General features: G+C 45.4%; 1 protein-coding gene across 3 annotated transcripts; it reads right to left on the minus strand.

Moving 5' to 3' along the window:
- Positions 1–14,967: 14,967 nt before the first annotated feature.
- LOC142302009 (asialoglycoprotein receptor 2-like) lies at positions 14,968–46,707 on the minus strand. 3 transcript variants are annotated; one of them, XM_075343083.1, is made up of 7 exons: positions 46,510–46,707; positions 28,992–29,099; positions 23,451–23,513; positions 21,806–21,853; positions 19,812–19,957; positions 16,257–16,369; positions 14,968–15,326 (listed from the first exon to the last, which is right to left on the minus strand). In XM_075343083.1, the coding sequence occupies exons 2-7, from the start codon at positions 29,092–29,094 to the stop codon at positions 15,191–15,193; spliced, it is 609 nt and encodes a 202-aa protein (XP_075199198.1). In that variant the 5' UTR covers positions 29,095–29,099; positions 46,510–46,707; the 3' UTR covers positions 14,968–15,190. The 3 variants fall into 3 exon arrangements, with proteins under 3 accessions (XP_075199198.1, XP_075199197.1, XP_075199196.1); XM_075343082.1 differs by lacking the exon at positions 46,510–46,707 and adding an exon at positions 35,797–35,841; XM_075343081.1 differs by lacking the exon at positions 46,510–46,707 and adding an exon at positions 35,772–35,834.
- Between the last annotated feature and the right edge of the window lie 25,382 nt (positions 46,708–72,089).

Genomic DNA, 72,089 nt, shown 5'->3' on the forward strand with positions numbered 1-72,089 from the left:
GCTACTTCCAATAGGTGGCGCTGTGCTAGAGTTTGTCTCCTTTACTGGAGAGACAATTTGAATATTTCCCAGAGGGGCATTGCAGCTATAAGTCCCCTTACCTGGCAGCCAGACTGGCTTGCAAAGTCTCCTTAAGGAGAATAGTGTTCCCCCCGTGGTCCCCACATAGCTTTCTCATGAGCCAGATCAGACACCCCCATACTTTGCACTGACGAGGGGCAAGCACCCCGAAACACCGTGTCTGCAAATTGGGATTCTGATCTGGCTTATATATCCTGAGTCATATTGCAAAGGATTGTCAAAAATCCACTTGTGACTTTTAGGATCGCTACTTCCAATAGGTGGCGCTGTGCTAGAGTTTGTCTCCTTTACTGGAGAGACAATTTGAATATTTCCCAGAGGGGCATTGCAGCTATAAGTCCCCTTACCTGGCAGCCAGACTGGCTTGCAAAGTCTCCTTAAGGAGAATAGTGTTCCCCCGTGGTCCACACATAGCTTTCTCATGAGCCAAATCAGACACCCCCATACTTTGCACTGACGAGGGGCAAGCACCCCGAAACACCGTGTCTGCAAATTGGGATTCTGATCTGGCTTATATATCCTGAGTCATATTGCAAAGGATTGTCAAAAATCCACTTGTGACTTTTAGGATCGCTACTTCCAATAGGTGGCGCTGTGCTAGAGTTTGTCTCCTTTACTGGAGAGACAATTTGAATATTTCCCAGAGGGGCATTGCAGCTATAAGTCCCCTTACCTGGCAGCCAGACTGGCTTTCAAAGTCTCCTTAAGGAGAATAGTGTTCCCCCGTGGTCCCCACATAGCTTTCTCATGAGCCAGATCAGACACCCCCATACTTTGCACTGACGAGGGGCAAGCACCCCGAAACACCGTGTCTGCAAATTGGGATTCTGATCTGGCTTATATATCCTGAGTCATATTGCAAAGGATTGTCGAAAATCCACTTGTGACTTTTAGGATCGCTACTTCCAATAGGTGGCGCTGTGCTAGAGTTTGTCTCCTTTACTGGAGAGACAATTTGAATATTTCCCAGAGGGGCATTGCAGCTATAAGTCCCCTTACCTGGCAGCCAGACTGGCTTGCAAAGTCTCCTTAAGGAGAATAGTGTTCCCCCGTGGTCCCCACATAGCTTTCTCATGAGCCAGATCAGACACCCCCATACTTTGCACTGACGAGGGGCAAGCACCCCGAAACACCGTGTCTGCAAATTGGGATTCTGATCTGGCTTATATATCCTGAGTCATATTGCAAAGGATTGTCGAAAATCCACTTGTGACTTTTAGGATCACTACTTCCAATAGGTGGCGCTGTGCTAGAGTTTGTCTCCTTTACTGGAGAGACAATTTGAATATTTCCCAGAGGGGCATTGCAGCTATAAGTCCCCTTACCTGGCAGCCAGACTGGCTTGCAAAGTCTCCTTAAGGAGAATAGTGTTCCCCCGTGGTCCACACATAGCTTTCTCATGAGCCAGATCAGACACCCCCATACTTTGCACTGACGAGGGGCAAGCACCCCGAAACACCGTGTCTGCAAATTGGGATTCTGATCTGGCTTATATATCCTGAGTCATATTGCAAAGGATTGTCGAAAATCCACTTGTGACTTTTAGGATCGCTACTTCCAATAGGTGGCGCTGTGCTAGAGTTTGTCTCCTTTACTGGAGAGACAATTTGAATATTTCCCAGAGGGGCATTGCAGCTATAAGTCCCCTTACCTGGCAGCCAGACTGGCTTGCAAAGTCTCCTTAAGGAGAATAGTGTTCCCCCGTGGTCCCCACATAGCTTTCTCATGAGCCAGATCAGACACCCCCATACTTTGCACTGACGAGGGGCAAGCACCCTGAAACACCGTGTCTGCAAATTGGGATTCTGATCTGGCTTATATATCCTGAGTCATATTGCAAAGGATTGTCGAAAATCCACTTGTGACTTTTAGGATCGCTACTTCCAATAGGTGGCGCTGTGCTAGAGTTTGTCTCCTTTACTGGAGAGACAATTTGAATATTTCCCAGAGGGGCATTGCAGCTATAAGTCTCCTTACCTGGCAGCCAGACTGGCTTGCAAAGTCTCCTTAAGGAGAATAGTGTTCCCCCGTGTTCCACACATAGCTTTCTCATGAGCCAGATCAGACACCCCCATACTTTGCACTGACGAGGGGCAAGCACCCCGAAACACCGTGTCTGCAAATTGGGATTCTGATCTGGCTTATATATCCTGAGTCATATTGCAAAGGATTGTCGAAAATCCACTTGTGACTTTTAGGATCGCTACTTCCAATAGGTGGCGCTGTGCTAGAGTTTGTCTCCTTTACTGGAGAGACAATTTGAATATTTCCCAGAGGGGCATTGCAGCTATAAGTCCCCTTACCTGGCAGCCAGACTGGCTTGCAAAGTCTCCTTAAGGAGAATAGTGTTCCCCCGTGGTCCCCACATAGCTTTCTCATGAGCCAGATCAGACACCCCCATACTTTGCACTGACGAGGGGCAAGCACCCCGAAACACCGTGTCTGCAAATTGGGATTCTGATCTGGCTTATATATCCTGAGTCATATTGCAAAGGATTGTCGAAAATCCACTTGTGACTTTTAGGATCGCTACTTCCAATAGGTGGCGCTGTGCTAGAGTTTGTCTCCTTTACTGGAGAGACAATTTGAATATTTCCCAGAGGGGCATTGCAGCTATAAGTCCCCTTACCTGGCAGCCAGACTGGCTTGCAAAGTCTCCTTAAGGAGAATAGTGTTCCCCCGTGGTCCCCACATAGCTTTCTCATGAGCCAGATCAGACACCCCCATACTTTGCACTGACGAGGGGCAAGCACCCCGAAACACCGTGTCTGCAAATTGGGATTCTGATCTGGCTTATATATCCTGAGTCATATTGCAAAGGATTGTCGAAAATCCACTTGTGACTTTTAGGATCGCTACTTCCAATAGGTGGCGCTGTGCTAGAGTTTGTCTCCTTTACTGGAGAGACAATTTGAATATTTCCCAGAGGGGCATTGCAGCTATAAGTCCCCTTACCTGGCAGCCAGACTGGCTTGCAAAGTCTCCTTAAGGAGAATAGTGTTCCCCCGTGGTCCCCACATAGCTTTCTCATGAGCCAGATCAGACACCCCCATACTTTGCACTGACGAGGGGCAAGCACCCCGAAACACCGTGTCTGCAAATTGGGATTCTGATCTGGCTTATATATCCTGAGTCATATTGCAAAGGATTGTCGAAAATCCACTTGTGACTTTTAGGATCGCTACTTCCAATAGGTGGCGCTGTGCTAGAGTTTGTCTCCTTTACTGGAGAGACAATTTGAATATTTCCCAGAGGGGCATTGCAGCTATAAGTCCCCTTACCTGGCAGCCAGACTGGCTTGCAAAGTCTCCTTAAGGAGAATAGTGTTCCCCCGTGGTCCCCACATAGCTTTCTCATGAGCCAGATCAGACACCCCCATACTTTGCACTGATGAGGGGCAAGCACCCCGAAACACCGTGTCTGCAAATTGGGATTCTGATCTGGCTTATATATCCTGAGTCATATTGCAAAGGATTGTCGAAAATCCACTTGTGACTTTTAGGATCGCTACTTCCAATAGGTGGCGCTGTGCTAGAGTTTGTCTCCTTTACTGGAGAGACAATTTGAATATTTCCCAGAGGGGCATTGCAGCTATAAGTCCCCTTACCTGGCAGCCAGACTGGCTTGCAAAGTCTCCTTAAGGAGAATAGTGTTCCCCCGTGGTCCCCACATAGCTTTCTCATGAGCCAGATCAGACACCCCCATACTTTGCACTGACGAGGGGCAAGCACCCCGAAACACCGTGTCTGCAAATTGGGATTCTGATCTGGCTTATATATCCTGAGTCATATTGCAAAGGATTGTCGAAAATCCACTTGTGACTTTTAGGATCGCTACTTCCAATAGGTGGCGCTGTGCTAGAGTTTGTCTCCTTTACTGGAGAGACAATTTGAATATTTCCCAGAGGGGCATTGCAGCTATAAGTCCCCTTACCTGGCAGCCAGACTGGCTTGCAAAGTCTCCTTAAGGAGAATAGTGTTCCCCCGTGGTCCCCACATAGCTTTCTCATGAGCCAGATCAGACACCCCCATACTTTGCACTGACGAGGGGCAAGCACCCCGAAACACCGTGTCTGCAAATTGGGATTCTGATCTGGCTTATATATCCTGAGTCATATTGCAAAGGATTGTCGAAAATCCACTTGTGACTTTTAGGATCGCTACTTCCAATAGGTGGCGCTGTGCTAGAGTTTGTCTCCTTTACTGGAGAGACAATTTGAATATTTCCCAGAGGGGCATTGCAGCTATAAGTCCCCTTACCTGGCAGCCAGACTGGCTTGCAAAGTCTCCTTAAGGAGAATAGTGTTCCCCCGTGGTCCCCACATAGCTTTCTCATGAGCCAGATCAGACACCCCCATACTTTGCACTGACGAGGGGCAAGCACCCCGAAACACCGTGTCTGCAAATTGGGATTCTGATCTGGCTTATATATCCTGAGTCATATTGCAAAGGATTGTCGAAAATCCACTTGTGACTTTTAGGATCGCTACTTCCAATAGGTGGCGCTGTGCTAGAGTTTGTATCCTTTACTGGAGAGACAATTTGAATATTTCCCAGAGGGGCATTGCAGCTATAAGTCCCCTTACCTGGCAGCCAGACTGGCTTGCAAAGTCTCCTTAAGGAGAATAGTGTTCCCCCGTGGTCCCCACATAGCTTTCTCATGAGCCAGATCAGACACCCCCATACTTTGCACTGACGAGGGGCAAGCACCCCGAAACACCGTGTCTGCAAATTGGGATTCTGATCTGGCTTATATATCCTGAGTCATATTGCAAAGGATTGTCGAAAATCCACTTGTGACTTTTAGGATCGCTACTTCCAATAGGTGGCGCTGTGCTAGAGTTTGTCTCCTTTACTGGAGAGACAATTTGAATATTTCCCAGAGGGGCATTGCAGCTATAAGTCCCCTTACCTGGCAGCCAGACTGGCTTGCAAAGTCTCCTTAAGGAGAATAGTGTTCCCCCGTGGTCCCCACATAGCTTTCTCATGAGCCAGATCAGACACCCCCATACTTTGCACTGACGAGGGGCAAGCACCCCGAAACACCGTGTCTGCAAATTGGGATTCTGATCTGGCTTATATATCCTGAGTCATATTGCAAAGGATTGTCGAAAATCCACTTGTGACTTTTAGGATCGCTACTTCCAATAGGTGGCGCTGTGCTAGAGTTTGTCTCCTTTACTGGAGAGACAATTTTAACTGTATCATTCACTTTTTGACTTTTCTCCATACAGTCAAGAAACAAATCCAGAGTGCCTCCAGACACAGCAAGATACCGAGATGTGCAATACACACACTGTCCACCAGAGGGTGACAAAGTGTCACGGAGTAATGAAGAAAAACAGAAAAACGTGCCTCACCGTGTCTTATTAAATGATGTACAGTGGAACCTTGGTGTACGGGAACAATCCGTTCTGGGAGTGTGCTTGTAAACCAAGTTACTCGTCCAGCAAAGCAAGATTTCCCATAGGAAATAATGCAAGCTCAGACAATTTGTTCCACAACTTGTTCAATGTCCCATCCTGGTCCCCTATTGTGCCATTCCATACACGTACAAACACACACATATTATGCTCACTTTACCTTCCGTTCCATCTCCGGCCTCCTGGTTCTTGTAGTTTGCCGGTACAGGATGTGTATCGGGTAACCATAGCGACCGATGCCCCGGAGATTCCGCTGTTAGAGGGCTGACGTCAAAGGCATGAGCTGCTTGCCTCTTGAGAAGCAGCTGACAGTGGAAGTTCCTCCATCGTCACAATGGTTACCCGATATGCATCCTGTACCGGCGAACTACAAGAACCATGAGGCCGGCCAGGGAACGGTAGGTGAGGTGAGCATAATATGTGTGTGTGCTTGTGTGTGCTTGTGTGTGGTTGTGCGTGTTTGTGCATGTTTGTGCGTATTTGTGTGGACTGCAAGAGCGGGTCAGAGCTCGGTGAAAGTACAGAACCGGAAGTGTGTGCGGTGAGTATTTGCTTGTACAGCAAAGCTTGCTCGTAAACCGAGTTACAAATTTACAGCAAGCTTTGCTCGTATAGTGAAATACTCGCACACCAAGTTACTCGTAGACCGAGGTTCCACTGTAGTCCGCTTATTTTTCTGGGTCTCCAGCCACAGCTTAGGCTCCAAAGCTTCTGAAGAAAAGGATAGAGTGGCGAGTCCCATAATAAAAATCTTCATCTTTATTTGGTTATTTTAAAACATCATGATGGTTGAATTATAGTCTCAACATGTTTCAGGGAAATGTGCCCTTAGTCACTGAGGTACAAAATCACTATAACCCAAGGTTTAAAAAAAGCACTAATTCAACAACCAATGATCATATACACATCTGATAGCAATTAATACACATATGAAGATCAATTACATAATCACAAGTCACTCCATGAGTTCCTATAAGGCTGCTTTCACACTACGTTTTTTTAACATGCGTCCTGAACATTTTTTTAACTCAAAAACGGATCCAGTACAAATGCGTTTTCATTTCAATGCATTTGCAATGGACTCGCGTCAACATGCGTTCACCTGCGTTTGCGTGCGTTATAGTGAGGATCCAGCGACTTGCAGTATTTTAACATTTTTCAAAAACGCTGTAGCGTTTTTGAGCTGCGTCCAAATACTGCAAATTGCTGGATCCTGACTATACTGCATGCAAACGCATGTGAACGCTGGCATGCTGATAGACAGGATCCTGCTTGCTCTACTGAGCATGCCCAGAAACCAGCCTCAGGTGATCAGTCCCTCTCTCTCCCTCCCTCTCTGTCTCTCTCCCCCTCCCTCTCTGTCTCTCTCCCCCTCCCTCTGTCCCCCTCCCTCTCTGTCTCTCTCCCCCTCCCTCTCTGTCTCTCTCCCCCTCCTTCTGTCCCCCTCCCTCTCTGTCTCTCTCCCGATCCCTCTCTGTCTCTCTCCCCCTCCCTCTCTGTCTCTCTCCCCCTCCCTCTCTCCCCCTCCCTCTCTGTCTCTCTCCCCCTCCCTCTCTGTCTCTCTCCCCCTCCCTCTCTGTCTCTCTCCCCCTCCTTCTGTCCCCCTCCCTCTCTGTCTCTCTCCCGATCCCTCTCTGTCTCTCTCCCCCTCCCTCTCTGTCTCTCTCCCCCTCCCTCTCTCCCCCTCCCTCTCTGTCTCTCTCCCCCTCCCTCTCTGTCTCTCTCCCCCTCCTTCTCTGTCTCTCTCCTCCTCACTCTCTGCCTCTCTCTCTCCCTCTCTCTCCTCTCTCCCCCGCCTGAGATCTGCGGACACTCGTAACCAAGATAAATATCGGGTAACCAAGCAAAGCGCTTCTCTTAGTTACCCGATGTTTATGTTGGTTACGTGTGCAGGGGGCAGGCAGCCCGGTTCCTAGCACCTGCGGATGCTCGTAACCAACGTAAATATCGGGTATCCAAGCAAGTTACCCGATGTTTACCTTGGTTATGAGCCTCCGCAGCAGTCAGATGCCGGCTCCCAGTCTATCACGTTCAGTTCCACTGACTCCCGATCACATGACTCCAATGCCCGCCCATAAACTTAAAGTGACAGGATCCTGCAAAATAACATGCGTTTTTTTGCTGTAAAAGCAGGATCCGCTTTTACAGCAAAAAAAGTTCATGACGTATGTTAAAAACGTAGTGTGAAAGCAGCCTAAACAAGTCAATACAAATATAATGTGTCATTCCTTTAATGCATTCCCTTAGGGTATTTTGTATCCAATTTTATAATCCAATATAGTTCTCTTAACAATAGTTTTTTCGTACATCTCCCCCTCTAATCTGAGTATCCATTTTCTCTATACTATAAAATATGAAATTATGCAGCTCATTATTATGCTTCTCCACAAAGTGTTTGCATACACCTGAATATCCAGAATTTTTATTATTGATATTAGTGATATGTTCCGCTATCCGTTTTTTTATTTTCCTTATTGTAGAACCTATATATGTAATTTCACATTTTATGCAGTATATACATTAAGCTACAAAGTTCGTATTGCAGTTAATAATTTTTTTTTATCCGTATTCATATCATTTTTTCACGTTTGTAACGTGTATTGGCATACTTTACATTTCGGACACGAGCATTTCCCTTACAACTTAGCCATGTCTTTTTGTTTTTTTTCTGGCACATATAATTTGGTGACAAAATCGCACCCCATGATTTTCCCCTTCTTGGAACACAAGTAAATCCATAACTAAGAATTTTATTCAAATGTTGGTCTTGATATAGAATTGGGATATATTTCTCCTGTGGTGCTGAAAACTACATTAGATTTACCCGATCTTATGTTATTGCTTGATTCCATATTCTTTTTTCCAATTTTCATGGTGTTTTTTTCAATTACTTTTTTTATGGCTCCATCAACCTGTCCTTTCTTGTATCCCCTTTCAAAAAGTCTTACAAAGTCTAACATATCCAAAATTATGGAAGAACATTTTGCTAGACACAACTCCAAGGTTTTCTTAAACATGATGTGTCGCGGGCGGGGAGGGGACGCTGCGCTTACCACGCTCGGGTCCGGCACTGCTGCTGCTTCGCTTGCTGCTTGGTGGCTCGAGCGGTGGGCTGGATCCGGGGACTCGAGCGGCGCTCCTCGCCCGTGAGTGAAAAGGGGAATGGTTTTGGGGATTTATTGTCCGTGACGCCACCCACGGTTGTGGTGGGGTTGTGACACCACCACTCCTCTGGACAGGGATCCCGGGAGCGATGACGGGGAGCAGCTAAGTTGTTGTTTTTCCCTCCGGTAGGGTGGTTTTTTTGTCCCGGGGCCCGGTGAGGGAGGAATGGCAGGTGAGCTGCAGGGTCGCGGGGGCAGCGCGGTGCCGCACGGCACGGTGGTACTCACTCAGCCAATGATGAATGCAAAGTCTCCGGTAAAACAAACGGCTGGATGGACGGGTCCCACAGACGGCTGCGGTGGTTCTTCTCCCGGTAGGTTGGCGGTGACTGCCTTTCCCTGCACCTGTGTTATGTTCTCGGTTCTGATGGCTTCCCACCGGTAACCCGCTCCCCTGCTTGGATGGATGCTGAGGGAGCCCCTTTTGCCCGCAGGCTCTGACCCTGGGAACTGTAGCCTTGGCGGTGACTGTATTTCCCTTCACGGTTTGAGCGGTTGCCTTCAATCGGGTCTTGACTACTGAGAAACCCCGGAGGTTCCCTTCGCTAACGGATTTGACTGGTTTTACGGCGACTCCAAGCCTGGTCGGGGTCCGTAGGCCTTGCCGAATGGTGCTGGCTTCTCTTCGCTCCCCAATCCGGTACCGGCGGGCCACCGCCCGTCCCCGGTCCTTACGGTTCACGTCAATCAGCCCCTCCTGCAGACGGTCACCACCGTCTGCCAACCTTGCTGTATGTGCCCGGGCCACGCACCCGGACACGGTCAGTCTGCTCCACTACCACTTTACTCTTCAACTCTCCAACTACTCTGCACTACTCTGCACTACTCTGCACTCCTCTGACCTCCTTTTCCCGCCTCCAGGACTGTGAACTGCTTGGTGGGTGGGACCAACCACCTGGCTCCACCCCCTGGTGTGGACATCAGCCCCTGGAGGGAGGCAACAAGGATTTTTGTCTGACTTTGATGTGCCTAGCCGGGGTGTGGGGTGTGTTGTTGCAGTACCTGTGACGTCCTGGCTTGTCCAGGGCGCCACAGATGTTTTTGATCTCTCTAATCCCGATCAGATTGAAGGTAGTGTGGGAGATGATAAATAATGGTTGTGGTACAATTGGCGGTGAACAGATCAAATACCATAAAAATTTGACCAAAGTTTGGTATAACAAAAAAAGTCTGGAGCAATATAAAAAAAACTGGGAATTATCCCAAGGGGATTTAGTGCAGATCTTCCCTGTTTGGGAGGCAAGAAAACCTGAGAGTTGGGTCTAGCAAAAGGTTCTTCCATAATTTTGTATGTTACTCGCACATGATCGGGAGCTACTCACTTCCATCAAGGAGGAGATAAAAAATAGAGAAATCAAATTAAAAAACTTTGATCAAACCTCTATAGTGGGTTCCTTTCAGATTAAACTAAAATAAATAGTTGATCAGTTTGAAAAGGAGATCATTAAGAGGAAAAAGAATAAACTCCTCAGAGACAAAAAAAATTTCAGACAGGGGAGGTGTACAAGTGGATTCATAGGGATAATAGTAGGTTTAAATCTAGGAACAAGACGCAGGAATCCACTGCCCCCAATACTGCTAGCAGGAATCAGGCCTCATCCAGTGAGGATTTTTTATCCTCGGATCCAAGCGATCCAGAAAGCGACCTAGGAGGGGCAGAAGGAGGAGGACCAAACCTCAGAAGTGGGGAGAGTAAGACAGGTTGGTCAGCCTACAAGCTTAGGTTATTGCTATGATTTTATCATCCTGTTGTACTTTGGGGACTAATCTATGGGTCTTTTTTCATAATATTTATTATATAAATCACTTTGCTGTTTCCCTGATGGGACTTACCGATAATCTGTCTCCTGGTATGGTGGCCAGCTTTTTTTGGAGTCCCGCGCATGCGCCGTACGCCGAAAACCTCCCTCTGTCTCTTTCTGACTTAATGCCTGCGTGCATGTGACTTCAGGGATGCTGGAGACATGCATTACGTGGTGGTTTGAATGTCAGCACTCTATCAAGCACATCTGTTGTGAATGTCGTCTGTGTGGGTCCTGTTTTGCAGCTCCCTCTGGTGGCCAGTAATGGTAGTGAAGCTGAGTCTGAGTCTGTGACTCAGACATGTGTCAGCGTTAATTGGGAATTAAGGAAGTCCTATTGCAGACAAGCCTGGTGTATATAGGAGAGCACTTTTTCCCTTGCTGGTGCCGGTGATAGTTGAATTTTCCTCATTCTCTGAACCTGGCTTGGAGTTCTGTCCTTCCCTGTTTTCCCGTGCAAGACTTCTGCAGATAAGTTTGCAAGCTTTTGCTTTGCTTCCTGATTTACACCTTAGGGTGTTTGTTTTTCTTTTCTTTTGTTTGGAATTTGTTTTCTTGCAGGTGAAGATTTGTTTTTCTAGTTTGGTGAGCATGGGGGTTCCCCTTTGCTAGTTCTTCTGCAAGAAAAGGGAGATTCTCCCTGTCAGACTTGATTATTTGCACTTTTGTATTTTTTTGTGTTCTTTTTGGTATTTTGTTTCCCCCATTATTTACAACAGTGCCTGATAAAGTGGGTGTGAGGTCCTTTGAACTCAAGGGCCATTTTTACTATCAGGAGATTGGTATTTTTCTGCAGGGTTTTTGTACTGACTGCAATCAGTTTCTTTTTCTTTCCTTTGTATCTAAGTTGTCGGGCCTCACCTTTGCTAAATCTATTTTTCCTATCTGTGTATTGTGTTTCCCTACATCACTATAATCTCTATGTGTTGGGGGCTGGCTATTCCTTTGGGGACTTCTCTGAGGCAAGGTAGATTTCCTCATTTCATTTTGTGCTAGTTTCTCCAGCTGTGTCGTGGCATCTAGGTGTTTAGTAACGCTCCATGGCTACTTCTAGTGTGGTCTGATAGTTAGGGGATTGCGGTCAGCTCAGGTTCCAACTACTCTTGTTTTTCTTGGTGTTTTTCTACCTATGGGATTTTTTGTAATCTTCCACGGTTACCGGATCATAACACACACCTGATGAGGTAATTTATTGGTTATTTAAACCTGCATTTTCTAGGTGTGCACATTCTACCCCTGACGAAGCTGCCCTGTGTGACAGTGATACGCGTGGGGATTTTGCTATCCCACCCTTGCCATGTTAAAATATGGATCTCCTTATCTGGTAAACCTAGCATTGGCTGGTATTAATTGGGCTTTTTGGTCTTCAGGGATTTCTCTTTATTATATAGGTTTGGGTATCTTTATGTTAATAAAAGACCACATTTTTGTATTTCCTCTAAAGGTGTATCCCTCATTTATACACACCACTTTCCCTCCTATTGGAAGTAGCAATCCTAAAAGTCAAAAGTGGCCTTTTAAACAAGCCTTTTCACATGACTTAGGATTTAAACCAGATCAGAACCCCAATTTGCAGACATGGTGTTTCAGGGTGATTGCCCCTCGTCAGTGCAAAGTATGGGAACTGATCTGCTTGTGAGAAGCTATAGTGGGGACCACGGGGAAGACTATTCTCCTTACGGAGACCTGACAAACCAGTCTGGTTGCCAGTGGTGAGGAGTCTTATAGGTGCAAAGCCCCTCTGGGAAACATTCAAATTGTCTTTCCAGGAAGGAGACAAACTCTAGTGCCACCTATTGGAAGTAACAGTCCTAAAAGTCAAAAGTGGCTTTTTAAACAAGCCTTTTCATTTGACATATGCTCATCAAGGCAAACATTATTGTTCCAAGGCCATTGTACAGATTAAGATATATTTTTTTATCTAAATTTTAATTTTTTATCCTGCTATTTTCAATAGGTTTTTTCTCTTATAACCAATTTCAGAAATTCAGTATCTCTGCAGTATATGCCGCTATATGATGTCCTTTCATATACAGTGGAACCTCGCTTAACGAGTAACCCAGTTAGCGAGTATTTCGCTTAACAAGCAAAGCTTGCTGTAAATTTGTAACTCTGTTTACGAGCAAGCTTTGCTGGACGAGCAAAATCCTCACCGCACACACTTCCGGTTCCGTACATCCACCGCGCTCTAACCCGCACTTGCAGTCCACACAAACACACATACAAACACGCACAAACAAACACGCATGCACACATATTATGCTCATCTTACCTTCCGATCCATCGCCGGCCTCATGGTTCTTGTAGTTTGCCGGTACAGGATGTGTATCGGGTAAGCATCGTGACGAGGGAGGAACTTGCTCTGGCAGCGGATGTTCCTCCCTCATCACGATGGTTACCCAATACACATCTTGTACTGGTGAACTGCAAGATCCATGAGGCCGGCGATGGAATGGAAGGTAAGGTGAGCATAATATGTCTGTATAATATAGAGATACCTATATGTAAAAAATTTGCGCTGAACCACAACAATACATTGAGGAATAATGTTTTATTTTGTTTTATTCTCCACTCACACCAAAAAAATATACATAGAACCTCTACTAAAACATCACATAACATAAAGGACAAATATACAAGTACTTGATTATAATTTAAAACAACTGAATATAAATCTCAAGAAAGGGTTTTATATGAATCTTTGAATAATAATTTGTGTTACTACACCACAGAGTCCTCAAATGTCACTTAGAGTCACGCACTTCACATAGTGAAGTAGTAGTTTGTAGTTGTAGTTGTAGTTGTTTGATCGCAAGTTTTTCCTTTTGTGTTAAATTATTGTATATACCATTTTTTGTAGGTTTTTTAATCTGTCTCATACCATTAACAACACATTTTTGAAAGGTAAGCAGCGAGTCTGAATATTCATTAAGTGGGTGAAAATTTGATTTACATTTGAGATCAGATTTCAAACCTCAGGACGCCGCCCCTGGGCGCCCGTGGTCCCGCGCATGCGCTGTGCTACTATAGCGGTGCCGTGCACTGCGTGCACGTGTGACCGCTGGTGACACTTTTGCGCGGGCACCGACTGCTCCGTCCGCTCCTCCCATCTATTTCCTGCTGCTGAGCAGGATGGGAAGGAGGTGACGTCTGGTCATCTGGCCAGCGAGCATTTGCGCAGAACACTGGAGGAATAGGCGAAAGTGCGGTCACGAGGTTATGGGCGGCACTTGCTGATGACACTCACAGCGCCGCCCATAACCCGTGCCCACGCAAAGCGTCACTAGCGGTCACACGTGCACACAGTGCACGGCACCGCTACAGTGGAACAGCGCATGCAAAAGCTATAGGAAGATGGGGTATATAGCAGGGTGCGTCTTATGGTCCGGTGCGTCTTATAGTCCGAAAAATACGGTATGTCCGTTAAAGGAATCCACACTGTCGCATGTACAATCATGAAATTTTACACAGACACCCTATTTGACTCAGAGAATGTCATAGACTATGTTTTGAGGAGGAATTTTAATCTCACGCTTTTGCCAACAAACCTTCCTCCATTAAAGTCAATGAAGCTGGGAGCCACAATGCAGCCAGAACTTCAGAAGAATGCTAGTGTGTCACAATGCACAGCCACACCCTTGAATGGAATGTTGGCATGTCACAATCCAGGGAAAGAGACAGACAGACAGACAAAGAGACACTCAGGGAAAGAGATAGACAGGGAAAGATACAAACAGACACAGACAGACAGACAGACAGAGACAGACAGACGGGGAAAGAAACAGACAGGGACAGATAGGGAAAGAGACAGACAGACAGGGAAAGGGACAGACAGAGAAAGAGACAGATAAACAGAGACAGACAGGGAAAGAGACAGACAGAGACAAACAGGGAAAGAGACAGACAGTGAGGGAAACAGACGGAGACTGGGAGAGAGACAGAGAGACAGTTACTATCCCGGGCAACGCCGGGTACTATAGCTAGTTGTATATAAAGTCCACATCAGTATCAATATCTCACGCATTCCCCTGATGAAGCTGTAACTTTTACATTGATATGCGTGGGGCAGGTTTACTCTTTGATCACCAAAGACCCTACAGGCTTTTCGGACCCATTTTTCTCCTTCCACAGCTCCCAATCACGGACTTCCTGTGTTCCAGCATATTGTTCATATATACCTTTTGCTTGATCCCCTTCTTCTGGTATTCAGTTTGGACCACATTCAGGTTGTATGCTTTTACGCATATGCGTTGTTATATATTACCTCTGGTCTGTCTCCCGGTTGTGGATTATATTGTATATAATGTTTCCCGCTTCTCCTGAACATGTTGCATTTGGTTTTAATCTTTGTGACATTGTGTGGTTTTAATATTGTTGTCTCATGTTCATGTGTTTTGATATATAAAATATTGTTAGGTGTGCATATAATTAGTGCAAAGCGTTTTTTTCTCTTGTACTCCGGATTAGTTACGAACATACGTAAAATATCAAAAGTCAATAAAAAGCAAAAGGGTTTTTTTAATGCACAAAAAAATAGCTGCTCTGTCATCAATTTCCCCGATCATTGAATTTTAACCCCATGTTTACAAGAATCTACAAAGATACGGTAGCTGTGTGGATGGAACCTGGATGAAAAAATACTTAATGATTTGAATCACATAACTTCTAGGTTTTAATGAGTGTAGATGTTTATAATGACCGTCCATGAGGACAGTGAGAGTTCAGAGTTTCTTCTCACAGATGGCATACTGATAGCGATCATGGCAGTCAAGGTCATTCCATTTCCCTTCCTTCCAAACTTGGCCACAATCTTCTTCACCTCCTCTATAACTATTGGGCTCGTTGGGCATCCAGTTCCTGCAGCAGAGAGGAGACAATAATGTAAGAGAAGTTAAGCCTGCTTTACACGGGACGACCGATTGTGCGATTTCACAATCGATCGTACCCGCCCCCGTCGTTTGTGCATCACGGGCAAAACGCTGCCCGTGTCGCACAAAGTCGTGAAACCCACGTCACACGTACTTACCTGCTGAGCGACCTCGCTGTGGGCGGCGAATGTCCACTTCCTGAATGGGGAGGGACATTCGGCGTCACAGCAACGTCACAGAGCGGCCGGCCAATAGAAGCGGAGGGGCGGAGATGAGCGGGATGTAAACATCCCACCCACCTCTTTCCTTCCGCATTGCTGGCGGGAGCCACGGGACGCAGGTAAGCTGTGTTCATCGTTCCCGTGGTGTTACACAAAGCGCTGTGTGCTGCCACGGGAACGATGAACAACCTGCTGCAGGAAAAATAAATGATATTATGAAACTGAGCGACAAGTACACCACTCACGATTTGTGAGCGATACTGCGTCGCTCAGAGGTTTCACACGAGACGACGTCGTGTACAATGCCGGATGTGCGTCACGAAAACCGTAACCTCGACGATGCATCGCACAATCCGTCATCTCGTGTAAAGCACCCTTAAGTCTTTGTGCAAACTGCGTCTGAGCCCTATCTTTGGTGGACAAACCAGAAATGGCTTATAGAAGATATTTTACACCTATCTATAGGACTTTATTTACCTACTCTAGGCCAAACCAGTGTCCATTTCCTTTTGACCTTAGTTTAACATGAATAGGAAGGTGTAGTACATTGTGCAGGTGCTTTGTGGTGCTTAACTATTAGTGACCTATGCCAACTAGATAGGAAACAGCCATAGTTGTTGGTGTAGATTACGGAGGTTAACCCTCCATGGATCATATATCCATATACCTATAGTTAATCTGTGGAATAGAATGCTTACTTATAGGATATTTTGTAGTCGCTTCCATCCACCCATGTCCAGTTTCCTTCTGCCTCGGCATCGGTTAGACCAATCCAATAAGTCCTCTGGTTTTTTTTTCCACTGATAAATTTCTGTGGGAGCAGGAAAGGAAAATAAAACTTAAAACTTTGTTCATAGACTTCCTAGGGAAGACTGAATTTATTCATGGACCAAATACAGTTTTGCAACGTCTGTATGGATCATATAGAAAGTTCAGGGATAGTACTATGTTCATCACGATCCATGTAAATCTTAGGTTGAGATCCAGATATTTTTATGGGCTACTCTTAAATTTGATAATGGCTTTGTGGTTCCTTTTGATAGCCCTCTTTCCATCTCCTATGTTATTATATAAATCATTATACCATGCAGTGCCTAATGGTCCTAAGTACCATAATAACATTGCCATTCAGTAGCCATAAATAACACTGACATATAGTTTCTATATAATAGAGCTATCCAATTTACCACCACTAAAATGGCCAAATATCCCAGTATACACCATAACAGAAGGCAAATTTGTGAAGCGAGTGGACAGGATCATGCTGGGGGCTCAGACCTGGCTACCATCAAGCCTACCTCTGAAATAAGGGACAGAGCAGGGTTTCTAGTCTGAGGGCCAGCCTAAGAGCATCTGTTCTGTGATTTCATACACCATGACAAGTGCAATCCAATCATACAACCTCGAAAAATGGATATATACACCATAATAAATGACAAATTTTTGGAGCGAGTGGGCCACAAAATAAAGGTCTAAATGGGTCTCAATTATGATATTGGGTTTTATTACTCAGAGAACCGCATGAGAAGGGAATCACCCAGAAGCAAAACAGACGGGTCCCACCATCAGTGATCCTCCCATATTATTTCCCTATTTAAAAATGTCTACTGATTAATAGAGAAAAGAATTTGCATTTGTTGTTTGAGCCCATGTGGGAATTATAATAATCTTTGTCAGCGGCTCAGGTTTCGGTTTGATAGAGGATGTGCTACCGAGAATAACAAAATTACACGCCATTGATATCTCTATGCTTGATATAGTGTCGTCCGATCCTCTTTATGGTCAGATACCTGCATTGTGGGCCTTTACATTAATCAAGAAAAGAAATAATAAGAGCAACAATAAGAATTTTTTATGATTCCACAAGTACCAAATTACAGAATCTGGAGCAAATTACATTCACATTCCAGTGATTGAATATAGGGAGTAAATTACCAATCGAACATAACCTCAAGAAAGCATGAGTGCCACCTAAGAGTTATGGCAGCATCGCATACTGAAATGTAAGGTTTACTTAGTAGTTGGTGAAAACACAAGCTCAATTTTCAGAAGATTCAGCCAGAGAAAGGACATTATGTGACAGAGGACAATGTCTGGTGTTTTGTAGTATTACGAAGGTGAGGTTAAAATGATTGTCCACTACTCAGACAACCACACTCTTTTGAACCTGGCCTATGGGGAAGAGGAGAGAAAGAAGAGCCAGTGAATGATACTCTGTATGACGGTTCAGAAAGGTACAAAGAAAACTCAGAGATTAGTATGCTTAAGGCCTCAAGAAATTAGCTCTCAACCAGGAGGAAGGAAGCTTTTTGGTACTTTCTAATGGTGATAACTACCCTTTAAGTCATTGTCCAAGCCATTAACACTATAAGTCCCAGGAATTTCGAGCTCCATAGGGTTTTAAAGGTAAAAATGTCAAATGACCCCTCTCTGGGACTTCTAGTGTTAATGAGCCATGTAACATGATTAATGGTCTACTTAGACTTGCTGACAGGTTAATGAGATCGATCAACTATGTAAAAGATCTGCACACATGTATTGGCTTGTGTGCACAGCAACAAAACGACCACTGATGCAACTGTTCTGTCCCCATATAGCATCATGTTTTGGGTGGTGAACTAATGATAAAGATGATTTTTATGCTAGCACAGGTACATGGGTTGAGAAATGTTAACAAGAGTTTGGTGATTATCGGCTCATCTATAAGGACCTTTAAGATGATTTTGGGTGAAACCAGACTCTCTCTAATGAGTAGACATCCTTCAGCAAATGGTTGTTTGATGGGTCTAGCCCTTCTGCTGGTATTCACAGGGTTTAACAGTGCCCATCAGCCCTAAGGACTAGAGATTAGCGAACCTGAGGTTTGGTTTTCAAACCGGACACCGACCTAAAAAATAGAGCTCAGGTTCGGAGTTCGGATGCGTTACATGTGAACTCCACTCACGCGAGCATCTATATGTGCTCAACCCTGTGTGATCCTCTTGCAGTGTTTGAACAGCTCACACTGGGAGTAACAACAATGTGATTAGATGTAGTGTGCAACAAAAAAAAATTGAAAAAGATCGCCCACCCTCCCTCGGAAGTGATCTGCATATGGATGGTTGTATGTGGGCGGAGACTCAAAATGCCAATCAGTAATTTTGAACCAGGCTCGGAGCAAATTCGAACAAGTCGAGGTTCGGTTTGATTGCTGCCCGCGAACCGAACTTCCAAAGCGTCACTCATTTCTACTAAGTACTAAAGAGTGAGGTTGAGTAAGTAGCAGAGGGTGGTCTACAATATCACCGCAGACAAATCTAGAAGACTTAGCAGAGAAAATTTGCTGTTAGATTTGAGCCATGATGGGATCATTTTGTATGGGCAGTTTCTGTAGAGAGTGGGAAGCAGTTTGTAAGCGGTTCATACTTGGGATAACAGAGACATAGGTGATTGGGGGACAGTATACAAGTCTAAAGTCTGCCATACACATTAGATGATATCTATGAGTTTGGGAGACAATCTAATGTCTATAGGGTCCCCGGGCAACTGATTGTTGGGAGAGTTATTGATCTGGCATGTCCGGTTTCGGACTGCCAATGGCTTTGCTCTCCCGAAGATGTCTTGCAGCTCTCTCTTAGAGAACAAAGGATCATTTGACCAAACAAGTGCTCTTCTGTAAAGGAGAGCTGGTCAAGGTGGCTTCCGGATGAATGAATTGCTGAACCATTGTGTGCTCGACAGCTATGTATTGTGTATGCATTGAGAGCTGCACATGTGTAAGCAAGATAGGGGTGGAGGTTGGAAATACGGAGACAACTGTATGCAACTTTAAGCTGCCCTTCAAAACTGTTGGTGGTGGGATACATTGACCACCAGCTGAGTTTGATCAACCTACTTTTCTTGTTCACAAGAATGTACCGACTGGCATTACCAGAAAACTAAAATGCCTATCACAGATATAATTTGGGTGACCCAGAGTTTTTTTTTTAAATCCTTGCGGATTTTTGGTAAATGATAACTAAAATGCAAGTCTGGGATTTTTTATAGTTAGAATCGTTTTTCAGTGTCATTTAGAATATTTAGTTAAATGTCTTTGGAAATAATTGTTTGATGGTTGGTTTTGGACATTTGTGATTTTTCTTCTGAGACAATCTCATAGTTCTGTGGATCTGATGGGATCCTGAAAGCCTCTTCCAAATAGTAATCACGCTCTACGGCACATGTTAAGATGTGTATATAAGAACCGTTAATCAGATATATAACATTCATCTCACCTGCTCATTTTCATTGTTGATTACAACTAAGTCAGCACTCTTGAGGACGCACATGGTCCGGGCTCTAAACCAGTTAGATTGACTGTTTGAAAAAAAGTAGCATTTGCCTTCAAATAGATTCCAACCAATCTCACAGGTGGTTTTCTCTGAAATAAATTAAGAAAATATGATATTGTAAAGGATTGTACAGGCTTAGTAAAAAATTGATGTTTCTTATCCAAAACAGCGCCTCATCAGTTAGTGGATTATATCTGGTCTTATACATCTCCACTCAAGTGAATAGGGCTGAGCTGCAATACCAGAGGCGGCCTTTCAAGAAAAGCAGCAATGTTTTTGGCAGAAAGTACCAACGTTTCCTATAAACTGTCCATATTTAAGACAACCTGGTACCATTACAATATTTTTGGTATTGGGTATGTCCTCAAAAGATACTGAAAATTTGTTTTTACGACAAGGTATATAATCTTTATATCTTTAAAAATTGATGGCTTATCCTTAGGATATAAGATATAAGATTGGTGGCTATCCCACTTTCAACATCTTTGTCCTTTGCCCATCAGTTTGAAGGGGCCATGATGATCCAGGAAGTGGTGCGACCTTGAATGGAGGGTATGCCAAAACTCGAATTTTCCATTGATCTACTTTTTGATGGGCTATCCTGATGATGGTTCTTCATTTTTCTACTGCTCCCACCAACCTATATCCACCTTAATGAATGTTCCTACATCCCGAATCTTTGAAAACCTGTGCTTTACGCAAATGTGTGCCGAGCTGTCCTACGAGTGTCTTTGGATCATGGTGACATCACACAACCTCTCTGCCTGCACTCACCAGACTTGAGTCTTTAATAAATATCTTTTACAGATTGTAAGAGATGTCGCTTACATCAGTCAGAAGTAGAGGGGTGGAGATGGTTAGTGGTGATACCAAGCGAGGTCTAAAGAAGTCCATCGGACCACTTGGCACAGAAGCGTATGCAGATTGAGACTTTTATAAAACTATTTTTTAAAGGTATACTATGCTACTCTGAGCATATAAAGAGGTTTTAGGGACGTCCATTACGATGCATATATAGTGGTAGCCACAATATATAAAACCATAGCCTGTTGACTGGTTCATTTTAGAGGGCTACCCAGCCTTTCAAGAAAAAAATCAAAGCGGTAGCAAATGTTATGAAAAAAAATACCATACTCTCCAATCTTCCCCTCCAGTCCAGTGCAGAAGGTTCAGTTGAGTCTTTAAATACAACCAGCTGACACAGGAGCACTGCAGTCAATCAGTGGCCTCAGCAGTCATATATCCTGCCCTAAAGGAATCATAGCTCCCAACACTAAACAGTTATGCCGGTTATACGCCATGTGCCAGCTGATTGTAAAAAGATAGGGGAAGCATCGAGGATTTAGATCAATGGGTGATGGGCTGGCACATAGGTATGGGGAGGCAGGTACTGGAGACAGACACTGAGTTAACGGGACAGGAGCTCAGGACCTGACAACTGGCTAGGTAGCAGATTGGAGACTTACTGACTGACTAACTAGTGGCATTGCACAGGCACCTCCCCTAATGGGAGGATGCCTTATATACACAGTGCCTCTCAGCCATAGGCTGAGAGGCATTTCCTGGAAGTAGCACGCCAGTCTTTTAAGAGGAGGGCCGGTGTGCGTGCGCACAACTTAGGTGCACTCCTGGGAAACCTGTGCGGCATGTACAGGGCCCAGGAGGGGAAGGAGGCAGCAGAGTACGTGAGAGGCTGCACGGCAGCAGGGGAGGATGCAACCCACCCTGGGCAGTGAGTAAGTCAGCGAGGGGAGAATTAGGGGTTTTTTTCATATTAGTTGTTGGGTTTTTTTCATAGGTCAGATAACATCTTAAAAAAGTAAAGCAAATCGACCATTGTTGTATCTGTTAATAACATTTTTGATGGTTATCAGGACTTTCTGTTCCGAGTATGTGACATACATTGATAAGATTCCCCTATATTTTCACTTTCTTACTTTTAGCTTCAAATTCTACAGTTTTCAGTTTTTCAACCAACGAATTAACTGCAAAAGAGAAAATAAAAAAGATCTTGTGGTTCAATAAAACAAAACATAGAAAAGAGAACCAGCATGATCTGAAAGTGGCATGCATCATATAAAAAGTGCAATTCCAACTGTACTATAATACAAAATGAGATTTTTAGCAAATAAATGATCAATTCTTTGAGATGGCAAATCTCGATAGATTTAAAGCAGAACCACATTACAGCACACATTCCTGTAACCTGTGTATAACCGCTTCCATGTCGCAAAAGGAGGCAGCTGCGGATAAATGGCAGCTCAGGTCCCAACGTGCGCAGAAGACACCACACACGCCGGGACTATATCAGAACTGACCTTCACAGTTACATTTATGTTTGTTTAGCTACGCTAATATGGTTTAAGTGTTACTTCTCACATAGTGAGATCACTAGCAAGATCGCTGCTGAGTCACACGTTTTATGACGTACCAGTGACCTCATCAGCGATCTCACTGTGTGTGACACTAAGCAGCGACCTGGCCCCTGCTGTGAAATTGCTGATCGTTACACACTGTTCTGGTTCATTTTTTGCTCGTTGGTCTCCCGTTGTGCAACACACATCAGCGTGTTTGACTTCGGCAGACCAACAAGCACCGACTCTCTGTAAGCAGCGTACGCTGGTAACCAGGGTAAATATCAGGTAACTAAGAAAAGCGCTTTGCTTGGTTAGGCTGCTTTCACACATCCGGTTTTTGCAATGCGGCTCAAAAACCTATGCAATGGATGCGGCAAAAAAAACGGATCCGTTGCATACGTTTTTCCATGCGACCCGTCCGTTTTTTGACGGATGCGGCTTGATACAGAGCATGCGCAGTTCAAAAAACCGCATCCGGCGGTTGGATGCATTTTTTGCCACAGGACCCCGCATCCGGCTTCCATAGGCTTGCATTGTAAATCGCGACGCATGGCGCCAGATCCAGCGCGATGCATTTTTTCGCCGCACAAAAAACGTGCCAGGGAACGTTCCATCCGACCGCCGCATGGGCTAAAAACTGGACGCAACGCAAGGCCATGTGGCACAATCCGGTGCTAATGCAAGTCTATGCGGAAAAAACGCAACCGGCGGCAAAAAAAAGGTTGCGTTTTTTCTGCAAAGCGCCGTATTGTGCCGCTCAGCAAAAACCGAATGTGTGAAAGCAGCCTTACCCGATATTTACCCTGGTTACCAGCATATGCTGCTTACAGGTTGCCAGCGCTGGCTCCCTGCACACGTAGCCAGGGTAAATATCGGGTAACTAAGCAAAGCGCTTTGCTTAGTAACCTGATGTGTACCCTAGCTACGTATACAGGGAGTCAGCGCGGGAAGCCTGTAAGCGGTGTACGCTGGTAACAAGAGTAAATATCGGGTAACCAAGCAAAGCGCTTTGCTTAATTACCTGATATTTACCCTGGTTAGCAAGCTCAGAATCGTTACACAAGTCGCTGGTGGCTGGTCGCTAGTGAGATCTGCCTGAATGACAGCTCACCAGCAACCATGTAGCGAAGCTCCAGCGATCCTGACCAGGTCGTATTGTGGTCGGAATTGCTGGTACGTCGTTTAGTGAGACGATACCCTAAGCCAAACGACAATGACGTCTTACCAGTGTTGTTGACGCTGACCATGTCGTCCCTGCTGGCCAGATCTTTCTGATCTGATTTGGTATCTAAGTAAAAAAGATGTAATCAATAAAATATAATGACCTTTTTGATTCCTGACAACTGGTCAGATAACTGTTTTAATGTTGTGACTTGTTTTTTTAAAAGTTGTCCTTTACTTGGCAGCTGTGCCCGTCACCATCTCTTATCGCATCATCACAAAAGAAGTATGGCTACAAAAATAGATACAGTATATCTACCAAGTTCAACCAGGGGGAAAGGAGAGGATTTATAAATGAAAAAAATCCTTCCTGACCTCAAGTGGTGACTAGTGACCACACTTGATAAACATGTTAAGGAGCAATCGACTCAGGGTTGGGAAGTTCGTTTCAAGAGAAGAGTTAAACAGCTGAAATCCGAATTTGGCAAATTTGCTCAAAAGGTTTCAGAGAGAATTGATAACATTTTTTAATACAAATCAAATATGAGTTATTGTTCTCTGACGTGGCTCCAGACCACAAAGCATAATGATTCTGGGGTTTAAAAAAAAAATACCTGGCGGCCATCCCTTGTCCTTTCTTGTCCGGCCACCCACACATCTAAGTCCCTCGTTGTCTGGTCTCCGGTCTTCAAAGTATTATTTAGTCCTCCAGTGCTCACTACTAGATTTGAGCGAGTGCCTAACTATTTGTACTCGCTATACTCCTATAGAGTACTGTCTAATACTCACGTGTTCATTCCGAATATAGTGTGCAATGCAAGTCAATGGGGAAAACCTTGCAAAGTAACGAGTAACCTGAATGCCGTATATTCGTGCGAGTAGAGAATAGTGCGGAATTCGGATTACTCGTTACATTACAAGTTTTTTCCATTAACTTGCATTGCGAACGCTATTCGGAATGAATACGCGAGTATTAGACAGTACTCATTATGAGTATAGCGAGTATAAATAGTTAGGTACTCACTCAACTCTACTCACTACACTACACCCCATGATGTCACCACGAGGATCTGAATTTCATTGTGAATGCGTAAGACTGGACTAGACGTAGGGAGCGAACTGCACAGGGGTCAGGTAGGGAACTGCACGGGGGGATAAGAATGATTTGCTGTGAGTATAATTTTTTTCTCCTTCCCAGCCCTAAACAAAGCTAGCAAAATGTAGTTTTTTCTGAATTTGGAACTATTCAAATCCCCCCAAAAATCTGGATTCTTGTGAAATTCAAAGTTAATTCAAATACTTTCAAATTAATTCACTCACCTATATTAATTATAATTATTATTAAAACACCTTGATTATTCATATCATACCTGGCCTTTTTAATCAGAACACGACTTCCATTCTTCAAATACTTTTCATGCCCGTTGTCCAACTTACAGTGTACAGTAATTTTAGGCTCATAAATCCATAATACACATTAAAATAAGTTACTTTGGAAAATATCTTATCAAAGAAGTCTGCTTTTTTCTCCTCTGACACTGATTGGCACTGATCATTCATTCTCAGCTCAAGAGTAAAATCTGAGAATCTGTATATAGACAGAACTTCACATTACTGAGATAGGAGATGACAATTGGTGCATTTAAAATTCAATGGAGGGAGGATGGGGAGGAGCTGGAGGCAGGCACAAACATAAAGGAGAATGGAGGAGGGATGAGTTGGAGGCAGACACAAACAGAGGAGAAAGGAAGAGTGAGGAGCTGGAGGCAGACACACATAGAGGGGAAGGAGGAGGGAGGAGCTGGAGGCAGACACAGGCAAGAGGGGAAGGAGGAGGGAGAAGCTGGAGGCAGACACAGGCATAGAGGGGAAGGAGGAGGGAGGAGCTGGAGGCAGACACAGACATAGAGGGGAAGGAGGAGGGAGGAGCTGGAGGCAGACACAGACATAGAGGGGAAGGAAGAGTGAGGAGCTGGAGGCAGACACAGGCATAGAGGGGAAGGAGGAGGGAGGAGCTGGAGGCAGACACAGACATAGAGGGGAAGGAGGAGGGAGGAGCTGGAGGCAGACACAGACATAGAGGGGAAGGAGGAGGGAGAAGCTGGAGGCAGACACAGACATAGAGGGGAAGGAGGAGGGAGGAGCTGGAGGCAGACACAGACATAGAGGGGAAGGAGGAGGGAGGAGCTGGAGGCAGACACAGACATAGAGGGGAAGGAAGAGTGAGGAGCTGGAGGCAGACACAGGCATAGAGGGGAAGGAGGAGGGAGGAGCTGGAGGCAGACACAGACATAGAGGGGAAGGAGGAGGGAGGAGCTGGAGGCAGACACAGACATAGAGGGGAAGGAGGAGGGAGAAGCTGGAGGCAGACACAGGCAAGAGGGGAAGGAGGAGGGAGGAGCTGGAGGCAGACACAGACATAGAGGGGAAGGAGGAGGGAGGAGCTGGAGGCAGACACAGACATAGAGGGGAAGGAAGAGTGAGGAGCTGGAGGCAGACACAGGCATAGAGGGGAAGGAGGAGGGAGGAGCTGGAGGCAGACACAGACATAGAGGGGAAGGAGGAGGGAGGAGCTGGAGGCAGACACAGACATAGAGGGGAAGGAGGAGGGAGAAGCTGGAGGCAGACACAGACATAGAGGGGAAGGAGGAGGGAGGAGCTGGAGGCAGACACAGACATAGAGGGGAAGGAGGAGGGAGGAGCTGGAGGCAGACACAGACATAGAGGGGAAGGAAGAGTGAGGAGCTGGAGGCAGACACAGGCATAGAGGGGAAGGAGGAGGGAGGAGCTGGAGGCAGACACAGACATAGAGGGGAAGGAGGAGGGAGGAGCTGGAGGCAGACACAGACATAGAGGGGAAGGAGGAGGGAGAAGCTGGAGGCAGACACAGGCAAGAGGGGAAGGAGGAGGGAGAAGCTGGAGGCAGACACAGGCATAGAGGGGAAGGAGGAGGGAGGAGCTGGAGGCAGACACAGACATAGAGGGGAAGGAGGAGGGAGGAGCTGGAGGCAGACACAGACATAGAGGGGAAGGAGGAGGGAGAAGCTGGAGGCAGACACAGACATAGAGGGGAAGGAGGAGGGAGGAGCTGGAGGCAGACACAGACATAGAGGGGAAGGAGGAGGGAGGAGCTGGAGGCAGACACAGACATAGAGGGGAAGGAAGAGTGAGGAGCTGGAGGCAGACACAGGCATAGAGGGGAAGGAGGAGGGAGGAGCTGGAGGCAGACACAGACATAGAGGGGAAGGAGGAGGGAGGAGCTGGAGGCAGACACAGACATAGAGGGGAAGGAGGAGGGAGAAGCTGGAGGCAGACACAGGCAAGAGGGGAAGGAGGAGGGAGAAGCTGGAGGCAGACACAGGCATAGAGGGGAAGGAGGAGGGAGGAGCTGGACGCAGACACATACATAGAGGGTAAGGAGGAGGGAGGAGCTGGAGGCAGACACAGACATAGAGGGGAAGGAGGAGGGAGGAGCTGGAGGCAGACACAGGCATAGAGGGGAAGGAGGAGGGAGGAGCTGGAGGCAGACACAGGCATAGAGGGGAAGGAGGAGGGAGAAGCTGGAGGCAGACACAGGCATAGAGGGGAAGGAGGAGGGAGAAGCTGGAGGCAGACACAGGCATAGAGAAGGGAGGAGGAGGGAGAAGCTGGAGGCAGACACATACATAGAGGGGAAGGAGGAGGGAGAAGCTGGAGGCAGACACAGGCATAGAGGGGAAGGAGGAGGGAGAAGCTGGAGGCAGACACAGATATAGAGGAGGAGGAGGAGCTGGAGGCAGACACATACATAGAGGGGAAGGAGGAGGGAGAAGCTGGAGGCAGACACAGGCATAGAGGGGAAGGAGGAGGGAGAAGCTGGAGGCAGACATAGGCATAGAGGGGAAGGAGGAGGGAGGAGCTGGAGGCAGACACATACATAGAGGGGAAGGAGGAGGGAGGAGCTGGAGGCAGACACATGCATAGAGGGGAGGGAGGAGCTGGAGGCAGACACAGACATAGAGAAGGGAGGAGGAGGGAAGAGCTGGAGGCAAACACAGACAGAGGGGATACGAGGAGGGAGGAGCTGGAGGCAGACACAGGCATAGAGGGGAAGGAGGAGGGAGAAGCTGGAGGCAGACATAGGCATAGAGGGGAAGGAGGAGGGAGGAGCTGGAGGCAGACACATACATAGAGGGGAAGGAGGAGGGAGGAGCTGGAGGCAGACACATGCATAGAGGGGAGGGAGGAGCTGGAGGCAGACACAGACATAGAGGTCAAAGAAGGAGGGAAGAGCTGGAGGCAAACACAGACAGAGGGGATACGAGGAGGGAGGAGCTAGAGGCAGAAACAGACACAGAGGTGAAGGAAGGAAAGAGAAGCTAGAGGCAAACACAGACATACAGGGGTAAGAAGGAGGGAGGTGATGAAGCCAGACACAGGCATAGAGGGGAAAGAAGAAGGGAGGAGCTGGAGGCAGACACAGATGTCACAAACTGCCTTCTCCTATCTCAGTAAAGGAAATATTTGTATTCCCTGTAGACAGATTTCATCTGTGTATTGAGATTTTTGAAAATGAAAGAACAGTCAAGGAGAAGAAAAGAGTAGATTTCTGTGATAAGATATATTACAAAGTTTCTTATTTTCAGGTGTAATATTAATTTAGAAGGTTTTAAATGTAATTTATAACTGCTAAAATGATTGAAGAATGTAGTTGTATTTTGCAGTGTCGCATATTATAATGGGGCAGGACTAGTATGGTAGGGAGTCATTTACCCAGGACTAGTCTTTCCTCAGATCTTGTAATTATGCCTCTTTTGAGTGTGATTGACAACATGCATTCAATCTTGGGTATGGTCAGACCACTATACAGGCACGTGCCAGCGAGGTGTGATCAGAAGATCCAAAGCAGGGGAAGTACAGGGAAAAAGACAACCCCTCCGGACTAATCCTGCCACAATATCATATGCAACACTGTGGAATAAAAGTGAATTCTTTAAACATTACAGCATTAGTATCGCACCTAAATGACCTTATAAAAATAAGGATCTGTTTTTCACAAATTGACCGGCGGCGTTACACGACTGCTGATTGGTAAATATTTACTGATTGGTGGTCGCTAAAATTCTCATTTACCCGGGCAGACCACACTAAGCAATGTATACTGAGAACAATGTGGAATAAATCGTCCAGTCTGCATAGGAACTTCCATTGTTCTCGGCAGCTTGAGTTCTGTTTACATAAGTTCCTGTGCTGCCGAGAATAATGATTTTAGTTTAATTTCACCCAATGAACTTGTGTTATTTATTTATTCATCTGGTGATCAGTAGCCTGTTCCCACTTCATGACTATCGGGAAAACGATCCTTTCCCATAACCATCCAGCGAAAATGCACCTATTCCGCTATAGGGGGGTGGGAAGAGTTACTCAAGAGTTTTGACAGGTTCCCTTCAATATTTCAGATTTATATTTCCTCTTACATATTTTGCTTTGTAGCCCCGGTTTTTAGCATTACACTTGTAATTTGACCCAAGTGGAGGGGTCCATAGCATAACCAGACATTGGACAGCGCACAAATAAATACAATACAGCTAATATATGGCAATGTGTAAAGGAAAAAGTGACTGACTTTGAGAATGGACAGTTACGAAGAGAACAATAACCAGGATAAATGAAAGTGCCAGCAGTCCGTATGTGATGATCACCGGTCTGTCCTTAAAGTATGAACACATGCTTTCTGAAAAAGAAAAGTGATGAGACATGAAAAGTGACTTTACCAAATAGAACCCCAGTGTCAGTGTAAGTCCAACAATAATCACAAAATGTCCTGACTGTGATTGTGGGATAAAGTTATCAAGGCTTCAGCCAAGAATTCTAGATCTGGCTGTACACTACTAATTTTGTACAGCTAGAAAAAACAATTAATTCCTTTTTCCATTGAACATTGGTTCTTTTTTGTAATGTGTGGGATGCTGTTGTGAATACGTTTTCAAGTTTGGGGCTCCCTCTTGTGGTCAGTACTGGCGGTGCAGTTGATGTGTGGAGCGAAAGCTACACAGCTGTAGAGGACTGGCAATCAGGGTCAGATTGGGCTATTTAACTGAGTAGTTTTCTCTGGTTACTTGCCGGTGCTCAATTGCTCCTGTGTGTTAAGGACATTCTGTAACCAGCTCTGCTCACTTCCAGACCTCCTCTCAGATAAGTGGTCTTTGTACCTCTGCTGTTTGTTTTCCACTTTCTTGTTGCTTTCTCTACTTTGATACTAATCCATGATTCCTATTTTGTCTGTGTGGTGGAATGGGATCATTCTCTGCTGGGAGTGTCTGTATACTTAGCTCCATGATTCTGCAAGGTATTGTGTTTGTCATGCTTGGTATTAATTCAGTCCCTCATCTGTATTAGTGTTTTTGGATCCCAGTAACATCTGACTGCTGGTACAGTGGGGGAGAGGTTGTGTAACGTCAGTATTTTTCCATATCAGAAGTGCTGGTGTATATTAGGGTTTTTACGGCTGCAGACAGTTGCTCTTTCCTATGCTTTCCTATAAAAATAGTTTGGGCCTCACCTTTGCTGAAATCTGTCTTTTCTGGCTTTGTATTGTGTTTTTCTATATCACCGTAGCCTTTACATGTGGGGGGCTAGCTATCCTTGGGGACTACTCCGAGGCAGATTAGCGTTCTTATGTTTCTATCTGTAAGATTATTTAGTTCTCTGGCTTTGTCGAGGCGTCCAGGTCATCGTAGCCACGCCCTACGGCTACTGTTAGTTGTGTGTCAGGATTAGGTCTGCAGTCCGTTAAGTTTCCAGCTACTCTGTTACCTTTTTGGGATTTCGCATTTTTTGATCCTCCTCGGTCCCTGAATCATAACAGGACACATGCTGACTTGTGGCAGATATCTGCCATTCTGAATTTTTTGGGTTATTGTCAGGTTTTTTTTTTCTATACTACCCTCCCTTGAGAAAGTCCAACACAGGACGAAATGCGCATCGTGTAGCAGGCAGGCGAATCTCATGGACTCTGCACATAGGTAATGCACATCTAAATCCATCTTTTATACCATGTATTTCAATTTCAGCACTCACACTTTAGAGCACTATGCACTTTATTTTTTGATGGCTGATTAAAAGAAACATTTATGGGAAATATTTTGGATTAAATTATGGTTTTTCAGGCTATGTATTAATTGATTTTTAAAATATTTAAAATTATTTGACTTTTTTTTATCTTTTTACCTATTTATAGTAGTCCCTCTGGTATTTATATTTGCACATACTGCCTTCTGAATTTCCCTTTCTATAATTATATAATTTGCTCCTCCACTGTTTTTAATTGTGTTAGACTATTTTTTAATATTTATATAAATAAAAATATATATTTTATTCTATGGTCTTTTGACTCATGTGGACAGGTGTATATTATTTAATTGTCCATGGGGTCTTTTTTGAGATAATCATTGTTGAAGGCAAAAGTAGCCAATTCCGAAAGGCAGATCTATATTCCATCAATGAAAGGCCAGACAAGGCTCCAGACAATGGCAGAGGCTGATCAGTAATTTGCTGATTTTGTTGTCCCTGAGAAAGCGTCTGAGGAGGCGAAACGGCCATTGACCACTTGTATTAGGTTGTCCCGCAATAACTTCTGTCTTTCTCTTTAGATTTAGGGGTACTTTGCACGCTGCCACATCGCAAGCCGATGCTAGCGATGCCGAGCGCGATAGTATCCACCCCCGTTGCACATGCGATATCTTGTGATAGCTGCCGTAGCGAACATTATCGCTACGACAGCTTCACACGCACTTACCTGCCCAGCTACGTCGCTCTGGCCAGCGACCCGCCTCCTTCCTAAGGGGGCGGGTCGTGCGGCCTCATAGCGATGTCACACAGCAGGCGGCCAATAGAAGCGGAGGGGCGGAGATGAGTGGGACGTAAACATCCCGCCCACCTCCTTCCTTCCGCATAGCTGGTGGAGGCAGGTAAGGAGATGTTCCTCGCTCCTGCGGCTTCACACACAGCGATGTGCGCTGCCGCAGGAATGAGGAACAACATCGTATCTCCTATTGGTGCGACATTATGAAAATGTCCGACGCTACACAGATCACCGATTTACGACGCTTTTGCGATCATTTATCAGCGCATCTAGGCTTTGCATGCTGCGAAATCGTTACCGGCGCAGGATGTGCATCACTTTCGATTTGACCCCGACGATATCGCAGTAGTGATGTCGCAACGTGCAAAGTACCCCATACAGTGACTGTCATGGATTTATGGATTTTTCTTCCCTTTTTTTTCTAATTCGTTATTTTAACATTTAATATCGTTATTGTTCTTCTGAAGGTCTTTAAGCCGATTTATGACCAGATCAAAGTTCAGCTCAGCTTTGATGTGGTCATAAATCAGCTTAAAGGACATCAGGAAAATAAATGTAAGTTACAAATATTGGCATTGACAGCATTAGAGAATGTGAAAGCTAAAATAGTTTAAAACTTGGAGCCCAAAAATACATAAATGTAAATAAAAAAAAAAATAAAAATAAAATAAAATAAAAACACCCTTGAAAGTGTCCATATCCTTAAAAGGGGGTTTCAAATTCCAGAAAACCCCTTCCCCAGCTGCAGTTTGTTTTAATAAAACAAAGCTTTACTCAGCCTCCCCAGGTCCAGTGCTGAGTCTCCGCTGCTTCTCCAGATGTCAGTTATTCTCTGCAGCGCTGATGTCATACCAATAGCTCTGCAGCCAATCAGTGATTTCAGCTGCTCTGTGAGGCTCATGACATCAGAGCTCAGTTGTTCACTGCAGCACGGGCAACATGACGTCAATGCTATAGACAGTAACAGACAAGGAGCAGCTGCAGAGACTCAGTAAGGCGCAGGTTTTTTGTAAAAAAAAATAATTAAAAAAAAACAAACTAGGGTTGGGGAACATGATTTTTCCTGTAACCAGAAAATTGTTGTTTTTTATGAAGAAGGGAGATAAAGCCAAGACAAAAAGGGCATGGTTTAAACTTCACAAATTTGTTCGACACAGTTCCACATATTCCCCCGATTTCAAAAACAATTTTAGCCGTAATTACATATATTTAGGTTAAAAAAAAATGCAGTGTGTGTCCAATTCCATGTGTAACAACTGTTGAAGAAGGACATGTATTGTTGCACCTACACAGTAATTAATAGAAAGAAGTGGTCCTGCACCACCGCGCTGTGTCTCGCACCGGTGTCAGCAAGGAGCAGGTTAGTTCAAGTCGTTCCAGGAGGTAGACTGGCCGTGGGTGCTCGTTGAGGAGGAGATTTCTCAAAAAGGAAGCAAATAAATAGAAAAACAATGGCACATACCAACGAAAATCCAGATATTAACGTTCTTTATTTCATCCAACGGTGCAGGTAAAAAGCGGGAGGAGAGCTGGGTGCGGGTCCCCTCAGGACGACGGCCGTTTTGTGCCCAAAAGCACTACTACAGGTCCATGAAAAATGGACCCGTAGAAGTGCTTCTGGGCACGAAACGGCCGTCGTCCTGAGGGGACCCGCACCCAGCTCTCCTCCTGCTTTTTACCTGCACCGTTGGATGAAATAAAGAACCTTAATATCTGGATCTTCGTTGGTATGTGCCGTTGTTTTTCTATCTACAGTCATATGAAAAAGTTTGGGCACCCCTATTAATTTTAACCTTTTTTCTTTATAACAATTTGGGTTTTTGCAACAGCTATTTCAGTTTCATATATCTAATAACTGATGGACTGAGTAATATTTCTGGATTGAAATGAGGTTTATTGTACTAAGAGAAAATGTGCAATCCGCATTTAAACAAAATTTGACCGGTGCAAAATATGGGCACCCTTATCAATTTCTTGATTTGAACACTCCTAACTACTTTTTACTGACTTACTAAAGCACTAAATTGGTTTTGTAACCTCATTGAGCTTTGAACTTCATAGGCAGGTGTATCCAATCATGAGAAAAGGTATTTAAGGTGGCCACTTGCAAGTTGTTCTCCTATGTGAATCTCCTATGAAGAGTGGCATCATGGGCTCCTCAAAACAACTCTCAAATGATTTGAAAACAAAGATTATTCAACATAGTTGTTCAGCGGAAGGATACAAAAAGTGGTCTCAGAGATTTAAACTGTCAGTTTCCACTGTGAGGAACATAGTAAGGAAATGGAAGAACACAGGTACAGTTCTTGTTAAGCGCAGAAGTGGCAGGCCAAGAAAAATATCAGAAAGGCAGAGAAGAAGAATGGTGAGAACAGTCAAGGACAATCCACAGACCACCTCCAAAGACCTGCAGCTTCATCTTGCTGCAGATGGTGTCAATATGCATCGGTCAACAATACAGTGCACGTTGCACAAGGAGAAGCTGTATGGGAGAGTGATGCGAAAGAAGCCGTTTCTGCAAGCACGCCACAAACAGAGTCGCCTGAGGTATGCAAAAGCACATTTGGACAAGCCAGTTACATTTTGGAAGAAGGTCCTGTGGACTGATGAAACAAAGATTGAGTTGTTTGGTCATATAAAAAGGCGTTATGCATGAAGGCAAAAAAAACGGCATTCCAAGAAAAGCACTTGCTACCCACAGTAAAATTTGGTGGAGGTTCCATCCTGCTTTGTGGCTGTGTGGCCAATGCCGGCACCGGGAATCTTGTTAAAGTTGAGGGTTGCATGGATTCAACTCAGTATCAGCAGATTCTTGACAATAATGTGCAAGAATCAGTGACGAAGTTGAAGTTAGGCAGGGGATGGATATTTCAGCAAGACAATGATGCAAAACACCGCTCCAAATCTACTCAGGCATTCATGCAGAGGAACAATTACAATGTTCTGGGATGGCCATCCCAGTCCCCAGACCTGAATATCATTGAAAATCTGTGGGAGGATTTGAAGCGTGCTGTCCATGCTCGGCGACCATCAAACTTAACTGAACTGGAATTGTCTTGTAAACAGGAATGGTCAAATATACCTTCATCCAGGATCCAGGAACTCATTAACAGCTACAGAAAGCGACTAGAGGCTGTGATTTTTGCAAAAGGAGGATCTACAAAATATTAATGTCACTTTTATGTTGAGGTGCCCATACTTTTGCACCGGTCAAATTTTGTTTAAATGCGGATTTCACATTTTCTGTTAGTACAATAAACCTCATTTCAATCGAGAAATATTACTCAGTCCATCAGTTATTAGATATATGAAACTGAAATAGCAAAAACCCAAATTGTTATAAAGAAAAAAGGTTAACATTAATAGGGGTGCCCAAACTTTTTCATATGACTGTATTTGCTGGCTACACAGTAATTTTATCCATATTGAAACCCCCTTAGGTTCCTCAGAACCAGCCTATTTATGGTGTCATCTTCGAATATGATGGTCCCAAAACTACCTCCAACTGTATATCTATAGACTGTGAGCCCTCGCGGGCAGGGTCCTCTCTCCTTCTATACCAGTCTGTTATGTACTGTTAATGATTGTTGTATGTATACCCTCTTTCACTGTGAAGCACCATGGAATAAATGGCGCTATAAAAATAAATAATATATATATATATATATATATATATATATATATATATATATATATATATAGAGAGAGAGAGAGAGAAACCTTGGATTACGAGCATAATTGGTTCCGGGACTGTGCTCTTAAACCAAGTTACTCTTATTACAAAGCAAATTTTCCCATAGGAGATAATTGAAATGCAGACAATTCATTCCGCAATTCAAAAATATTTACTGTATTTATACAACACTTATTACACTAATACAAAATACTGTACAGTAAAATAAAACATATAGAAAATTAAACTGCATATTAGCTTCCAATAGAATTGTTGGTGTGCGAGAGATACAGTAAAAGCAATGTGCTGCACTGGTTAGCAGAAAGAAAGTACAATACTGTATCCACAAATGCAAATTGATAGAAATGCTGTATAGTATACTCTGTGCTGTGCAATGGTATACTCTATATAGTAAACAATACATATGTACAGAAAGTGACCTCCAGACCGGGTCAGAACATGGTGAAAGGACGAAACTGGAAGCGTGTGCGGTGAGTACTGTATTTGCTCTCATTGCACAGTATTGCTCTTAAACCAAGTTACAAATTTTTAAAAAGCTTCAGTTGTCTTGCAAAACACTCTCAAACCAAGTTACTCTTAAACCAAGGTTCCACTGTATATATATATATATATATATATATATATATATATATATATATATATATATATATATATATATATATATATATAAAAAGACATGTATGAAATACCCCCACTTTTCTAAAGATAAAAATATAGAGTTTATAAAAAAAAAATCACTTGTATCAAAACATCTTGAAAAGTTTAGTCCATTAACTTATTATGTATTTTAACCTGGAGAGTAAAGAATAAGATAAATAGAAACATAAATAGTGTAATAATAGACTGACTGAGGGTGAGGAATCCCAGCATTACCCGGTCTCAGCTTGTCCATCGCTCTTTCTCGCTTTTCTCTGTGCTCCGGGTTCTGGTAATAAAATGCTGACTATCAGCATTTACTGGTTTTATCATCTAAGGAAACGGATTCAATAGGAAGTCATGCGGTACAATTTGTTTACTCGAACATGAGAGAATATCTTTTCCACAAAACCTGCAAGATTGGCCGATTTCTGGCCAACAATATGTTAACAAGACCTAGATGAATTCCTCAGCGCTGCGCAGTGTGTACTGTCACTATCACAGGATCCAACTGAAAGGGTTACTCATATCTGTATATGTGGATATTCCTGGATAGTGCTTGTAAATATCTGCAATTTTCTGCTTTTTATCATTTTCAGCCGTTCTTGCGATATCAACACTTTTATTTTGTTTAAAGCTCATTGTCTTGGAGAAATGTAACATGGAGTGCGAAGGGAACATGTAATGTATATGTGTGTAACATACAGTATGTAAGGTTACACATGACGTGTGCAATATTCAGTGCTTGTATGTATATCATGTGAATCTGTAACCTCCAGTGTGTGTAGCATGAAAAGTGTGTAACAGTGCATAGAGTGTGTACTGTACATGACATGCAGTGTGCCTAAAAAGCGGTGTGTGTGTGTGTGTGTGTGTGTGTGTGTAATGTTCAGTGTGTGTAACATAGTGTGTAAGTTACACATTGTAACATGCCTTGTATGTTTGTAACATTGTTTGTATGATTTTATGTATATCATGTTCAGTGTGTGCGTAGCATAGACTGTGTGTAGCATGTGTACCGCCCCACGCTCAGCTGCAGCCGAGCCGCTCTGATCCGGGCTCGTGTATCGGTGGCTCGAGCGTCTCCCGACCGGGGGTCACATCGCTCTGTAAGGGGGGCTGGCGTGTTGAGTGGGGTTTTTGTTTAGGTTAGAGTTCGTGACGCCACCCACGGGTTGTGGTGAAAGGAAGGCACCACCGCTGCCAGTTACTGGGCACCCCGGGGGAGATGTTAGGGGCAGCTTGTGATGTTAACCCCTCCGTAGGCAGGGGATGGTGGCCCTGGGACCCAGTTGATGTGGTGCAGTGTTGGTGCACGGCCCAGGGGCCCAGTAGTACTCACTCGGACAAACACACAGGCGTCTCTGGTAAACCAAACGGTGGATAGTCGATGCCCGCAGCCGGCCGCTTCGGTCCCCAAAACGGTTGATGGTGTCCGTCTTCTCCTGCACCTGCCTTGTAGAATTCAACAACCACGCTTCAGCGACGGGAGTCCCGCTCCCCTGTGTATGCGTCGGGAGAGCCCGTTTGCCTGCAGACGCTGGCCCGTTGGATCTCTTGGCCCTTGGCGGTGGCCGTTATCCGGAATTGGTGGGCTGTTGCCTTCTTTCGGGACTTTGGGTGGGAAAGGACCTAGAGTCCAGACCTCAATCAGTTAATTAATGGGGTCCGGTAGACTCGGGACCGTGTTTCAGGGTCTGAGTACCCCCACTTGTACTCCGGTTTCCAGCTGGTTCCCCGGTTCGGTACCGGTGGGCCACTACCCTGTCCCGGCTACCTACAGTTCCGCCGGGCTGTCTTCCCGGCTCCTGCAGACGGCCACCACCATCGGCCTCCTTGCCAAAGTGCCCGGGCGCCTACCCAGGACACAGACAACTTTGCTCCTCCACTCCACTTAGCTGAGCTGTCAAAACTAGACTAACTGTTTTTCCTGCCTCTGAGCATGTGAACTCCTGGGGGGCATGTCCAACCGCCAGGCTCCGCCCCCATGGTGTGGACATCAAACCCAGAGGGAGGTAACCAGGGTTTTGTAAGTTGGCTGCTGTCACCTTATTTGGGGATGGGTGTAGTTCAAGGGCCTAACTGTGACTACCTGGCTAGTCCAGGGCGTCACACATGCAGTGTGTGTGGTATGAATTGTGTGTATGTATGTGTAGCATGGAGTGTATAACATGCATTGTGTATGTGCGTATAACATGGAGTGTGTGTGTAACATGCAGTGTGTGTGTGTAACATAGACTGTGCCGCCCCAGCACTGGATCGAACCGCTCGGATCCGGGGATAGTGTCCATTCGTGGCTCGATGGTCTCCGGACCCGGGGGCTTAGGGGCCACACTCTAAAGTAAAAAGGGGGGATATTTACAGGGTATTTATAGTTCGTGACGCCACCCGTGGTGTACGGTAACTGGGAGTACCGCCGCTGCCGTTGGGAGTACCCGGGGTGATGGAGTAGGGCAGTAAGGTGTCGTTACCCTCCACGGGTTGGGCTAGGCCCCGGGACTCTGGATGGTGCTACTGGGTGCCGTGAAGAGGAAATCACTCAGGTACTCACTCAGCCAATAAGCAGACGCTGACAACTGGGTAAACCAAGTATCTGGGGGCCGCTGCCTCTCAAAGGTGAGCTCGTCCGGGTCCCGTCCTGTGCAGTGCTGCCTGGTGATCCGTGACCTGCCTCCTGGCACAAAGTTTAAATTCACCGTAGTGGCCCGTAGAACTTGCTGGGCCCCGTTCCCCACTGTGGCTAAGTGTGGGAGCTTGCTCTCAGGTCTCATCCTTGGGATTTTAGGGGGCTGCTTATATGGAAGGCCCTATCCCCCTCATTGCACTAGTGCCCCGATTCTGGAGCTAGTGGGAACAGTCCATAAAGGCTCCGTTCTCCACAGGTTAATTGCCGAGTTGCCTGAAGCTTCTCCGCGACCTAGGATCCGTGTACCCAGCCGTACCTTCGGTCCCAGACCGGTGATAGGACCAGGCTGCTGACCATCCTCTTTGACAGGTCCAGGCACCTAGCCTCAATCCCCTGCGACTGGGGATCTGACTCCTCTAGGTACAGACCACCATCTGCAACCTAGTCAGCTTCTCCTGGGAGCCACTACTCCCAGCCTCCTCCACTTTACTACTCTTCACTCCTCACCTCCCCTTTCTAAACCCTAAGTGTTTTGACCCTATTCCGCTCAAGCCGCCCACTGGTGTGCCTGGTGGGTGTGGTGCAGGGTGTATCTAGGATTTGATTTGCTGTTGGAGGCATCACTGTAAGATGGGGACCCAGAACCATGAGGGATTTGAATACTGCACTAAAGAGAGAGAGCGTGCAGTACTCTGTGACAACCTGATAGTCCAGGGGCATCACATAGACTATATGTGTAACACCCCGGGGTCAAGGGGGTTTTCACCCAACACATCGCTGGGCCGGGGGTGCAGATCCCCGAGACGTACAGGAGGGAAGGAAGGCGGTGGACAGGAGGAAGGATGGAGGATGGGGGTGGTAGTGACGGTTAGGAAAGTCTTTTATGATCATGACGCCATCTGTGATGTGCTGCTCTCCGGGGTTGATGGTGAGGGTCGCAGCCGGGATGGTGTCGCTCCCCATAGGCGGACTGGGATTACCCCAGGGAGGATGATGGAGGAGGAGAGGGGTGGTGGTAGTACCCATTGGCGCTGCGGTGCTTGGTGACGGTACCGGTAAAGGAGAGGCAGAGACAGGGGCTAAAGTTCCAGGTCTTTTACTCACAAGTAGTTCAGGCGCTGCCCCAGAGTACCGATCTCCATCACGATGGGCTCCAGCCGATCCCGGATCAGTGAAAGGTCAAGTCAGGTGTGTATGTCAGCCTGTGAGCCCTTCCTCCTTTGATGCGCTATCGAACCCCTGTGGCGTGAAGCACTTGGGGATCCTGGTGTCAGTAAAGTATCCCGTTCTGTATGCTGATAGCGCGGTTCCGATGTGGACCTCAGCCCCGGATCCTACATGCTATTTGGCTACAGACTCGGTGGGATGGGTCCGGTGACTGTTCTAGCCGTTCCCCGCTACCCTTGCTGAGTTGGTAGACAATGTGAAGTATGCCTGCCCTAGGGTTCTGTACCCCGACAGCGCTGGTCCTGTGGAAGCAGCCGCATGGTTCTCCCCAGCGCCGATGTTGAACGCCTTGGTCCACAGAGCCGCTCATGGCACGTCCGCTCTGCTCTGTGTCTGAAGCTGTTCTTTCTCCTTTCCTTGTTGTAGTTGTGTTGTGTGTTCCAAGCTGTTGCCTCAGCCACTGCCACTAGCTGGTTCACTATTCTTTCTAGGTTAACCTGCTCTTCCCACTGTGTGCTCCTGACTCCCCCTGGTGGTTGCTTCTCCCTGACCCTGAGTCCCTGGTTCCAGTGGATCCTGACTTTCCCTGGTTCCAGTGGATCGTTGAGCCCTTTGGTGCAGTGGTGTCCTGTAAACCCACCGCTGTAGTGACCCCCTACTGTGATCCTACCCTGGCCCGGCCCCCATTGGGGAGGGCAACCCACTGTTACTGTGTGTCTGGTTGAGTGGAAACTGGTACTGACCTTCCTTGGACTCAGGATAAGTACTACACCCTAGTATAGGTGCAGTACCCTGTGGCGCCTGAAGCACCACATATGTAGAATGCATTGTGTGTATGTACGTGTGTGTAGTATGAACTGTGTGTGACATGAATTGTGTGTATGTACATGTAGCATGGGGTGTTTAACATGCATTGTGTGTATGTGTATGTTATTCATGGAGTGTGTGTAACGTGCAGTAAGTGTGTAGCCTGGAATGCATGAGAAATAAATTGTGTGTATGTGTAGCATGGAGTGTGTGCTTGTAAGCGTATACCCTACAGTGTGTTGGATCTGCAATGAGTGTGTGTAGTGTGAATCCCCGCAGGGGCGGTGTAGCGGTGCATTACCTTTAGGGACTCCACGTGATGGGACGGTTCTGGTCACAGGTAGGGAACCTTCTTGGGATTGTCGTGATTAGAGTTGAGCGCGGTTCACAGTTCGAGGTTCTCCAGTTCGCGGCTCGAGTGATTTTGGGGGCTGTTCTAGATCGAACTAGAACTCGAGCTTTTTGCTAAAGCTCGATAGTTCTAGATACGTTCGAGAACGGTTCTAGTAGCAAAAAAGACAAGCTAATTACCAGCTGGCTTTCCGCTGTAATAGTGTAAGTCACTCTGTGATTCACACTATTATGAAATTTCAGTGTATAGTGTGCGGGAACAGCGCATTCAGATCACTGCTGTTTGGATAATGGCGATCGCCATTTTTTTTTTTTTCCCTGTCTTCCTTCCCTAAGCGTGCGCGTCTTGTGGGGCGGGCCAGCATGTCAGCCAATCCCAGACACACACACAGCTAAGTGGACTTTTAGCCAGAGAAGCAACGGCATGTGTGATAGGATGTCCATGTCACATGTCCCTGCATTATAAAAACGAGTATCTGCCCGTCCGGACGCCATTATCTCTTCTGCGTCTGGGTGTCAGTCACCGCTGGCGTAGCTCCTGTCTCCGATACTGCTGTGTACGCTCTACACACAGCGCTATACAGAATAGGGATAGAAGTTTCTTTCAGCCCTTCTAAGGGCTAATACCAGCAGGGTCAGAGCCATAGGTGACAGTCAGGGCAGTGAAAACAGATTTTAACAGCTACACAAGATGACAGCGTCTGTGTAGCTAAGGTCAGGGATTTCCTCGCTGCATTTCCCCATTAGGAGGGATAGAAAGGGAGGCTTTCTTTCCTGTACCCAGACCCACAACCCTGCCACTGTACCCTCCTGCCCTTTGCACACTCAAACTCATTGTTACTAAGCCATTATAATAGCAAACACTGAGGAAACTTAGTGGCATCCTAAACGTGGCTGTTGGACTTCTGTATTGTCCCACTAGTGCAAAGATATTTGCAGCACGTCTGCCTGCATTGCACACTCAAACTCATTGTTACTAAGCCATTATACTAGCAATTTATGCTGCCAGTTTAAGGGCCGTAGTTGCATTGTCAGGGATAATTATTGTTGTTTGTTAATAAAGATAGACCACCGCTGAAATCTACACCACCTCTCAATTTTTACTACCACATTTTAAGTGCACAATCTTGTCGCAATCAAAATGAGTGGCAAAATGACAGATGCTTGTGGAAAGGGGAAGAGGCGTGTTGGAAAAGGAAAAAAAGGGTTTGTCCGTGGGGAAGGTGGCAAAGCTCCATTAACATCTGCTGAAGATAGACCATCTTGCAGCAAACGTAAGATGTCTACTACTTACCGTGGACAATCCGATGTGCTCCCTTTTTTACGGACACGAACAACTGGAACAAAGGTAGATGATGGCCAAAAAAGGAAAATGCTTGAATGGATCTCAAGTGGTCCAACAAGTGCCCTCTCCGCCACCTCAACTACCGCATCCAAAAAACACCAGTCCTCTGAGTTGTCAGCTCAATCACACTTGCATTCTCACAGCTCTGAAGTCTCCATCCGCCCTGCACAGTATGGTGGAACTGAGATGGCTGAGTCTGCAGAGCTGTTCAGTCATACTATAGCCTGGGAATCAGAGGTCTGCTCCCAAGCTACAGTGAGTACAGAACAGGAAATGGTCTGCAGTGATGCCCAGAACCTTTGTGACTCAGATTCAGGCCGTGATGACCAAGTTTCTGAGCATAATGTTGACCCTTATTCACAAACTGAAACACCTGTGGTAATAGACAATGAGGAACATACTGATGACGATGAGACGCAGATACCAGATTGGGATGACAACTTAAATATTCGGTCAGGGCAAGAAGAGGCTCGGTCTGAGGGTGAGGGGAGTGCAAACACAACAATTGATGAGGAAGTTCTAGATCCCACCTACTGTCAACCCACAGTCAGGCCCTCGAGGAGGTCAACAGAGACGGTGGAGGAGGATGCAACTGATGACGAAGTTACCTTGCGCCTTCCAGGACATAGTCGGAGTACTGGTAGCACGTCTAAAACTGCATCCTCAGCCACCACTGTGCCTCTGAGCACTAGTCGGGGTGGATCAGCAGGTCGCATGCCCTCTAAGCCTTGCCTAGCCTGGTCCTTTTTTGACATAGCAAAAGATCGCCCAAATTATGTGATCTGTAAAATTTGTCATGATTCTGTTAGTAGAGGGCAAAACCTCAGCAGTTTGACAACTTCTTCCATGAATCGTCACATGAATAAATATCATATGTTCCGGTGGGAAGCTCACCGTGCTGCAATGCGGCCTAGCGGAGCGAACCATCCACCGCCTGCCCCTTCCAGTGTATCCGCGCGCTCTTCATCTTCTAGGACTGTGGGGACAGCTGTCACACCTGGTTTTCCACGCACAACTTCCACCACTGTAACCGCAATAGGCAGTTTGCTTGGTAGGTCGTCAGTTGGTTTGGAAGGGGAAACAAGTACGTGTGTACAGCTCTCTCAGACATCGATAGCACCAACGTTGGATGAAGGCAACATCATGTCTACGCCTGCACTTTCCTCACAAACCTGCATTTTTCCAGGGACACCCTACTCAACACCGTCTACACACAGCAGCCAGATCTCTGTCCCTCAGATGTGGACAAATAAAAGGCCATTTCCTGTGACCCATGACAAAGCTAAGAGGTTGACTTTATCCCTCTGTAAGCTCTTGGCTACCAAAATGCTGCCTTTCCACCTGGTGGACACACAGGATTTTAGAAACCTTATGTCTGTCGCTGTGCCCCAGTACCAGATGCCCAGTCGCCACTACTTCTCTAATAAAGGTGTGCCCGCGCTACACCAGCATGTCGCACACAACATCACCGCTTCCTTGAGAAACTCTGTGTGTCAACGGGTGCATTTCACCACCGATACTTGGACCAGTAAGCATGGACAGGGACGTTACATGTCGCTGACTGGGCACTGGGTAACTATGGTGATAGATGGTGAAGGGTCTGCTGCACAAGTCTTGCCGTCCCCACGACTTGTGTGTCAATCCTCTGTCTGTCCAAGTTCCGCCACTGCTTCTGCCTCCTCCACCTCATCTGGGTCCTCCACCTCCGCCCCAAGCCTGCCTGGTCAGGCCACCAGCGTTCTCACTGCGCAGAAGGAATCACGCACCCCTCATTACTATGCTGGCAGCAGAGCGAAACGGCATCAGGCGGTCTTTAGCTTGACATGTCTTGGAAATAGGAGTCACACAGCGGCTGAGTTGTGGGCAGCTCTGCAGACTGAGTTTAATAAATGGTTGTCTCCACTCAACCTGCAGCCTGGTAAGGCCGTGTGCGACAATGCAGCAAACCTGGGTGCGGCCCTTCGCCTGGGCAAGGTGACACACGTACCTTGTATGGCTCACGTGTTGAACCTTGTTGTCCAGCAATTTTTAACACACTATCCCATCCTAGATGGCCTTCTGACCAGGGCACGAAAACTGTCTGCTCACTTCCGCCGTTCAACCGCCGCAGCTGAGCGACTTGCATTGCTCCAGAAGTCTTTCGGCCTGCTGGTTCATCGCCTGAAATGCGATGTGGCGACACGCTGGAATTCGACTCTCCACATGTTACAGCGGCTGTGGCAGCACCGCCGAGCCCTGGTGCAATATGTCATGACGTATAGCCTGGGCCAACGAGATGCAGAGGTGGGGCAGATCACCCTGATGGAGTGGTCTCAGATCAAGGACCTATGCACCCTTCTGCACAGTTTCGACATGGCGACGAATATGTTTAGCGCTGACAATGCCATTATCAGCATGACAATTCCAGTCATTTACATGCTGGAGCACACGCTAAACACTATTCGGAGTCAGGGGGTGGGACAACAGGAAGGGGAGGAACTACAGGAGGATTCATATGCGCAAGACACAACAACATCACCAAGTTCCAGACGTTCATCATCACCAACGCGGCAGGCATGGGACCATGGGGGACAGGGATCAACAAGGGCGCATGGTAGCAGGCGAAATGTTGAGGAAGGTGCAGGAGAACATGAAGAAATGGAGGACGAACTGTCCATGGACATGGAAGACTCAGCGGATGAGGGAGACCTTGGTCAAATTTCAGTTGAAAGAGGTTGGGGGGAGATGTCAGAGGAAGAAAGAATGGTTAGCACCTCTATGCCACAAACACAGCGTGGACTTGGTCCGCATGGCTGCGCAAGACACATGAGCGTCTTCTTGCTGCACTACCTCCAACATGACCCTCGTATTATCAAAATTAGAAGTGATGATGACTACTGGCTTGCCACACTATTAGATCCCCGGTACAAGTCCAAATTTTGTGACATAATTCCAGCCATAGAAAGGGACGCACGTATGCAGGAGTATCAGCAGAAGCTGTTACTCGATCTTCGCTCAGCTTTTCCACCAAACAACCGTGCAGGTGCAGGGAGTGAATCTCCCAGTTGTAACTTGACAAACATGGGACGGTCACGTCATCTTCAACAGTCTACCCGTACCAGTAGCACCGTATCTGGTGCTCGTAACAGCAATTTTATGGAATCTTTTCATAATTTTTTTAGACCGTCCTTTGCAAGGCCACCAGAGACAACAAGTCTGACACATAGTCAACGGCTGGAGAGGATGATACAGGAGTATCTACAAATGAACATCGATGCCATGACTTTGCAAATGGAGCCTTGCTCATTTTGGGCTTCAAATCTTGAAAAATGGCCAGAGCTCTCCACTTACGCCTTGGAGATTTTGTCGTGTCCAGCTGCCAGTGTTGTCTCTGAACGTGTCTTCAGTGCTGCTGGGTGTGTGCTGACAGATAAGCGCACGCGTCTGTCCAGTGACAATGTGGACAGACTAATGTTCATCAAAATGAACAAGTCATGGATCCACAATGAATTTACTACCCCTGTGTCATCCTGGGGAGAGTAAATGCTTGTGGATTTGGAATGTGCTTGATGCAAATCCAATCATCCTGTTTGCAACTGGGGCACAACTGCTGCCACTGATGGGGTGTCTGTGTGGCCCAATTTTTGGAAAAAAGGGAGACTCCGCTTGGAGTAACCCTTGCTTACATTGTTTTTAAAAATGATCCAAGATGAACAGAGCTGGGATCAGGAAAGACTTAGCTACCTACCCCGGTGTCATCCTGGGGATGGTTAAGAATGGCGTATTTTTGAATGTGCTTGATGCAAATCTACCTGTGAAGTGTACAACTGGGGCACAACTGCTGCCACTGAAGGGTTGGGTGTGTGTGGGGCCCAATTTTTGGAAAAAAGGGAGACTCCACTTGGAGTGACCCTTGCTTGCCGTGTTTTTAAAAAGGAGCCAAGATGAACAAGTCATGGTTCAGCAAAGACTTTGCTACCTACCCCGGTGTCATCCTGGGGACGGTTAAGAATGGCGTATTTTTGAATGTGCTTGATGCAAATCTATCTGTAAAGAGTACAACTGGGTCACAAGTGCTGCCACTGATGGGGTGTCTGTGTGGCCCAATTTTTGGAAAAAAGGGAGACTCCGCTTGGAGTAACCCTTGCGGTGTTTTACATGATTTTAGAAGGGCGTGCCATGCCTATATCTGTGTCTCCTCCTCTTTTTCCTTGTCCTGCTCTTTTTTTTTCGCATGAGTATATGTCCTTGTCACTTTCCCATGTGTTTGTGTTGTGTTGTGAGTTGTTTGTCACCTTTTGGACACCTTTGAGGGTGTTTTCTAGGTGTTTTTATGTGTTTGTGATTGCCTGCCATTGTTTCCTATGCGGTTCGAGTTCGGTTCGTCGAACGTTCGCCGAACTGAACTCGAACGAGACCTCCGTTCGACGAACCGAACTCGAGCCGAACCACGACCGGTTCGCTCATCTCTATCGTGATGCCACTCTCAGAATTGCGGTCAATGGGGACTGCCACGGCAGATTAAGGGATGCCTGGGGCTGATGGTGGGTGCAGTCAGTTGTAATAGCCTCCTGAGAGTGAGGCGAGACCCAGGGCCCTGTGTAGGAGTGTGGAACCACAAGTCGCAGAATGACTCACACGCACAAGCCAAATGTCTTTCAGGGGTTTTACTCACTGTTTGGTGGTCACTGTGAGGTGCCCGGGAGACACTGCGATAACCAGGTGGAACCAGGAATTCCAGAAGGCCGTTCTGAGGGTAGCTGTCCACTCGCCCTCCTTGCACTCCTTTTGTTTTGGAGGATCCCTTACTTGAAGTGTGGTAGGATTCCTCCAGGGAAGCTGTTTCTAAACTCCGCTCCCCTCTCTGGTCCGTCTGCCGGCAGCGTGACCTTGGTGGGATTGCTTCTGGCCCTGTCCCCTTATGGGCCTGGTGATTGCTGCTTGGCTCGGACTCTGTGTGGTGGTTGTGAGGGCATGAAGTACCCCCACCTGAAGGTTGAGCAGCTCTGGATGATTTGCTGCCTGCTCTGGGGACCTGTCTCCCCTTGCGTGCTGGAATACCAGGGATCTCCTTACTCAGCCACCCCTCTCTCTGGGTGTCTTTCAGGCCGACCCACAGGTACCCTTTCTCCCCCGTGTTCAGCTACTGCACTCCTCAGGGCCTGGCTGAGAGCCCCTCTGCTCCCTTCCACACTCCTCCACACTGTGCTCCAGACTGCTTGCTCCTCCTTCTCTTCCTGTCTGCCCTGCTTCCTAGCAACCAGCCTCTGAGCACACCCCTTGCTGGGAGATTACCTGGAAGCACTGCCCCAGCATGGGTGCAATACTCTGTGGTGCCTGACCAGGTCAGGGGCGCCACAGTAGCATGCAGTGTGTGAGACATTCATTATGTTTGTGTGTGTAGTATGGAGTGTGTGTAACATGTATTCTTTTTATGTGTGTGTCTGAGTAGCATGGAGTGTGTGTTCTATGAATTGCATGTATGTGTGTAGCACGCAGTGTATGTTATATACATTTTGTGTATAGCATCGAATATGTTTAACATACAGTGTGTATACTCAATCATCGACTGAGTGGACCGTGTATGCCGGAACAAAAATCATTATTCTCACCAGCACATCGCTCTGAGGAAACAAGATGTGCTGCCAATAACAAGAGTTTAAGAACAGATCTATAGTATTAGTGAAGATTCTGCCACATTATTCTTCATCAGCCTGTGAAAAAAGGCCATAAACAAACTTTAACCAACTTTTAAATAAAGAGCAAAAAGAGTTAATAGAGCTCTCCCGCTTGCGGAATCCAAAGACGGAATCATGGTGTACCAGTGGGTGCAGGAATCAGCTGGTGCAGCCCAGTATAATCAGAGAAGGTCGGAAATCCAACACAACCAACCGGTGAATTAAAAAATCTTCTTTATTGAGTTACTTCATAAAACGACAAACATGGTAAGGATAAAACTGAAACATTTCGCATGCTTACACACTCTTAGCCATAGCATATCAAAAGTGATATTATACAATTCAATATATACAAAGATATGGGAGCAGAACCGGGTTTACTACAGAGAAACGGGATCAGAACCAAGTTTACTAGAGAGTTCCGGAAGCAGAAGCAAGCTAATTACAGAGATATGGGAGCAGAACCGAGCTTACTACAAAGATACAGGATAAGAACCAAGCTTACTGCATAGATTTTGGAGCAGAACCAAGCTTACTACAGACATATGGGAACAGAACCGAGCTTACTACAGAGATATGATAGCAGCACCAAGTTTACTAGCGATATACGGGAGCAGAAGCAAGCTTGCTACAAAAATATGGGATCAGAACCAAGCCTACTGCATTGATATGTGAGGGGAACCAAGTATACTACAGACATAGGATCAGAACCAAGCTTACTACAGAGATATCAGTGCAGAACTGAGCTTACTACAGAGATATGGGAACAGAACCGAGCTTACTATAGATATATTGGAGCAGAACCAAGCTTACCACAGAGATATGGGAGCGGAACTGAGCTTACTACATACAATGTGTCCACCCATATCCTGTCCACTGCCATTAACTTGAGAATGGCTGCAGCTACAGGAATAGAAGTGGTGTCTAGGTATAGTAAAGTAGTCATGTGCTACGCAATGAAACCATCTATAGCGCCACCTCGTGGAAAACAATGGAGTTAGCATTTTTATCTCGAAAACAGAACGAGATAGAGAAAAAAGTGAATTACAAAGTTGTAGGGCATCATCATTTCAATACGCCTATAGCTGCCGCCGTTCTCAAGTTAATGGTGGTGGACAGGATATGGCTGGACACACTGTATATATGGGAGCAGAATCAAGCTTAGTACAGGGATATGAAAGCAGAACTAAGCTTACCACAGATATACTGGATCAAAATTGCGTTTACTACAGAGATACCAAAACCAAGCTTACTAGAGAGATACGGGAGCAAAAGCAAGCTAATTACAGAGATATGGGAGCAGAACTGAACATACTACAAAGATACGGGATCAGAACCGAGTCTACTGCATAGATATTTGAACAGAATCAAGCTTACTACACACATATGTGATCAGAACCAAGCTTACTACAGAGATATGAGAGCAACACTGAGCTTACTACAGAGATATAGGAGCAGAATCAAAATTACTACAGATATATGGGAGCAGAACCGAGTTTACTACAGAGATATGGTAGAAGAACCAAGCTTATTAAAGAGATATGGGAGCAGAACAAAGCTGACTACAGAGATAAGGCTGCAGAACCGAGCTTACTACAGAGATATGGGAGCAGAATCGAGTTTACTACAGAAATACGGGATCAAAACTGAGCTTTCTACAGAGATATGGGATCAGAACCGAGCTTTCTACAAAGATATGGGATCAGAATCAAACTTACTAAAGAGATTAAGGAGCTTACTACAGAGATACAAAAACAGAACTGAGCTTACTACATAGATACAGGAACATAACTGAGCTTAATATATCAATACAGGAACAAAATTGTACTTACTAAGGCTACTAGATAAATACTTTTTAACCACCACACCCACATATTATTTGTGATGTTGATCCTATTAACATAAGGTGTGGAGAGTGTACCGTCCCTGTGCCAGCTGCTCGGATCCGGATCCGCAGGGTGGCTCGAGGGATTCTACCAGACCTGGGGGTCGCGCGGACACTTCAAATAAAAGGGGAGGTATTTGTACAGGAATTGCCGTAAACTGTTTGGGACGCCACCCACGGTGTGTGGTGAAGTGTGGCACTACCGCTGCTGCTGTGTGTCTCCCGGGGGCAATGGGATGTTAACTCCTTTGTAGGTAGAGATGGATGCCCCGGGAGCGGTGTCTCCGTGCTGGGGATGGTGACTGCAGGGGCCGGCGTGCCCGGTCCGACCGGGGGATGTTAGGTTACTCACGGTTGAATTAATCAAACAAGTCCAGTGGTAAACCAAGGTGCTGGTGGCCGGCCGCCGCGGTCGGGTGTATCTGGTCACACGCCCGGGCTGATGATCCGTGTCACTTCCCTCTGCACTCAGTGTGTAGTGTGTTGGACTTCCTGGTGTGAAACACGGGAGTCCGCTCCTGGTCCTTTTGGTTGGGTCCCTTGCCCGCTGACGCTGACCCTCGGGATCTACCGGGCCCTGGCGGATGCCCTATCCTTCTCCGTGGGAGGTTGTCTGCTTTTGGGACTTTGGTTGGGACAAGACCTATAATCCTGCCCTCAATTGGTTAATTAGCTAGGCCGTTGGTTCCGGTCCTGGCTTCAGGGTCCAAATACCCCCTCTGTGCACGGTTTCTCCGGTGTCGGTACCGGCGGGCTCCAACCCTGTCCTGGTCCACCTTGGATCTCCGGCAGCCGTCTTCCCGTCTCCTGCAGACACGGATCACCGACTGCCACCTAGGCAGTATGTCGGGGGTCCAACCTCGACGCCTTTCCTTTCTGACTCCGCACTTCACTGGAGCTACACTGCTCCCCTCCTTCAACTTGACCTCCACCACTCAGACTCACTCCTTTCCAACTACTACTGCTTTTCCCGGTTCTCTAGACCCCTAGGGGGGCGTTTCTCATCCGCCTGGTCTGGCCCACTGGTGTGTCTGTCCTACTCTGGGGGAAGGGGTGGTGACTAGGGTTTCAGGTCAGCTGTATGTGACCCTGTGTGGGAAGGTGTTGTGCGGGGGCCTTTCTGTTTGACACCTGGTTTTGCCAGGGCGTCACAGAGAGTGTAGAGACACCAGACAGATCGCATAGACCACATGTAACAACAAAGAGAAGAAAGAATGCGATCAGACGTCATTTGTAATTTTAAATAATGCTTTTTTATTTATTCGTGATATTATAGTGCAAGTTAGAAAAGGAGGAGCATACAACAGGGGTGCACATCCTGGTGGTGCATAGACAATGATGCCATTATAATTATGTAAGCAATAATTAGCAGTAATAGATATTCGAAAAAATTGCAAAAACTAATGCAAGATAATTTAAAAGGGTAAAGTCTTATGCATTGAAATATTCCGATTACATTCTCTGATTCACATTTTACTCCCAATATCGCTTATGCGGGCGTCACATGGTACGATATATCGGGCGATATCTCATCGGAGTCACTTCGTTAGTGACGCACATCTGGCATCGTTCGAGATATCGTACTGTGTGACACCTCGGAAAGACTATGAACGAGCAATAATACTCACCTTATCGTTGCTCGTTGACACGTCATTCATTTTCATAATCTCGTTCGTCCTTCTGTGCGCCGGTTGTTCGTCACTCCCAAGGCAGCACACATCGCTCCGTGTGACACCTCGGGAGCGACGAACACAGCTTACCTGCGTCCCGCCGGCAATATATGAAGGAAGGAGATGGGCTGGATGTTTACGTCCCGCTCATCTCCGCCCCTCCGCTTCTATTGGCCGGCCGCCGTGTGACGTCGCTGTGACGCCGAACGTCCATCCCACTTCAGGAAGTGGATGTTTGCCGCCTACAGCGACGTCGCTAGGCAGGTAAGTACGTGGGACAGGGGTTTAACGACTTTGTGCGCCACGGGCAACTGATTGCCCGTGACGCACAAATGACGGGGGCGGGTACGATCGCTTGTGCGATCGCACGATAGATCGTCCCGTGTGACGCCAGAGCGTATATGGGGATATCAGGGACGTTACAAAGCTTACCAGTAGCAGGCACACCGCACACTCCAGGATGGTGCCCACCCGACGGACGTTCGTTTCGGCGACTGCCTGCATCAGGGGTGGCATCATGCAAACATACACCGTGGTTTAAAAAGACCCGGGACCAATCACCCCTTGGTTGCCATGTATGAAGCATGTGCATCCTTAGTGGCGAATCCTCCCATCGGCCGCCACGTCAAGCGCCACGTCACACATATAGATCACGTGGAGCTCACATGATCGCTGCAGTGACGCGCGCCTAGAGATACAGCGAACCGATGCCAGAAGACGCAGCCGCGGATGCGCATGCGTGCAGGTACCAATTGGACACACAGACTCTCGTGTCCATAACGCAGCCCGTGATCATTCACATAAGTGCCAGTTTCTCACTATTATATGGAACTATGCCCAAACGTAAGTCCACCCTATCCAGTAATTTTGGTATATATATATATATATATATATATATATATATATATATATATATATATAAAAATATACATAGAAGGCAGCAAAATATCCACAGATCATCAATGGGAACCAGTATGGAACATAATTATATACACATCCCCCATAGTTCGTTATAGTTACATGGTAATCGATATAAATAACAATATATTCAGTAAACAATACATAGACCTTACATAATTAGAGTATCTCATAAAAGACATATATGAATATCCGATCCTCTCACGACCATTGGCAACTGTGGATAAGATTGTCGATTTCACGTTATGCTCTTCTCAATCCAATATACAACCGGTGGAACAACGTTATTATTTTCATAGGTGCATGATGTTCTGAAACATTTTGATAGTAGCGTGACAACACGTGTGATAATTGGATTCCACGGGAAAAGGGAAACTATTAAAATATAAAATATATAATTCAATATAAAATCAACGTAATACCAATTTGCATGACAAGTGATCATAAAAATGAAGCTAAACTAATATTTTCAGTAAGACCCCAGGGTTGTATGGTTTCAATGTCCATATCCATCTGGATTCCAGTTGTGCTAGATTGACACTCACCCCACCACCACGAATATTGGATTGAATGTAATCAATGCCATGGACTTTCAACAGTGCCCCATTTGATTGATGGAAAAGTCTAAAGTGTTTTAGCAGTGTTTTCAACATTGATACATCCACCTCATCAGCCGCTGCATTAATTCCATTCACATGTTCCCTTATGCGAAGTTTCAAAGTGAGAGTTGTCAGTCCTACATATATCTTGGGACAAGGACATACTGCATAGTAAACAGCCGCACTAGTTGTGCATGTTATAGATTTTTTAATACTGAATGTCCTTGTCCCAGATGAATTGCAGAAACAATCCGTGTGTTCCATGTTCGGACATGCATTGCATCGTCCACATTGCCTAGATCCAAGTCTGGGATTACCGCCATCAAGAAACGACGGCATCCTATCCCCCACATCATAATGGCTCCATACCAAAATATTGCGTAAATTCCGCGATCGCCTCACCAAAATAAGTGGTCTATCAGGCAGAATCTTAAAAAGGATGGGGTCAGCCATTAGAATAGGCCATGCCTTCTCCAAACATTTCCTCATTTGTGGGAAACGGGAATGATAGTTGTTACAAACAGCCGGGGGAGTCACTCAGATATCCCGCAGCTGTTTACTAATTTGTCACAAACATGGCTACTCTCTAGCGCCCCTCTTGTTGGCAGGCCACTTTTGGTACTGCAGGACAATGCACAAAATGAGGCTGCTGAGCTAATAATGCCAAATATTGGAGGTCTCACAGCAAGGGTAAATGTATATATCACCGATTCCCGCTAATGGAATATATATATATACGTCGGTACAATTAATGATAGCGCCCCAATAATTCTATGCAATAATAATTACGCTGCCACCACCCAACTTTCTACAGGTAGCTGGGGACCCGTTTCAGATAGCATAAGGCCCTTCAGGCTTTTTGCATTCGTATATAAAGCATGAGGAAAGAAACTATTAAATTTGATATATTTAATCCGAAAATAGGCAGTGTTTATAAAAATATACAAGAAATAACAAAAGGGAACAATACAAATACACTATAGATATTTACATAAAATAAAAGGTATAACCGTAAAACTTACTAAACTCGTGCCATAAATGTGACGTCCGAATTTAGGGAGGGAAGGTCTCCAAGAGAAGAAGATGGTAGAAAGACGGCCAGCATCACCCCTTACTGATGCCTTCCAATACTGACTCCCCCCAGCAATGAGCTAATCGCTCTTATGCCCTCAGGTAACCCCCCTCTCTGTGACCTCATTTTACGGTCTCTTGTGGGCTTGTGGAAATCCTCAGCAGCGTCACCCTGCAGTGCGACATGGTTGAGGTTCCCCGCCCAGTCATCCACTTTATTTTCATGCACAACATTAATAATCACCTTCTGATCATCAATATTCGGGTCACATGACTTATCAACAACATTTGCATCACATAACTTATCATTGACGCGTGCATCACATGACTTATTAACAACATTTGCATCACATAAGTTATCAGCGGCGCTTGCATCACATGACTTATCAACAACATTTGCATCACATGACTTATCATCAACGAGTGCATCACATGACTTATCAACAACATTTGCATCACATGACATCAGTTTGGGGAAGGTTGTCAGGGACATATTGTGCCACCAACCGCCCCAATTAGTCCCCAATAAAACATTTGCTGGAAGGTCTCGGGACACACCCACATCTTTCCATCACCTCCCAGCACCCCAGTCCAGGAAAACCCGGGCCATTGGGAAAGATTGGCAAACACACCCAAGCCCAGTGACAGTCAGGGTCTTTCCCCGGGATAAGTTCACTAGGCAACACAAATTCAGGACGGATGAGAGTTCGTTCTGCACCAGTGTCCTTCAGCCCCTCATTGATGGTGTTGCCAACGGTATCGGGCTGCCAGTTCTCACGGGCTTGACCACCTGTCTCAACCACAAACAGGACATTGGCACTAGGCCCTCGGACCTCAGCTGTGGAGCTCCTCTTCTGCTTCTCTGGACAAGCAGAGCTGAGGTGTCCAGGCTGGTTGCAGGAAAAACAGCTGCGAGTGTCAAAGGTGGGCCAGGCACTGACACATGACCTACGGGAGGCCAGCTGTTAGGGGCAGGGGGGGTGGTAGTTGTCATCTTACCCACTTTCAAGCTGGTGGATGGTGGCTTCCGCACCCCAGCTGCACTGTTGGCCTCATAGATGTTGGCAATCTGGGCTGCTTTTGAGGCCTCCTTTGGCTCTCGGTCCATAACAAACTGTCGAACTTCCACAGGACAAAGATGTAGGAGTTGCTCCTTCACCATTAGGTCCTTTAGCTCCTCAAAGGTTGTAACGGACAGTCCTTGGATCCACTGGTTCAGAGCCCATCCACCACATTACTGTAGCTGTCATGAGGTCCGCGCTGGAGGGTCCGGAATGTTTTGCGGTACACCTCTGGAGTCAGCTGGTATTTCCGTATCAGAGCAAGCTTTATGGCTTCATAGTCTCCACTCTGCTCTTGAAGGAGACTGGCAAACGCGTCCAGGGCCTTGCCTCGAAGCCCTGGGGTTAAGTATCATGCCCATTGTGCTGGGGGCAACTGGTACTGCAAGCAAGTCTTTTCAAATCCCCTCAGAAAGGTGTCCAAGTTCCCGTCCTTTTCCATCACAGGGAAGTGTTCTGGCCGGGGCTTAAAACTGTTGGCATAATTGGACTCACAGTTCAGTGAGGAAGATGTCTGCTGCCGGGCTTGGAGGAACTTCAATTCATGGTCTCTCTGGGCTTGGCGCTCTCGCTCGGCTCTCTCAGCCTCTCACTCTGCTCTCTCAGCCTGGGCCTGGCGCTCAGCTCTCTCAGCCTCTCGATATTGCTGAATGAGGTTCAGCTGTCCCTCCCGATCCTGTACTGCGAGTTGCTGTAGGGCCATCTGCAGGTAGTGTACAGCCCGCGCTCGGCTGCAGCCAAGCCGCTCGGATCCGGGATCGTGTGTCGGTGGCTTGAGTGCCTCCAGACTGGGGGTCACTTCGCTCTGAAAGGGGCTGGCGCTTTGAAGGGGGTTTAAGGTTTAGAGTTCGTGACGCCACCCATTGGTTGTGGTGAATGTAGGCACCACCGCTGTTGTTTACTAGGCACCCCGAGGGAGATGTTGTGCAGCTTTGGTGTTAACCCCTCTGTGGGCAGGGGTGATGTCCCTGGGACCCGTTTGTGCGTGATGTGTCGATGCTTGGTGGTGCGGGGCGATGCGTGGCCCGAGGGCACAGTGGTACTCACTATTAAAAGATGAACAGAGTCTCTGGTAAACTAAAAAGATGGTGGTCGGTGCCCGCAGCTGGCTGCGTCTGGTCCCCCAGTCGGGTTGGTGGTCTCCGCCTTTCTCCTGCACCTTCTTAGTATTTGGACACACATGCTTCAGCAACGGGAGTCCCGCTCCCCGGCGTTGTGTATCGGGAGAGCCCGTTTGCCCATGGGATCTCTAAGCCTGGGCGGTGGCGTTTATCCCTCTCGGTGGGCTGTTGTCTTCTTTCGGGACTTTGGTGGGAAAGGACCTAGATTGCAGACCTCAAAAGTTAAGTAACAGGGTCCGGTAGTTTCGGGACCGCGTTTCAGGGTCTGAGTACCCCCACTTGTGCTTCGGCTTCCGTCGGTTTTCCGGTTCGGTTCCGGCGAGCCACTACCCTGTCCCGGTCCCTTACAGTTCCATCGAGCCATCTCCCCGGCTCCTGCAGGCTGAGGCCACCGTCTGCCTGGTAGCCAGAGGTGACTGGGCAACGACCCAGACACCTGGAGTTAGACTACGGCAGACCTGGGCACAGGTCTGCCTCTGTACTTTCACTTGACTCCTCCCCTCCACTTTACTGTCAAGACTAGACTAGACTAACTGGTTTTCCTGCCTCAGGACCTGTGAACTCCTCGGTGGGCGTGGCCAACCACCTGGCTCCGCCCCCTGGTGTGGACATCAAATACTGAGGGAGGTGACTAGGGTTTTAAGGGTGGCTGCTGTTATCCTTTTTAGGGGATGGGTGTTTGTGCAAGGGCCTACCTGTGACTACCTGGCTAGTCCAGGGCGTCACATTCCCCCTTGATTTAATACAGACTGTCCACTGGCTGTCTGATCACCACCGGTTTATTTTTGTAACTGGAAAAGATAAACGGGCAAAACAAATAAAATTATAATAACATATTTACATTTGAGCAAGTGTTGGAATCATCCCTTATGGGAGGCATGTTACTTAAACGTTGCATAACCATAAAATTTTTTTTATTAAAAACAGTAATGGGTCCTTTCATTTGCCCACCCAAGCAAATCTACCCCTTGATGCTGCCTCTAAGAACACAGGTCAGCACCCCTTTTCCCCAGTCCAGGAATTGGGTACGGGTCAGGTGTTGCCCACAACAGGCCGGGTACAAAGTTCCATACCCGGAACTCTCTCATTCTCTCAGGGGCCCCACGTCCAGGGGACCCCTGGCCCCGGAGGGTTGTCACCGGTTGCCATGGTGACGGGACCTCGGCTGACTCTACCGCAGGCCCTTCCTCCAACCAGCCTCTCCGGAAACTGCAGGTGTGAAAGGGTGTTCCAAGGGGCTATTTACAAGGCCCAAAAGTTATTGGGTGGCCTGCTAGTTCTCGGCCTTGTCTATTTTTTAATGGGGTGTCAAACTTTAGAGTCCCAACGGGGACAGGAACATGGTAGCCAGGAACCGCTACCTTTTCTTTAACATTCTTTGGAGCTGTATGGCAGGGGAGGGGACTGGGGCCACCTGGGAACGCTGCGGCTCACCCTCCTGTTTACATCCAGGGCAAACCAGCCCCTCTCCCCGCAGCGCCGGGTGTAGGTGACAAGCTCCGGAGGTTCTCTTTCTCCCGTATGGTATGGGCTAGCACCTCGGCCTTCTGCCTCTCACGGGCCTCGATCTCCCGGCCCAGATGGCTTTGCTGCCGCTCCCAATATGGAGCATCTACCTGCTCCCTCTGCGCAGGGGTTGGGCCCTGCCGGAGCTCCCCCATACCGGCTATGACCAGTATCTTTAAAGCTTGGGAACCCCGCAGTGTCGTGGCCTGTGGCGCTGCCTTGCAACAACAACCCTGGATGCCTCAGTCGAGGCCTGGGAACTGGGAATGGCCAGCGCCACCCGCTGGACCCTCCTCCGGTCAGGATCCACCTCCTTCCTGGCCGGGCGGACTGCTGGGGCCTTAGACTGCTGGGGTGCGGTCACTTATGGGACCGGCGGGTCCATTCTGGAAACGGGCACCTTCCACAGGAGCGGGATTGGTGCGAACCGAACAAGTGGCCGTCTGCGGGTGGCCTCCCCAAGTGAGTCCTCGTAGATGGGACGGACTCCACTGCCGGTGTCGGTAGCAGCGGACCGGGCGGAGGAGCAGCGGCAAGCAGCACGGGTGATGAGAGAAGCAGCATGGGGAGCAGGTTCAGCGCTCCACAGGGATTCCGGCAATATGCTTTTAATTGTTCTAGCATTAACGTAGCGCTTAAAAACAGTTTTAGAAGTTTTCCCTCTAACAGAACAAAGAAATGTCTTTTCTATGCATCCTTTGGCTGTAGCTCTACCATCATCCAAGTCATAAATTCCTAAACTTTCAGGACGATCAGATAATCGTCATGACGATCTGTGGCTGATGGTGGGGAGGGGGGCAAGGACCCTTCAAGAATTTTACATGACAATAGTCAAAATCTGAGTGGTTCTAAACTCGATGCTTTTTTACAGGTGTACAGCAATTCATCTCTCAAAGAATGTCTAGCTCTATTATAGGCTCATTTTATTGCACGCCGGCTGTAGCCCCGTTCCAAACACCTTTCTTTAAGTTCTTCTGCCCGATGTTCAAACTCTGACTCAACGGAACAGATCCTGCGTAAAGGCAGGAACTGTCCCGTTGGGACAGAATAAATCATGTACCGAGGATGGGCTGAGGATGCTTGTAGCAACATATTCAATGATGTTGCTTTCCTGTAGATGTCTGTCTGCATCATGTTTTGTGCATCTCTTCTTACAGCCACGTCCAAAAAGTCCACTGATTCGGCACTAAACTGATGTGATTTTAATATTACGATTATTGATATTTAATGATGACATAAGTTGTTCAAGTGAATTTCCCAAGCCCTGCCAAATCAAGAAAATATCGTCAATGTACCACGTCCATACGATGACACGGCCCATTGATGACTCAAGATCTGACAGGGAAAGGTCCTTCTCCCACAGCCCCAGAAACAGATTGGCATAGGAGGTGGCAAAAGATACCCCCATCGCTGTTCCCTGGAGCAGTAGGTAGAAGGACCCTTTGAAAACAAAGTAGTAGTGGGTTAAGGCAAATTCTAGCAATTCCATAACTAGAGACAAGTATTTCATTCCACATGTGTTAATCCATAGTTTTGATGCCTTCAATGTGAATCTACAGTTTTCAGAGTCATGAAAATAATGAAAACTCTTTGAATGAGAAGGTGTGTCCAAACTTTTGGTCTGTACTATATATATACACACACATACACACATACATACATACATACATACATGGTGTATATATATATCTACTATAGACTCACACTAGGTGCTATATATAATGTTTTCATTACATAGTATTCATTTATCTATAAGGTGTTGAGGCAGAATACTGATAGGGAATGAGTGGGCAGAGGGCGAGACTGAACAGTGAGGCCGAGTGGTGCCAGCTCTGACTGTGAAGTTTGACAAACAAGTGCAGGAATATAGGGATGTTTTAAGTGACAATACAGCACAGATTAGATTAAAAAAATTGGTGTTGTGGCCGGACAACTTCTTTAAGGATTAAAATACTGCCCTATATGTACAATAATATATCTACTATAATACTAACCCATTGTACAAGACTATAACTATTATAATACTGCCCCCTATGTACAAAAATATAACTATAATATTGCCTCTTTGTACAGGAATATAACTACTATAATACTGCCCCTATGTGCAAGAATATAACTACTATAATACTGCCCCTATGTACAAGAATATAAGTATTATAATACTGCTACTATATACAAGAATATAACTATAATAGTGCCTCTTTGTGCAGGAATATAACTACTATAATACTGCCCCATGTACAAGAATATAACTACTATAATACTATCCCCTATGTATAAGAATATAACCACTATAATACTGCCCCTATGTCCAAGAATATAACCACTATAATACTGCCCCTATGTACAAGACTATAACTATTATAATACTATCCCCTATGTACCAGAATATAACTACTATAATACTGCCCCTATGTGCAAGAATATAACTACTATAATACTGCCCCTATGTACAAGAATATAAATACTATAATACTGCTCCTATGTACAAGAATATAAGTATTATAATACTGCTCCTATATACAAGAATATAACTATAATAGTGCCTCTTTGTGCAGGAATATAACTACTATAATACTACCCTCTATGCACACGAATATAACTACTATAATACTGCCGCTATGTATAAGAATATAACTATTATAATACTGCTCCCTATGTACAAGAATATAACTATTATAATACTGCTCCTATGTACAAGAATATAACTACTATAATACTGCCCCATGTACAAGAATATAACTACTATAATACTATCCCCTATGTACAAGAATATAACTACTATAATACTGCTCCTATGTACAAGAATATAACTACTATAATACTGCCCCCTATGTACAAGAATATAACTACTATAATACTGCTCCCTATGTACAAGAATATAACTACTATAATACTGCCCCCTATGTACAAGAATATAACTACTATAATACTGCTCCTATGTACAAGAATATAACTATAATACTGACCCCTATGTACAAGAATATAACTACTATAATACTGCCCCTATGTACAAGAATATAACTACTATAATACTGCCCCTATGTACAAGAATATACCTACTATAATACTGCCCCATACAAGAATATACCTACTATAATACTGCCCCTATGTACAAGAATATAACTACTATAATACTGCCCCATGTACAAGAATATAACTACTATAATACTGCCCATATGTACAAGAATATAACTGCTATAATACTGCCCCTATGTACAAGAATATAACTACTATAATACTGCCCATATGTACAAGAATATAACTGCTATAATACTGCCCCTATATACAAGAATATAACTACTATAATACTGCCCCCTATGTACAAGAATATAACTACTATAATACTGCCCCCTATGTACAAGAATATAACTACTATAATACTGCCCCATGTACAAGAATATAACTACTATAATACTATCCCCTATGTATAAGAATATAACCACTATATACTGCCCCTATGTCAGAGTTCCGGGATTTCCAGTTTTCTTTTGAAGGATCTTGCCCTTTGTTAACATGGAGTTTTCTGTTCTGTTGCCCTACTTCCTGTTCATCTGTTTAAAAGCCCGCCCCTAAGCTTAGTCTAGTTGCCTGAGTATACTGCTTCCTGTGTACTCCTGCCCTGCTGCTCTCATCTCCTGATTGCTGTTTGGATCCGGTTGAAACACCTGACACCAGCTCTGGACTTCACCTCTCATCCAACTGTGCTCGGACTCTGTCTGCCATCTCTGGTCGGCACTTCTGCCCGGTCCCTTCTGTTCATATCCACCCTAGGACTCACATCACGTACGGACATTTTTTGGACTATACCTGTTGCCCTTTTGTGTCCCGGCTGCTGTACATTTGGGTCTTCTGGGGTGATTGTCGGACAGCCCCTGTATAGGGGTTCGCTTCTGGCGGTCTCCCTGGGGGAGTCCAGTGCGCGGCCCCGGGAATTCCCCTTTGCTCTGAACCCAGCATGTATTTACTGTGTTTATGTTCCACTGTGTATATTTTGTTCTGTGCACATATTGCGGTTACATATTATTGTGTATATTCTGTTCTGTGCACATATTGCGGTTACATATTACTGTGTATATTTTGTTCTGTGCACATATTGCGGTTACATATTATTGTGTATATTTTGTTCTGTGTACATATTGCGGTTACATATTATTGTGTATATTCTGTTCTGTGTACATATTGCGGTTACATATTACTGTGTATATTTTGTTCTGTGCACATATTGCGGTTACATATTATTGTGTATATTCTGTTCTGTGCACATATTGCGGTTACATATTATTGTGTATATTCTGTTCTGTGTACATATTGCGGTTACATATTACTGTGTATATTTTGTTCTGTGCACATATTGCGGTTACATATTATTGTGTATATTCTGTTCTGTGCACATATTGCGGTTACATATTACTGTGTATATTTTGTTCTGTGCACATATTGCGGTTACATATTATTGTGTATATTCTGTTCTGTGCACATATTGCGGTTACATATTATTGTGTATATTCTGTTCTGTGTACATATTGCGGTTACATATTACTGTGTATATTTTGTTCTGTGCACATATTGCGGTTACATATTATTGTGTATATTCTGTTCTGTGCACATATTGCGGTTACATATTACTGTGTATATTCTGTTCTGTGCACATATTGCGGTTACATATTATTGTGTATATTCTGTTCTGTGCATATATTGCGGTTACATATTACTGTGTATATTCTGTTCTGTGCACATATTGCGGTTACATATTATTGTGTATATTCTGTTCTGTGCACATATTGCGGTTACATATTATTGTGTATATTCTGTTCTGTGCACATATTGCGGTTACATATTATAAACGTCTTTTGCACCAAGAACTCGTCTCTGGTTGTCATTGCCCTAACACAATCGAAATCCTCAGTACATATGTAACGGGGTGCCGGGGGGGCCTCGGTAGTCGCTGTGATGGCCGCTTCATGTATCAGGCTAACACCCGGCCCAGCCGTCACTATTGGGACAAGGGGATTGTGTTGTGGGGCAGAGTGTGGATGGCAGGAGCACACTGACAGACTCAGGAAAACTCTGCAGACAGGCATCAGCTGAACCAAAAGGCATTTTATTACACGTATCTTCACAACAGGCTCAATGCACAAATCTTGTAGCGTCAAATCACAATTCCTGCTGGGGAAAAACACTGTTCCTGTCTTCTCTTTTCAGGGGGCCTTGCCCGGCTACTCTAGTTTTCTTCACCCAGGCTCACACTCCGGCTACTGCAGACTTGACCCACACAATTCTGCTTCACCAACTAGGCCTCTCGGATCCCACCTGTACACTGCTTGTTCCCGATCAGGACACTTTCCTTTTTCTTTCTTTTGCTATCTGCCACCATAGCTCCCACACTCTGCCCCCGTTGCTCCTTCTCCCCTGTCCCAGCAGAAACTGAAACCACTACTTCTCACCCTCTCCCTAAGCTGCCGGCTCCTCCTCTCTCCTGTACTGTTCCTATGGGGACAGCCGTCCCACCCGGACATCTAGGGGGAAAGCCCATTAATACAGTAAAAACACAATTAACATTTTTTAACGACCCCGAGCGTGGGGTATCTTCAGGGGGGGAAACTGCGCCTCCGTGCAAGGGGGTCCGTCCACCCCTTACACATACAATAGTATTACACCCTATGTACAAGAATATAACCACTATAATACTGCCCCTATGTACAAGACTATAACTATTATAATACTATCCCCTATGTACCAGAATATAACTATTATAATACTATCCCCTATGTACCAGAATATAACTACTATAATACTGCCCCTATGTACAAGAATATAACTACTATAATACTGCCCCTATGTACAAGAATATAACTACTATAATACTGCCCCCTATGTACAACAATATAACTACTATAATACTGACCCCTATTTACAAGAATATAACTACTATAATACTGCCCCATGTACAAGAATATAACTACTATAATACTGCTCCCTATGTACAAGAATATAACTACTAGAATACTGCCCACTATGTACAAGAATATAACTACTATAATACTGCCCCCTATGTACAACAATATAACTACTATAATACTGACCCCTATGTACAAGAATATAACTACTATAATACTGCCCCATGTACAAGAATATAACTACTATAATACTGCCTCTATGTACAAGAATATAAATACTATAATACTGTCCCCTATGTACAAGAATATAACTACTATAATACTGCTCCTATGTACAAGAATATAACTACTTTAATACTACCCCTATGTACAAGAATATAACTACTATAATACTGCCCCTATGTACAAGAACATAGCTAGTATAATACTACCCCTATGTACAAGAATATAACTACTATAATAATACTACCCCTATGTACAAGAGTATAACTACTATAATACTGCCGCTATGTACAAGAATATAACTACTATAATACTGCCCCTATGTACAAGAATATAACTACTATAATACTGCTCCTATGTACAAGAATATAAATACTATAATACTGCCCCTTATGTACAAGAATATAACTGCTATAATACTGCTCCTATGTACAAGAATATAACTACTATAATACTGCCCCTATGTACAAGAATATAGCTACTATAATACTGCTCCTATATACAAGAATATAACTATTATAATACTGCTCCCTATGTGCAAGAATATAACTACTATAATGCTGCTCCTGTATACAAGAATTTGCCCATCGGACTCTAGTTACACCACTGATACCAGCAACTACAGAAGTGGAGGATCTTGACAACAACATATTTTATTCCTTGTTATTGAGAGTGAAAAAAGGAAGAAGAGTGAAAGTTCTGTAAATAACTAAGAGCTGTTAGGAGGAATCCACCCAATATTGCAACATCAAACTCAGATTCTAAAGAAGTCACGTGCTGAGGTTTACCGGGGTTTTGCTGAAGTCGTTACCAGTCTGATTAGAAGAATAAAGCAGCTTATACTCGGCAGTACGACAACGCCAGTGCCAGATTCCATTTTTTACAATAAAAAAAGCATGGGGGACATTGAAATCCAAACTGTCACTGTTGCATTAAAGGGGTGGTCCGGTGCCTAAAATGTCTTTTCCAAAGATCTAGTTTTACACCCTAAGCACTTTTGCAATTAACATCACTATAAAATACCCAACACTACTCCCTTTCTGGCTAGTCCCTAAATTTGTTTTTATTTTACTTCTCGTTCTGTGACGTTTCATTTGACAGAACAAGTTAGGGGCGAAGTTTGGGACCCTTTATACCGTGATTAGATGTAAGTTATATCCACCTGTTCTATCAACTCATAACTAGTGATGAGCAAACCCATGGATGTTCGGGTTTGCCAGGTTCGGCCGGGCTTTAGTCTAAAGTTCAGTCCAGATACCCAAACTTGGACCCGAACCCCGTATAACTCAATGGGGACCCAAACTTATGTGCTGTAAAATGGTCCTAGTAAGGGCTAGGAGGCTGCAGAATGAATCAAATGGAGGTATGAACAGGACAACTATACATAGTGTGTTTCCCCAAAGATAAGACAGCATTCAGACTGCTATATACGCCTCCACTGTTTAAACAAAAGGAGTATTTTCCGCTTCCTTTGCCCATCCTTGGTGCCATCATCTGGTTGCAGGTAGTCTACTGCATTCTCCTCACATGGGCTGTTTTCTCCTAACCTGAGCACGACAGCTGCAATTGTAGTGTAAAAATAAATACATCATTTTAAAAAATGACATAGGGTCTCCCCTGTTTTGCTAATCAGCCAAGGTAAAGCAGCAGCTGTGGCCTGATAGGCTGAGAAGGGCAAATATCCATGGTCTTTCCCTGCCTGATAATACCAGCTCCCAGCCTTCAGCTTTACCTTGGCTGGTTAGCAAATATAGAGGGAGCTCCATGTCTAAATAAGCAATTGAAAAAATGGCGTGGAGTTCCCCCTATTTTTGATAAATAGCCAAGGCAAAGCTAGGGACTGATATTACTAGGCTGGGAAGGTAGGTCCAGAGATATTGACCCTCCCCAGTCTAAATATACACCCTCACAGCAACCTCAGAAGTGGCACATCCAATAGATGTGCCAATTCCGGCACTTTACCAGGTTGTTCGTTTACCCTGATGTGGTGACAAACAGGGTTATACTTGTGGGGTTTGATGTCAGCTGGGAATTAAGCCCAGGGGTTAGTAATGGAGAGGTGTATAGAATCATAGAATCATAGAATATTAGAGTTGGAATGGACCTCCTGGGTCATCTAGTCCAACCCCCTGCTCAATGCAGGGTTCACTAAATCATCCCACACAGATGTCCGTCCAACCTCTTTTTAAAGATTTCCATTGAAGGAGAACTCACAACCTCTCATGGCAGCCTGTTCCACTCATTGATCACCCTCACTTTCAAAAAGTTTTTTCTCATATCTAATCTGTGTCTCCTCGCCATCAGTTTCATCCCATTGCTTCTAGTCTTTCCTTTCCTTATGAAAATGAGAATAAAACAGATCCCTCTACAGTGTGACAGCCTTTAAGATATTTGTAGACAGCTATTAGGTCTCCTATCAGTCTTCTCTTTTCCAAGCTAAACAATCCTAAATCCTGTAATCGTTCCTCATAGGACATGGTTTGCAGACCAGTCACCATTCTGGTCACTCTTCTCTGAACTTGCTCCAGTTTGCTAATGTCTTTTTTAAAATGTAGTGCCCAGAACTGGACACAATATTCCAGATGAGGTCTAACCAAAGAGGAGTAAAGGGGGATAATGACATCACATGATCTAGACTGTATGCTTCTGTTAATACATCCTAGAATGGGGTTTGCCTTTTTTGCTGCTGCATCACACTGTTGACTCATGTTCAGTCTGTGATCTATTAGTATACCTAAGGGGCACTTTGCACACTACGACATAGCACGTGTGATGTTGGAGGGGTCAAATCGAAAGTGACGCACATCCGGCATCGCACTCGACATCGTAGTTTGTAAATCCTAGATGATACGATTAACGAGTGCAAAATCGTCGTAATCGTATCATCAGTGTAGTGTCTGGGAAATCCATAATTATGTTGCAATGACAGGTACGATGTTGTTCCTCGTTTCTGCGGCAGCACACATCGCTGTGTATGAAGCCGCATGAGCAAGGAACATCAAGTTACTTGCGTCCCGGCTGCAATGAGAAGGAAGGAGGTGGACGGGATGTTTACGTCCCGCTCATCTACGCCCCTCCGCTCCTATTGGTCGCCTGCCATGTGACGTCGCAGTGACGCCGCACGACCCGCCCCCTTAGGAAGGAGGCGGTACGCCGGCCAGTGTAACGTCGCAGGGCGGATGAGTGCATGTGAAACTGCCATAGCCTGCGACGGGGGCAGGGACTATCGCGCTCGGCATCGCAAGCATCGGCTTGCAATGTCGTTGTGTGCAAAGTGCCCCTAAGTCTTTTTCACACATGTTGTTGGATAGCTGTAATCCTCCCATGCTGTATATGCTCTTTTCATTATTCTTGCCAAGAGGTATGACTTTGCATTTGTCACTGTTAAAAAACATTCTATTAGTTGCTGCACATTGTTCCACCCCCATTACTAACCCGACAAAGAATTAAAAAAAAGACGCAGAAACGGGAAAAATATTTTTTAAAAAAAACACTCTTACTCCCTAGTTTACCAATTTATTTAAAAAAAAAAAAAACTTCATCCGATGTAGTCCACGGAATCAGATGTAATCCAATAATGGGAACCTGAAAGACATAAAAAGAAAGAGGTTAAATAAATAAAAACAAGACCCAGTCTCTTGTTCACCACTTTATTAGCTCCCAAAAAACACCTCAGGTCTGACACAATCCAATGTCAATAGTGACCCCACAATGTCTGGCAATTCTCTAATAAAATATATTGAGCCTGGTTCAAATGATTGAGGCTCTATAGTTTACTCCCAGTCATTCCTCACAAGTGGTGACATCAGTAACCTTACATGATCTCACCACTTGTGAGACATTGTGGGTCTCTTGATGCCCAAGGCGAGACTTAATGAGAGTGGTGAGGTCATGTAAGGTTACTGGTGTCATCACCGTTCTCGCCGAGGGGGCAGACTTGTATCCAAAAATATTGTGGGTTCAGTAATGGCTTGGAACAAATTTGAAGTCAAGAGAATATGGACATAAAATGTCTTAATGTGTCTGCTGATTATTATTACATGACCTCACCGTTGTCGCTCAGTCTCAAGGAGGGGCACAACAGACCCATATTTTCCCATGAGCAATGACCTCAGTGAGTTACTGACATTACCGCTCATGAGAAGTGACCGGGAGTGAACTATGGAGCCCCGTTCACTTAACCAGGCTCCATAGCTTTTATTAGAGAATCGTCGGACATCACTTCTCCAATTTGATTATGTGTGACCTATGGCATCTTTTCGGGGGAGCTAATAAAGTGGTGAACGAGGGACTGTGTTTAGTTTTTATTTATTTATTTAACCTCTCTCTTTTTAAGTCTTTCTGGTTCTCATTATTTATTCCGTGGACTATATCGGATCTTCATGTTACATTTACTGGTTATAAAAATAAGAGGGAACCCAACGCCATTGTTTTTAAAAAAAAATATTGTTTTAAATCATTTAAAAACTGTGTGGGATCCCCTTTATTTTTGATAACCAGCCAAGATAAAGCAGACACCTGAGGGTCGCAGCTGGCAGTTATCTGCTTTAACTGTGCGGGTTATCAAAAATAAGCGGGACCCAATATAATTTTTTTATTTATTACCTATCCACATTTGTTTGCAAGACAATTGCCTCATTTTGAAGCCCCCTAGCCCTTACTATGATCATTTTATAGCATAGAAGTTCGGGTCTGCATTGACTTTTATTGAGTTCTGGGTTCAGGGTCAAATTCGGGTTAAGTCCAGGTCCCAAATCAAACTTTTAACTAAAGTGCGACTGAACCCAGTGAACCGGAAATTCCTTGGTCTGCTCATCTCTAATCTTTATATTTTAGTGCAAGATTTTATAATCTTTAACAAGGGGGTGTGGTGTACAGGATTCTCTTGTGGCTTATCTTTGCATTATTACCCTATGAAGCATGGCCCCTTACTAAACACCATACAAATAAGACAAATAAAAAGGTCCACATGTTTGGAACCATATAGAAGATTTAAAATAAAAAAAAACTAAGAAAAAAAACCAACAAAAAAACCCCCAGAATACTCAGAAAAACAGCAAGAATAAATCAAAGCAAAAGCTTCCCACTTTTGAGCTAATGACAGATCCTCTTTAAGGTTAAATTATATCAAACATCAAACTTTAGTCTCCCTCCAGATGCTTATTCAAACCACCCACTTCAACCACATCTTCCTACATCTTTTTGGAAAAGGGAACAGTAACATGACCTTTAGGCTAAATAAGAAGTGGGATTAAAATAGTCAACAATAAATTCCCAGCATCACTAACAAGGAAATAATCACGGAGTGATTACAGTTTAGGTGAAAATTTATCCTTCCAGTATCAGCCTCAAGTTTCAACTATACAAACAGTGTCAGTACCAAGCTCATAACACAGTAGCAGAACCAAGCTCATCATGTAAGTACAGAACCACAACTATAAACATAACATATGTGCAGTACATTATTACATGACAGAGCCAATCCTGATAGACAGCTTATTTCAAAAGTCAGCTTAGCTCCGGTTATATAAATTTGTACTGTGCAAAATCACAACTCCCAGGTTGACAAAGAGAATGGGAGGGTTATACTGGGAGCTGTGGTATCAAGAACAAGAATGATACCAACCATCTCATTGAAGGCCATACTGGCGAATCTACCACTCATCTGACACATTCAAAGACTAAACATGTATTCCCCAGTAACATCTAGCATAACATCTCACAGGTTACAGTTTTTTTCAATAAACTTGTTATTCTTCCATTTGATTCTTCATGAGTCCAAAACTTACATGATGACTTAATTGGACATAACCTGTCTTACAGATTTTGCCCCTGAGACATTTGCCTCTTTTGCAGATCCCCAAACTAAGACAAACTCCTCATAGTTCCACCCTCTTTACCTCCTAAATTTATTAGTGACACATGCTGTTTCCCATAAAAGCTATAGTACTACATAATGTTAGTGTACCCTCTGCATTTAGTACTACCACACACAGTACCCCATTAACATAAAGCTGTCACACACTGAGCCCTCTGAATTTAATATTACTAAACATAGCACTCCCTTAATATAATTTCTCTCTAAAAATAACAGTGCCACACATGGTAATGCTTAAAATTAGTGCTCAAGAAAAACATAGCACCGCACATAGCAACCCCAAATATTCAAATTGTCTCTTTAGGGAGGAAGCAGACAAACTCTAGTGCCACCTATTGGAAGTAGCAATCATAAAAGTCAAAAGTGACCCTTTAACAAGCCTTTTAATATGACCTAGGATTTATGCCAGATCAGAACCTCAATTTGCAGACACAGTGTTGTGTTTCGGGATGATTGTCCCTCGTCAGTGCAAAGTATGAGATCTGATCTGGCTCTATGAGAAGCTCTTCTGGGGTTTAACCTCAAATAGAGATAATAACCTCAAATAGAGATAAAAATTGAGAGGAGTTCCAATCTAGTCAATGCAAATTGAATTTGTGTAAAATTTCAAGAAATTCACTGAACTCTACAAATGAGAACTATTAGCGAGTTGATTCTCACAATTTGCAAGGAAAAAAAGGACCACTGCCATTTTACACAAAGCAGAAAGTTGCTTCAGTCAGAAAAAGCTCATATGACCTCAGACAGAGCTAATCAGGAAGGAATATCATAGCCTTTCTAAAAGCCAAGGCAAGGAATGCAGCAGCCTCTTTGTAGAAATTACCGATGTATACTCCAGCTACGTGTGCAGGGAGCCAGCGCTAAGCGGTGTGCTCTCACGCTGCCAGTGCCGGCTCCCTGCTCACGTAGCTGGAGTACACATCGGGTAATTAACCCGATGTGTAATCCGGCTACGTGTGCAGGGAACATGGAGCCGGCACTGGCAGCGTGAGAGCGACGGACGCTGGTAACGAAGGTAAATATCGCGTAACCAAGGAAAGGTCTCCCCTTGGTTACCCGATGTTTACCGTGGTTACAGCTTACCGCAGGCTGCCAGAAGCCGGCTCCTGCTCCCTGCTCGCTTCAGTTCGTCGCTCTCTCGCTGCCACACACAGCGATGTGAGCTTCATAGCGGGAGAGCAATGAGCAAAAAATGAAGCAGGACATTCAGCAACGACCGGCGACCTCACAGCAAGGGCCAGGTAATTGCTGGATGTCACACATAGTGACAGCGACGGGACGTCGCTGCTACATCACAGAAAATGGTGACGTAGAAGCGTCGTCGTTGTCGTCGTCGCTGTGTGTGACACCACCTTTAGATAGGACCCTATCACACTCCATAGGCTCCAAAGGCTGTTCCACAGGCACAAAACCAGCAGGTATCTTCCTGCGCTCACGTAACCGCCTATCAATCTGAATGGCTAAGGTCATAGAGGCATCAAGACCAGAAGGAACGGGGAATCCCACCATTACATCCTTCACAGTATCAGCAATACCCCTCTGAAAAAGAGCTGCAAGCGCGTCATCATTCCAATTGGTAAGGACTGCCCACTTTTGAAATTTCTGACAAAAAGTTTCTGCAGAATACAGACCCTGAGTAAAGGACAACAAGGCCTTTTCTGCTTGGTCTACAATATTGGGTTCGTCATATAATAATCCCAAGGCCTGAAAAAAGGAGTCCACATCACTGAGAATCGGATCATCAGACGCCAAAGAGAAGGCCCAGTCCTGAGGGTCACCACGCAGTAGGGAGATGACCATCTTGACCTGTTGTACGGGATTCCCTGAGGACTTAGGGCGCAGGTCAAAAAATAATTTACAATTATTTTTGAAGCTCAAAAATCTCGACCTATCTCCCGAAAAAAATTCAGGAACGGGAATCTTAGGCTCTGCAAGGGGAGTCTGTGCAAGATAAGACTCTATACGGTGAACCTTAGCATCAAGATGAGCAACACGGTCACCCAATTCATCCATGCTCGAAAAAGAAATCTTCCACAGAACCCAAAGAAGAAGAGGAAAAACACCCAAAAAAAAATTCAGCAAGCTTTTTTTTTTTCCTTTTTCTCCTTCTTAAGAGTACCCTTTAAAGTTGTTGGCCGGATATACTGTTATGATCCGGAACCATGGAAGACCACCATAAATCATTGGTAAAAGGTGACAAAAGCATTGGCAACTAATCTGGCCGCCATCCCCTTTCTAACCATCAACACTAGAAGTAGCCGAGGGGTGAACTAACATCATGTGCACCACGAACCCAGCCGGAGAACTAGCTATCCTAAAGGAAGGAAGGATGAATAACTCTCTGCGTCAGAAAATAGATTGCCAAAGAATAGCAAGCCCCCCATATTCAAAGACTGCGGTGATATAGGAAAACACAATACTCAGATAGATGATAGGATTAGCAAAAGTGAGGCCCTACTGACTAAATAGGACAGGATAGGAAAGGGACTGATGGTGGCCAGAGAAAAACCCTACAAAAATCCAAAAACCTGATAGTACAAAAAGCCCTCAGATCGCTAGATCTGAACTCCGTCCTATACCAGGCGCTCTTGTCATACCAATGAACAGAAAGCAAGAACAATACAAATTCAAGAAGCAACAAACACATGGACATATAGGAGCAATACTCCAAACATAGCTGCAGGGAGCTTCCCAGCTAAGCAACTGAGAGGGAAGATTCCTGCAAGCAAATAAACTGACAATAACC

This window comes from Anomaloglossus baeobatrachus, chromosome 4 (assembly GCF_048569485.1).
Source record: "Anomaloglossus baeobatrachus isolate aAnoBae1 chromosome 4, aAnoBae1.hap1, whole genome shotgun sequence".
NCBI classification, from domain to species: domain Eukaryota; kingdom Metazoa; phylum Chordata; class Amphibia; order Anura; family Aromobatidae; genus Anomaloglossus; species Anomaloglossus baeobatrachus.

Excerpts from the sequence above, each read along its gene's own strand:
- LOC142302009 (XM_075343081.1), bottom strand. The coding sequence starts at position 35,793 with ATGCTGGGATTCCTCACCCTCA. Across the intron at positions 16,370-19,811 it reads TCAACAATGAAAATGAGCAG|AAATTTATCAGTGGAAAAAA; the intron begins GTGAGATGAATG and ends CTGCTCCCACAG. Across the intron at positions 15,327-16,256 it reads GACTACAAAATATCCTATAA|GAACTGGATGCCCAACGAGC; the intron begins GTAAGCATTCTA and ends TCTCTGCTGCAG.